Source organism: Punica granatum, chromosome 1 (assembly GCF_007655135.1).
Source record: "Punica granatum isolate Tunisia-2019 chromosome 1, ASM765513v2, whole genome shotgun sequence".
Lineage (NCBI taxonomy): Eukaryota > Viridiplantae > Streptophyta > Magnoliopsida > Myrtales > Lythraceae > Punica > Punica granatum.
In genome coordinates, this window is record NC_045127.1 from 47,849,306 (window position 1) to 47,908,962 (window position 59,657).

At 38.0% G+C, this 59,657-nt stretch overlaps 4 protein-coding genes, 1 long non-coding RNA gene and 1 pseudogene across 6 annotated transcripts; 2 read left to right on the plus strand and 4 right to left on the minus strand.

Annotated features, from left to right (window-relative positions):
• Positions 1-12,636: 12,636 nt before the first annotated feature.
• Positions 12,637-14,707, minus strand: LOC116192256 (geraniol 8-hydroxylase-like). Its single transcript, XM_031520745.1, has 3 exons — positions 14,201-14,707; positions 13,616-14,044; positions 12,637-13,348 (listed from the first exon to the last, which is right to left on the minus strand). The coding sequence occupies exons 1-3, from the start codon at positions 14,666-14,668 to the stop codon at positions 12,737-12,739; spliced, it is 1,509 nt and encodes a 502-aa protein (XP_031376605.1). The 5' UTR covers positions 14,669-14,707; the 3' UTR covers positions 12,637-12,736.
• Positions 14,708-24,257: 9,550 nt separating this feature from the next.
• Positions 24,258-28,592, minus strand: LOC116192257. The gene is made up of 3 exons (XR_004154032.1): positions 28,058-28,592; positions 27,826-27,891; positions 24,258-27,034 (listed from the first exon to the last, which is right to left on the minus strand). It is a non-coding gene; the product is annotated as an uncharacterized LOC116192257 (long non-coding RNA).
• Positions 28,593-30,490: 1,898 nt separating this feature from the next.
• LOC116206953 lies at positions 30,491-33,177 on the minus strand. Its single transcript, XM_031539794.1, has 6 exons — positions 32,440-33,177; positions 32,068-32,316; positions 31,839-31,917; positions 31,353-31,778; positions 30,770-30,856; positions 30,491-30,681 (listed from the first exon to the last, which is right to left on the minus strand). Exons 1-6 carry the CDS (start codon positions 33,175-33,177, stop codon positions 30,491-30,493), a joined length of 1,770 nt encoding a protein of 589 aa, XP_031395654.1.
• Positions 33,178-33,711: 534 nt separating this feature from the next.
• Positions 33,712-39,923, plus strand: LOC116206962 (homogentisate phytyltransferase 1, chloroplastic-like). Its single transcript, XM_031539805.1, has 12 exons — positions 33,712-33,980; positions 36,101-36,148; positions 36,932-37,163; positions 37,247-37,330; positions 37,451-37,525; positions 37,813-37,896; positions 38,009-38,098; positions 38,524-38,625; positions 38,744-38,839; positions 39,129-39,200; positions 39,284-39,379; positions 39,481-39,923. Exons 1-12 carry the CDS (start codon positions 33,712-33,714, stop codon positions 39,571-39,573), a joined length of 1,341 nt encoding a protein of 446 aa, XP_031395665.1. The 3' UTR covers positions 39,574-39,923.
• Positions 39,924-41,617: 1,694 nt separating this feature from the next.
• Positions 41,618-42,888, minus strand: LOC116188830 (annotated as a pseudogene).
• Positions 42,889-54,155: 11,267 nt separating this feature from the next.
• On the plus strand, positions 54,156-57,882 carry LOC116188819 (homogentisate phytyltransferase 1, chloroplastic-like). 2 transcript variants are annotated; one of them, XM_031518293.1, is made up of 12 exons: positions 54,156-54,357; positions 54,470-54,570; positions 54,656-54,739; positions 54,874-54,948; positions 55,236-55,319; positions 55,432-55,521; positions 55,917-56,018; positions 56,137-56,232; positions 56,522-56,593; positions 56,677-56,772; positions 56,874-56,978; positions 57,332-57,882. In XM_031518293.1, exons 1-12 carry the CDS (start codon positions 54,303-54,305, stop codon positions 57,371-57,373), a joined length of 1,002 nt encoding a protein of 333 aa, XP_031374153.1. In that variant the 5' UTR covers positions 54,156-54,302; the 3' UTR covers positions 57,374-57,882. The 2 variants fall into 2 exon arrangements, with proteins under 2 accessions (XP_031374153.1, XP_031374149.1); XM_031518289.1 differs by having other exon boundaries at positions 54,156-54,570.
• Positions 57,883-59,657: the final 1,775 nt, after the last annotated feature.

Below are 59,657 nucleotides of genomic sequence, written 5' to 3' on the forward strand. Positions count from 1 at the left end.
ATGAGGTCAATTTAAAGAGCACGAAAGTATGGCGGTGAAATATGCTAATGAGATGATGATTTTAAAAGCAATTCGACACCTGTAAAGTTAAACATCAAGTCTATCTCATTAATCTTAATGATAATTACAAACTAATTCTTTTAAATTGAAATATGTAATAAATTCATATGTGTTCAAATAATATTTTTCATGAAACAATATCTTTACAAAGTCATATGATATAAGGAAATTTGGGATGTTACAAACTCCCCACCTTTGAAGAATTTCGTCCTCGAAATTCAAGTAATCGAAAATAAGTTTATATTCCACAAGCTCAGGAGATCGAAAAACCTAAGCTCTGATACCATTTGTAAAATCCGAAAATTTTACACGATAAAATAAATAAATACATTTGAATTTTCATACAAATTAAGACGACTCAAAAAAATACAAATTCTATTGGAGTAAAAATCCCGATAAAATGCCATGATCCACAGCCATTTTTAACATGTAAAACAACTGAAAATATATTTTGATGGGGTGAGCTTGACGCCCAGTGAATAACCACAACCTAAACTAGTCGGATCATAGCATGGGTTCAGTAATATAACAAAAATATCGTCGAGACCTCCAGAACTCAGATCATCTCTGTGCCCCTTCCCAGCTCCCGACCACGGTGGTTGCTCCACACTGGTGGCATCTCTGCTCCAGGCAGCCCTTTCCTACTGTTCGGCTTACGACTGGCTCAGGGTGCCACATGACTGACCAACTTCCATCACTCCCAGTTATACAACTCAAAACTTCACTACTCATTTTCAAATATCATAATCGATCGCATAAAATACATGAATGATTTGTAACGCTGACATGGCCATGACAATGCAGTTCTAAAAATATCATTATAACGACAATAAAAATACTAGTTTAAGAATAGGTTACTCACCTTGACAAGCCCTAATACTCTGAAACATCAAAGAACAATCGAATTGCTAATTTTCTATAATAATAAAAAAAAATTTCCACTCAAAGCTCTGCTCCTCTCCATCTCTCGACCTCTCTCTCAATCTCAATTTTTAAGAATGGCTTGAAATGAAAGAAACGAATGAATGAGGTCAATTTAAAGAGCACGAAAGTATGGCGGTGAAATATGCTAATGAGATGATGATTTTAAAAGCAATTCGACACCTGTAAAGTTAAACATCAAGTCTATCTCATTAATCTTAATGATAATTACAAACTAATTCTTTTAAATTGAAATATGTAATAAATTCATATGTGTTCAAATAATATTTTTCATGAAACAATATCTTTACAAAGTGATATGATATAAGGAAATTTGGGATGTTACACCTATGCACCAATGTTCCTTACTTGTCTAAATTTTGCGACTTTTATTATTTCTTATACTTTAGTGATAATATTTATATTCTAAATAAATCGTTGATATTTTGTATTTATAACTTTTATTTAAGTAACCTAGAAAATAATAATATTTATTCCAATAAAATATTTTGTGGGAAATATGCTAATGAGGTGATGATTTTAAAAGCAATTCGACACCTCTAAAGTTAAACATCAAGTCTATCTCATTAATCTTAATGATAATTACAAACTAATTCTTTTAAATTGAAATATGTAATAAATTCATATGTGTTCAAATAATATTTTTCATGAAACAATATCTTTACAAAGTCATATGATATAAGGAAATTTGGGATGTTACACCTATGCACCAATGTTCCTTACTTGTCTAAATTTTGCGACTTTTATTATTTCTTATACTTTAGTGATAATATTTATATTCTAAATAAATCGTTGATATTTTGTATTTATAACTTTTATTTAAGTAACCTACAAAATAATAATATTTATTCCAATAAAATATTTTGTGGGAGTTTATCTTTTTAGAAAATTTTTGATAGACTTATGTTTGAAATTATATCGGATAATTCAAATATAATTTTTGTAAATAGTTTGTTTGTCGAGCGGAAAGGCTAGAAATTCTTGTGATCACCGAGTTTTTATTGGATAATTTGTCGTTGAATTTAATTAGAGAATGAGAAGAGAGATATGGTGATGAGCAGAAAGAACCGAGAAGAAAATGTAAAGCATAACAAGATAAAATACTTGCATTAAAGAAAATATTGAATGAAGAATATATATATATATATATGAGAAATGGTTTTCAGAAAAAAAAAGTTTGAAAGAGTGTAATATTGAAATGAATAAAGTAAAATTAACTAAGTACACGATTCTTTGTTCTTAACTTGCAAAATTTTTATATTCGAAAAATAAAAGTTTCAAATTCAATTTAAAAACTCTATATTAGTCTCTATACATTGATACACTTTAAAATCGTATAAATAGGCCTCTATTGCTCATACCTAAGTGAACAATTTTTTTAATTAATTGTATTAGAGACAAATAATATATCATATGGAGACGCAATTTGATTTGTCCATGAAAGTAAAGATTTAAAGACAAATAACATCTTATACAGAGACATATATCTTATTTATTTTTAAAGTATATATTTAAAAATAAAACAGTTAAATGTTTCTAATTTTTGTTTTCATAGATCATTTGCTTTGCAGTGTATTCAATTATAATTTATAACATATAACCACACGTACATATAGGTACTTCTATCTATCTACCTACCGTATAATAAAAATTGTGGTGTTAATCCCATATTTTTGGAATTCCAAAATTACCCCTGCTCTGGCTTTTATTTATTTATTTTTCTTTTTTTGGGTTTTTCTGGCCAAGCCCCTGCCCCTTTATTGCCACCGTTTCGCTCCTCTCCGTTCTTTTTCTTCAAACGCCGTTCCTCCCACACGCTCTCCTGCCATCGCCCGTTCTCCATCTGCCATTACCCGGCTTCCTCCTTCCCCACCCGCTCTGCTCCCTTCGTTCACCGCCTACCTCCATCTCACCGGCTGCTTCCCACCTGATCGCCATCAACCGCGCAAGCTCTGTTATCATCTTCAGCACAACTGGCATCCAGATCACACTCCATCTCATTCTGCCGCTTCCGCTAAAGTCGCCCAGTGTACCTCCCTTCCTGTCACGGTGTCACCAGTCAGAATTCCCCTCTAACAGAGATATAGCCTTGCCGCTCCTACCCTTTTGCCCATTGCCGCTTGGTGCCTTTTCCGGAAGAACTTCTTAACGTACACATCAGTCATTTGGAGCATGCACCTCCCATCCTCTCCTACCGTGTGTTGTTTCCTCTTCTCATTATTTGGCAATTGAACCATTCTTGCGCTCGCAAACCGCTCGTGGAAACGCATAGGAAAATTTTCTGTCAGTTACAGACTTCAAGTTATCTGGTGATAAAATTCGCCTTGCTTTCTTGTTCAGCAAATTCGGGGACATTTATGATGAAACCTTTTTTCATTAGTTCGTTGGAGAATGTTGTACAAATTGTCGATAAGATCCTGGATGGATTATATGATGGAAAGGTATGGCGCGCAATAATGTGACCAATCCTTACAAATTTCAGAGTTAAAAGCATGGTTGCCAAAGTCTTATTACAGTATTTCCTCCCAAAGCTACTTGAAGAAAATAAGTAGTATTGCTATTTCCATTTGAAGGAGCAAGGTCTATATATCATGTATAACTCACTCATTATTAGATGTATGGGAGAAGATGATCTCTACTTACAAATCATAGGGAAGGAACCAATTTCTGTAGGTTGGTATATAAAATTATAAATTATGCATTTTTTACTTATTTTCTTCATGTAGAATAATCTGCCCAATTGACCTCACGTAGTGCGGAAGGAGAAAATGTTCTTTTGCTATTTCGTCTCATTATTGATACCTCAATAATCTAACGAAGAGAAAGGTTTTGGATGGCAAAATCAAATTAAGAATGTCTTTTAAGAACAAGAGATGAAAGAGTTTGGTGGTATGGCTTCACGACTTCGGATCTAATTTGTTCCTTTCTAAGAGTTTTGTCCCTAGGTAGTTTATTTACGTGCTATACTAATTAAGATAGTGTTTATCATGTCTTTAATATACGATACTTGTACCTGGACAATCAAATAGGGGTTTTAGGATTTTTTTTTTTTTCAAATCAGTTGTCATTTAATACACCGCCCGGATGTTCAACGGCTTAGATACTTGGCAAATTATAAAGCTTTGAGATTTTCAAATCCTATACTTACTTTGGGGGATTCATTGGTAGCAAAAATGAAGGAGCAGCGTGCAAAATAAAGTGCACAATACATCTCCGCTCATCTCCGTTTTGAGGAGAGGCTTGTTTTTCCCCAGATTTTAGAGGCTCTAGAACTATTTCACGGTGACATATGTACAAAAAAACTCTCGTGAATTTGCAGGATATGGTTGCTTTCTGTCGCTATATATTTGATGTTGGATAGCAAGCAATGATAATCCTACCAGGGAAAATTATTGGCACGTGAAATTCACCAAACCTGGTTGATCAGTCATACATCTAAATCAGTTAGGTTAAATGGGTGAAGTCTTCTCCGTCCTTAGAGTTAATCTTGATTGTTCTTTTGCCACCTCACTGCTTTTTCCTTTTGTTTTTTTGTTATAAAAGAATTAGTTCTGGAAACAGAAGAAATCATATATTATTGTTGGCTTGTAAATTTTTTTGCCCTTTTTTGTTTTGTTTTGTTTTAGTTTTGCTATTAATTGGTTAGCAAATCAAGGACCATGGATCAGCGAAAAGAGTGCACGAAGGACAGAGGCTCTACAGGTTGAGGGCACTTTTGGAATTATAAAACTATCGTAAGGGTATTAGGAATTGAAATGTGAAGAAACAAAATGTGAGCTCCATACTTTTATATATATATATATATATATATATATATAATAGATTTTGTCTAGGGCTGACAATATTTCACACGACACGATAATACGATACGGATATGACAAGGAGTTAAACGGGTTTGGATTGGATATTTGTTATAATCGGTCTAAACAGGTCCAACCCGTTTAAACACGGTTAATAAGCGTGTCTTACCGGGTTGAACCCGTGTAACCCGATTATACACGATTAAACCTGTTTATTTAGACATATTTAATCTTGTTACTATAATCATGTAACTCATTAACCCGTTTATGTATTTGAATTTACCAAAATATCCTTATGTAATCCTAACTTTCTAAGTCCATAACCTAATTTCATTTTCTTTCTTTCACCCAATCCAACACAGCATAACCGCACTTCCACTTCCACTTCTACTTCTCTACTACCCTCCCTCAGATCTCATCTACAATTTGATTTCCTTCTTCTCATCTATCAATGGCTAAGTTCTGTTTCTTCGCTCTCATTACTCTCATCTCCGTGCACCTCGCATTGTTCGCAGGTCCACCTCAGATCTCGCCCTCCCCTTCTCCCAAGCTCACCGCCGACTCCACTCCCAACATCTACCATTCGAAGCCCACCGCTTCGCTAGCTCCCGCTCCAGCCAATGCACCTCATGGCTAGATCTCATCCACGCCATCGCTGCCTCCCTCGGATGTGGCTCCCGCCTCTTCCTCGTCCACATCCCTTTCCCCTCCATCTCAATCTCCGTGTTAACGTGTAAACATGTCGTGTTAACGTGTTCGGGTAAACGAGTTAATCGGATAAATATGTCGTGTTAATGTATCTGGGTAACTGAGTTCATCAGATAAACAAGTTGTGTTAACGTGTCCGGATAATGTTTATAATCGTATACGTGTACCTATTATGACACGTTTCGATAAACGGGTTTAAATGTGTCTAAACGGGTTGACACGGATATAAACGTGTCGTGTATGGGATTCCAAAACCTGACCCGTTTAATAATCGTGTCGTGTACGGGTTATGACTTCGATGACACGAACTCGTTTAGACACGACACGTATAAATACGACACAACACGAATTGCCACCCCTAATTTTGTCCATGCTCTTGTGACGAGGCACCATGTAATATGAATGTAGTTCGAAAAACCAATTAACAAATATCACACAAAACAAAAATATATAATTTATACAATTTATATTTATTTTTTATTATAAAGGGAGGTTCGAACCTATTATACGTAAATAAATATAAAAGTCTAATAAAATGATATAGAGAGTTCTATTGCGAGAGTTGAACTTGGAAACTCTAAGTTATCAAGTAAGGTATAAATCACTGCATTGCGCTCCCTTTCTGGAAAAATAAAATTTAATAATTGCAATCATTATGAAGTAACTTTCTACATTAAGCTTTTCACTGGAAATTTCAAGTGCGACTCTTTTTGCTTGTTTGAATTGCAAGTTATGGGCGTTATGAAGGGATGAGTTATGAAGGATTATTATATCAATTTATATAATAAGTAATAACCCTTCATAATTTACCATTTCAAATCCAGTTATAACCTGCAATTCAAACAAGGTTTTTATGAAAATTCAGGAAAGAAGAACGTGGAGACTAGTAATCAAAATCACAATCACATGTTCTCAATCATTTATAGTCAGAGCTGAAACAAATTAATGATAAGCCCTCAGCTCATTGAAGAATACCTATGGAAATTTAGTCGAGTCACGTAAATCTACTCTATGAGGTAAAAAAAAAATTAAAGAATATTTCGCATAAATGCGGCCCCGGGAAAACAGTAGATATTAGCTGATGAGATATTTAATCAGTCTTTTGTGATCTTGCAGCTAATTTGCTGGATGTCCTTGTAGTCGTGCATCTCGTGGTGAATTTTACATTGATGCATCAGTCATTGGTTGAAACCAATATTATATATACCATAATTTTCCCCTTTAATAAAACTTTAGAATTTTTAATTTAAACAAAATCAATATATATTATATTATATAATAAAGTAATAATACCTTTAAAATATAAAATAATTTTTAACTTTTGACTTTCTGAATATAAGTATATCGTTAAACAATGAATTTGTTTTTTATATTTGAGTAATTTATAATTTTTACTTTGTCAAGACGTTGGCACATGTTTGTCTGCATATTTTGCTTAAGGATATTATTAATATTTTTGTTTTTAATTTTATGAATGAATAAGACTAAAAAAATCACTATCCATGGATTGCACTAATTCTATTAGGATTAAAACTGATAAAAAGGGAGAGAAAAAAAAAGATGGTGTTTTTGAGCTGTTAACGTCCCAATATCTTCGTGGAATGTAGATGTTGAAGAATAATGCAAGTCCACCACCCAGTGGACGTATCACTGGCCTTCTCACTGCATTGGGCCCAAGAGTGTGCATGGGTACCGGATATATTCAGAACCGGTCGGAACCTACCCGTTAGGATAGCATCCGGATAGCTCGTATTGAAAATTGGGTAAATTCCGGGTATTAAAATCAGGAACCGGTAAAAATCGATTCCGGTTCCGGTTCCTGCCTATAGGGTACTCGGAATCGGTTATTTATTTTAAAAAAAGAAAGTAAAGAGTAAAGTTACTGTCTCTTTTAATAAATCAGAACAGAGACACTTTGTTGTATGGGATCGTATTATGGATGTTTAATTTTGTCGATAGATTGATGAGACATTATTTTTTTTTGTTGTGGATTAATCTATATTTTTGTTGATATTCTATTTGGCGTGATTACTGATTATATATATGACATTTTCGATTATATTTAGCCAGAGAAAAAAATTTAAAGGTTTCAACAGGGTATCTGGAACCAGTGGTATAATACAGGTTCCGAGTAGGTTCCGGTTCCAGGATTCAACAGGGTAGGGTCCGGTTTCAAAATCTTGGAACCTGTCCATTACAGGGTAGGATCCGGGTATCGTGAAAAATTCAGGGTACTCGGAACCGATCATCCCTACTCAAGATGCTGTTGAGTAAATATTTCATAGTAGTCTCATTAGACGGTACATCTTTCTTGGTATATCCAGATAATAGGAAGGAATATAAATTGAGACATTCTGATAGAAGAGAATTCGGGCCTAAAGTGATTTTCAATTTTATATCAATTGTACTGAGTTATTTTTTATCTTATAATATAATTCTACACCTGCAAAAATTACATTTATTGACATGTACATATGCAAATTGTATTAATTTGAAATAGCAAATAAATAAACCTGGATAGCATTCTGACAATTTATTGAACAAATCAAATTTCATTTTTTTATACAATATTCTTTCAGATAACGAAAAAGAACAACCAAAATTATGACAATTTATATCAATCGATCTTTTTTTTATTCTTATAAAAGAGGCTCGTGAGCCTAGTATAACATCGCAATGACTAATAAAGGGGCACGGGTAGTCCCACTGGTATCGAACCTGTAACCTCTTAATTGTCAAGCTATCAATGAATCTCTTAAAAAATCGATATTTTTCGCCATCTAATTGCCATTATGAGAAAACAAAGATATTTTGGGATATTTTTTATAAAGTTTCAGGCCCTTTCACTGACTTTTCCTTTAAAAAGTTCGCCAAAATAACAAAAGAAAAAAAACATTGGATCCACCACGAAAGGATAATGAATTGGCTGAATCTAGTCCTCAAACTTCTCCAATTTGTTCACTTTTGATCCTTACTCTTTTTTTTTTTGTATATACCTTAGTATTTAGAAGTCCAACAGGCCCGATTAATCCAGTTTGAGCCGGATCGGTCTACTAAGTAGATAAATCTCTTCCGGCATGAATTTTCTTCATTCACAAGACTCGATCATACTACTTTTTAATTAAATATATGAATTATATAAGATTTCTGAAAGAATTATATGTTGATCTTTGGATTTTTCCGTACGTAACATAAACCGGACCATTTCAATTGTATTTATAGTCTAAATTTTTGCATAGCTTATGACTGATTTTCATCCCGGGACCAATTGGAGCGAGCACGTCTTTATTTTTCTATAAGTTGCACTTCTTATCACTACAATTGGATCGTATGTGAAATTAGGTGCATGGCGAACACACCAGACATATTATATTAACTAGATGAAAACCCACGTGTTACGTGGGAGATGTTTCTAATTTTCTCAATTAAAATGATTATGTTATAATATTATATTGATAGTTGTCATATTATATTATCATAATTTAGATTGTGTTGGGGAGTATTGCTTTTATTCCGCCAAAGTGACAACAAATAAATTTATTATAAGTTATTTGCCCCTCCACAACCTTGTATGGTTTAGGTTAGGATTACATAATTTAAGATATTATTTTAGAAAAGCAAAACAATTGAAAGTATATATTTGAATTGGACAAAAAGAAGAAACAGAATTTAAGAAATTAGCTTAGAAAAATAGGACCTATTCATAATATTTTATAACATGAAGTTGGATATATATATATATATATATATGATTATTACAAATTATAAAAAATAAAATAATATGAAATAATATATGTTTCTATTCAATATTTAATGGATAGTGTATATTCGGAATTGTATATATATTTAACTTCATACATATCAAATCTCGATTTCTTGGATATGATGTCTAGTGCAAAATAAAATTTTCCAAAACTATACAATTTTCAATAAGATAAAATAATCATTAATTCAATATATAAAACATCAATATTTCAATATATTTATGTATATCTCATCATTGTAAGAAAATTATTTGCAAAACAATAAAATATTAAAATAAGAAACTTTAGGATTCTTAATATATAAAAATGCAATAATTCTATAAAAATAATTATTTTGGACAAAATAATAAAAACAATTAATATGTAATTGTTCATGCTATATTTTTTTCCATGTGATATAGTTATCGATATCGTAACAAAAATCCTAATGAAAATTAAAGTTGTTAACCAAAACTCCTAAGAAATATATATAAAAAGTTGGATCATCTCTTGTATAAATTGTTCTTACATAGGTAAGATATCATCTCATTGTAGGGTAGCATCTATAGGGTCCATCTAATTCCTCACCATTTGAATTTGGAGCGCGGCTTGGGGAGGTTCGAACACAATGGAGAAAATTCGCATGTGAAAATTCATAAAAAATAAAAAACAAAAGGAAAATCATCCTTCACCCGAGAACCTACTATTTATTCTTGTCAAATATAGTGGAGAAAAATCCGCATGGAACAATTCATCACAAAAAAAAAAAAGGCAACACGACATTCATTCGAGAACCAACTGCTTGAATCTGGATTGAGACTTAGGGAACTCCAATCGTAGAGGAGAAAATTTGCATGTGACAATTTATAAAAAAATGAGTGGAGAGTTAAAAAAAAAAACAGAGAGAGGAGAAATGACCTTCATTCGAGAAACTACCGTTTGTTATTTGTCGAAAAACTTGAATGGTATAAAAGACATATTTATAGTCAATTAAAGAGAGATGCCTAAATTAATAATAAAAAAGTAATATTTAAAATACCGCAATAATATATATAGACTATATAATTTATATCGTAAATTATTATCATGTCCATATTAGATTATATTTAATCGTAAATAATCTATATATTGGTCTATGAACATACAATATATATATATATATATTCTACTGTATATTTTCTTCCCTTTTATATATTTCGTTGAGCTATATACATATAATTTATATATTCTATTATTACATAATTAATTAATCAAATTTTAAACAATCTATGTGAGAATATTTCCTTTCTTTATAAGAATATAATAATTTTCTTAATGTAAATCGATGACGTGACAACATGAGAGAGTTCTATCTTTTTATTTTTGATGATGTGACGGCGTGAGAATTTAGCTCGGGCTTTGTTTTCATATATATATATATGTGTGTGTGTGTGTGTAAAACTTGCATGAAAAATAATAGGTATCAAAATCATCAACTCCAAATTTGCATCAAAAAGTTTATTCTACAAATCAAAATTTAACCATGAAAAAGAAAATTTTAGAGAAGACTGCTAAAACAACCAATATTGAAGTAATTAATTTAAAATTTACCTTAAAAGATGTATACAATTAAAATTCAACCACAAAATTAAGAATAAATACATAAAGCTTATGACTTGAAGTTCATGGAGAAAAGTTTTCCGTTATATTATGATGTGATGAAATAAGAGTAAAAAAAGAAATATTCTTAGCATAGAAGTAAAAAACAAATATGACCGTTACTGAAGCAACACCTGTAATGGAATTGCAATATAGAAGATTATTAAAATTGAACAATCAATGTCGAAAAAATTAGTTTGAAATTTGAATTGAAGGATTTATTCTACCTATTAAATTTCAACCAAAGAATTAAGAATAAATAACTAAAACTCAAGACCTAGAAGTTCATGGAGAAAAGATTTCCATCAAATTATAAAATAAAAATTACAAAGAAATATTTAGGAAATAGAAATTCAAAAAATCTTATAGGCACTCAAATGATGTTCATAATGGAACTCCAACATAAATCATGTCAACACAATCAATATCAAAACAACCAATTTCAAATTTGCATTAATAAGTTCATTCAGCGAATCAACGTTCAACCAAGAAACATAAAAATTTAAAGGAAAAAAAAAAGAAAAAGAAAAAAGAGGTCTAAGATCATACGTAGAAAATCGAATTATATATGTCTGTTTTATGCCTTCCCTTTTTTCCGGTGGAATTGTTCTGCCTTCTCTTTTTGTTTCCCCATATATATATACATATATATATGTATATATATATTTATAAAGGCAATATTATTTGATATATATATATATATATTTTGTGGTTTGCAATTATGTTATTTTCTTTTTTTATAATCTCATGTATATAATTGAATACATATACATATATTCCGTTAATTTGAAATTCACCGAATATATCGATATTGGGTGGATCTTCCATATATATATATATATATATATATTTGAATGTCCTTCCTACTTATATGGCCATGCGATATATATTTGAAAGAATTCATATATATTATGCTCTATATTCTTAAAAATTTTCTTTCATACATAAGCGATGACGTAGTAAAGTGAGAGAGCTCCATTTTTTATTTTTGATAATATGACGGTGTGAGAATTCGACTTATATTTTATTTTAATATATATATAAATTGCAAAGCTGCAAAATCGTAAGCGAATTAATTAACATATGCAGTTTCTCATTAATTTAATCTAGTATTGTCATCAGTGATTTGTAATACATAGATGTCCCATGTGCTTATTATACCATGACTTAATTTATCGGTTATACCGATATCTTTTCGATCTTGTAACAATATAATTAGTCGATTCATTTCATAATTTAATTAGTTCACACGGACACGGTGTTCACAGGATAGAACCCCATCAATTTGGAACAGAACAAGGTCGTTAAACTAATTATTCAGGGGCTACAGATTTCCATGTGGGATTAAATTTGATTATGGATGAGTGCATCTTAATGCATATATAGGGCATCAATTATTTGCTGAATATAGCAAGTCCACCTCATTAAACAATGAAAGGGGAATGGATTTCTCTCTCTCACTCTGTTTTTTTTGGGAAGAACACGAGGCCAAATCAATTCATGAAATTCAGCATGTAAGAACTATAAACTAATGGTGCATTTGATTTCAAAATAAAATTTTGATTTTAAGAAAGAGTAATATAAATGAAACCCACCATTTATTTTGTATAAATTATTTTATTTTGTTGTAAAAAAAAAGTGACATAAATATGACACACCCTTTGACTTTGTATAAATTATTTTGTTTTATTATGAATAAAATTAATTTAAAGTATGATTTTAAAATCATACTATGAAACTAAACGAGCGATAAGCCTCTTCCGATGGCAATTTATTATATATGGTCCGAGGCCAAAATCCCCTAAGTAATGGCGCCGACTACATATAAGTTTCTTGTGTTTAAGATTATTTCGTGACCATTAAAGGCACGGCGCGGACTGGTTGAGCCTTTTTTAAGGTGAGCCCGAACATCTCCCCCATATCCATGGTTTCCGGAGAAACCCCATCTTCGAGCTCCCAATTGAAGGAGTTAAGGAGTGAACCGAGCATCAGGTGCAACATTCTTATAGCCAACGGTAGACCCGGGCATGTTCTCCGCCCTCCGCCAAAAGGCAAGAGCCCGAAGTTCTGTCCCTTGACGTCAATGTCCAGTCCCAAGAACCTCTCCGGAATAAACTGGTTCGGGTCCTTCCACGTGTCCGGATCTCTGCCTACGGCCCAGACATTGACCAGGATTTGTGTGCCCTCAGGGATGGTGTAGCTGCCGACCTGCACAGTGGCTCCAGCCCTACGGGGGAGGAGCAATGGGACGGCTGGGTGCATCCGGAAGGTCTCCTTCACCGTTGCCTGTAAGTACGTTAGTCGAGCAATGTCAGATTCCTCAACAGGGTTCCCCCGGCCAATCACCTGTTCGAGCTCGGCCTGTGCTTTCAATAGCTTGTCGGGATTGCGAAGCAGCTCAGCCATCGCCCACTCCAACGTGCTTGAAGTGGTATCAGTCCCCGCAGCAAAGAGGTCCTAGACATCAATGAGAAATTAAAAGGAAAACTTACTCGAGGAATCCCGAAAAGACGGCTTCTTGTTACCCATAATTCTATAGGAGCAACAGCCAAACACAGCCATACTAAATAAATCACGTGAATCTTAATGCAATCGTCGAATCTTTTAATTTCATGTTTGAGGTCAAACAATGAGAAGAGAAGTCGATGGAATCAATTCAACCCTTCCCTTTACTGAAAAATGTTTCAGGACGAAGGAAAAGCAGAGGCAGAAACATATGCTTACGAGGAACAGGTGCTTCATGAGAAATAGATCCATGCCCTCCTCTTTATTTTCACTAAGCTCAAGCAGAGTATCCAGCATATCGTTCTTCCTGACCGAGCCAGGGATCTCCCTGACCTGCAGCCTCTCATTGATGATCCTATCGAAAACATCGAACATCCGCCCGAAGTAACCAGTCATCCTCCGCCTCGCACCCTGTGGGTCCAACCTCTTGAGCACTGGGAAGTAGTCCGCCAGGTTTGGCTTCCCCGCCTCCACCATGATCTGCCACACTAACTCCTTGAACTCCTTGGCCGACTCCGAGGTGGGGTCCGCCAGGTCCACTGAGACGGTCGTGTTTCCCAGAAGGTTAAGCGTAGTCGTGAATCCCGCCTCGCCAATGTCCACCGAGCTTCCAGTCTCACTGTACTTCCCGATGTAATCCAGGAGTTCCTGTTGCCAAAAATATATGTATCATTAATTCATATATAAAAGAAAAAGACGGGCAGAACTCCATATGTACCATGAAAATGTTCACGAACCATACGACAAACCACCATATATGACTTCACTGTCGATTGCATGACTTTTATCTTTTGCCCCACAAACCTGGATTTTTCGGCGGCGAATTTGTTGGCTTGAGTCAAGGGTCTTGGGCGCAAAAAGGTGGACGTTGCAAATCCGGCGGAGGTTCCTCCAGAGCGGAGCAACTGGGATCCAAGGTAACCCGAGCTCATCCTGTTGGAGAGCTGTTATAGTATCAGGGATCAGGCGGTTGGAGAAGGAGACGTCATGGGTCTGGAGGATCTCTCGTGCCATTGGGGCCGAGGAGACGACCACAGTGGTGACGCGGCCCAGCTTGAGGCTCATGATGGGACCGTGGGCACTAGCAAGCTTTGTTAGAGACATGTGGGGTAGGGACCCGAGCTCGAGGAGGTTCCCGATCAACGGGAGCGGCCTTGGACCTGGTGGCAGCTTCCCAACTTTGCTCAAATTGCCTCTCTTTGTAACGTAGAGGAGGGCTAGGAGCAACCACCAGGAGAGGCACAGCCCCAAAATCAACAGCAAGAAGTCCATTCTCTCTCTCGATCTCTCTCTCTACATGTTTGCTAGAAAGCTCATCAAGGTGCTCACTTTATATTGCACAAGGAAGCCCAAAGAGGAATCCTCCAATAGTGTTTGCTCAGTGGGAGACAACGAAACCAAATCAAAACAATAAAAAAAATGGGAAACTTATCCCGTCCGGTGTTGGGCTGTCCGTGGAGGAGAGAGAATAAGTCGTGTACTGATTTTACTTGTTATCTTTGGTAATTGATTGTGGTAAGTTGATAAATTACCGTTAAATATAATCATCACATGTTATATTAAGGATCTTACTGTCAGCACCCCATTTTGACTCATCGGTTCCAAAGAGGCAAAATCGTCATCAGCGGGAAGTTTTTTGGTTAATTACTCGGGCATCCACAACTTTTAAAATTGGACATTTTCTTAATTTAATACCAATTTTTACATTTTTTAGAAAAAAAATACTCAACAGGATATTCTCAAACCTTACGCACATCAAATTTGAATTTTAAAATCCGGAATAAAATTCGGAACCAAAATATTTTTGTTATGCATAATATTGATTTTTGAATTTTTCTGAATACAATGGTGGTCTCAAATTATTTTTTGGATGTCCGATTGAGAAGATGATAATTTCAGGTCCACGTGCATTAATTTTGATTTCTTTCAAATTCGAGATGATACTCGCAATTCAAAAATATTTTTCTGTATAATATCGTTCCTTGAATTTTTTAGAACACATCGGTAGTCCATAAATATTTTTCAGATGTCGGATTGAAAAGATAAGAATTTCGAAATTAATCGAACAATTACGATCAACGCGCGTCAGAGGGTCGAAGTCGACTTTTATCGAGATTCGATCCCGTCTAGGGGTGGCAATTCGTGTCGTGTCGTGTTTATACGTGTCGTGTCTAAACGGGTTCGTGTCATCGAAATCATAACCCGTACACGACACGATTATTAAACGGGTCAGGTTTTGGAAACCCATACACGACACGTTTATATCCGTGTTAACCCGTTTAGACACGTTTAAACTCGTTTATCGAAACGTGCCATAATAGGTACACGTATACACGACACGATTATAAACGTTATCCGGACACGTTAACACAACTTGTTTATCCGATCAACTGAATTACCCGGATACATTAACACGACATGTTTATCCGATTAACTCGTTTTCCCGAACACGTTAACACGACATGTTTACACGTTAACATGACATGTGTTGGATTAGGTGAAAGAAAGGAAAGGAAATTAGGTTAGGGATTTCGAAAGTTAGGATTACATAAGTATATTTTGATCAATTCATATACATAAACGGGTTAACGGGTTACATGATTATAGTAACACGATTAAACATGTCTAAATAAACAGGTCCAATCGTGTATAATCGGGTTACATGGGTTCAACCCGATAAGACACGCTTATTAACCGTGTTTAAACAGATTTGACCCATTTAGATCGATTATCAAAAATGTCCAATCCAAACCCGTTTAACTTCGTGTCGTATCCGTGTCGTATTATCGTGTCGTGTGAAATATTGCCAGCCCTAATCCCGTCGACGCAAATTGGAATTTCCATGAATCCGGTTATATTTCGAATTTCTCAGTTTTGAGGTTTTCATTCCGAAAATACTAACGGATCTTGAGAAATCAAATTCCATTCGAAGAACGCTCATACGAAAAAAAAAAAAAAAAGATCACAGTGGGGTCGGCTCAAGTGGACAACTTGGCCGACCCCCCACGACATTTGTTAATCAATTTCCTGATTTCTTCTTTTTCTTACTTCCTTGGATCAGTTGACCAAAGTCTTCATTTCTTGTTCTTTTCTTGCCGTCTTCTTCTTCTTCTTTTTCTGCAGGTGCCTGCAACTGCTGTGGGCCTGACCGCACGCAAAGATCCACCCCCTGCAAACCGAGCCCCTCTGATCTGCAGGCAGCAGTTCAGACCACGGCCATGCCATCTCTCCCCATTTTCTTTCTTTCTCCTTTCCTTTCCATCATTTTTTTTTTCCGGCTCCTGATTCAGTTTTTCTGCTCTTTGGCGGACAGTGGACAGAAGCCTATCCCCTGTGCCTGCAGCCTTCTTCTTCACGCCTCAATCAGTTCATGGACATCTTCTCTCCGACAATTCCAGCAACGAGAGAGGCACAGACCGGCCATGACAGACGCCCATGACTTCAACATCAGTTTTGCTTTCTTGTCTGTCGGTCACCATCCCTTGCTGCGATACACGCCATCAGACTTGATCATCTTTCATATTTTCTTTTCGGCTGCAACAAAAAATAAAATAAAAGTTGGAGAACTTCCCCTCAGCTCAGCCCTACACAGAACGGACCAGAAGCCACCCCTCAGTTCACGGATTTCCCTCAGCTAGACTGTCCCGAACTTCCCTCAACTCACTCTCAAGGTCCCTCTAGCTCACACTTCCCCCAGCTCGACTTTTTCTGGTCTCCCTCACGGACACACACTACCCTCTCTGGACTCCCTTTCCCTCAGTTCAGCCGATTCTCCCTCAACTTTCACGCTCACGCCCTCAGCTTAGAAAAAGAGCCACGCTCTCCCTCTCCTCAGTCACCTTCACACCGTCTTCACCATATCCTGATCATCATCGGTATCACCTCAACTTCTTTCTTTTCTCCTTGGCATCTACCAGCAATCATCATCATCTCTCGTCGATCATCTTCAGCCCATCATCAACACCACACCATCGGCTTCTTCCTGTTCCTCTCGGTCAAAACAGAACAGCAGACAGCTCCAGCCACTACTCACGTTAGCCATGGCTTTACCTGCTCCTTCTGGCTTGGATCATCGACAGAACACTGATCATCACCTTCCTTTCCTCTGCTTCTTCTCGGCTGCAACCACGAGAGGCAATCAGGACCTCACCCCGAGCTAAGTGTCTCGCCGTTCCACTCGCACTCTTTTCGTTCCTTTTTGTTTGCTTGAATTTGCTGTCGTGCCCTCCCTTTCTCTTCCTAGCAGATCAGCTCGAGCATCTCTGCCTGCCTCTTTCACGTTCTGCTGCTGCTGCTTGCTTCTTCTCCGAGCTTATGAGCTGTCACTGTTGCTGTTTGAGCCACTCGAGGCTCCCCGGAACTGCCCCCATCGAAACCCCAAGCTAAGTCCCCGTTTCCTTCCTCACGTTCGTTCTTTTCATCTGCATTTGCTAGCCTTTCCCTTTCCTTTTTTGTCCACTTGCAGGTCCAGTCCATTTCACGGGCTCAAATCCGTTGCAGCCGTCGCCTGGTTGCAGCCACCATGCAGGTTTCCCCCTAGTGTGCTTCGCGGCTTGCAGCCTTACCCTTTGCTGTCGAGGAATCCTTAAATGGTACATCCTAGCCTCCGTTCGTGGGCAGTCCATAGCTTCACATAGTCCCTCGTGACACTAGCTCGGGAGAGGTACAAAACTTGAGCTTAGTATCGTGCATAGAGCTCTCATTTTCGGTGATTCGATGTTTGCATGAATGACGTTTAGGTGAAATGCATGTTTTGATGGAGATTGAGTGAACCGGCTTGTTAATTAAACTCAACACTTCAAAAATCCGAATGTACAATGAGGAACCAACTTCGCCACAAACTTGGATGAACTGATTAAAATGAAAATGAATCTACACGAATTGAATTTCATGCTTACTCGACCTTAAGGAGTAAACCTGACTAAAGGCATTAAGTCGGCTTAATTGATCACTAGAGCTTAAAAATTGCAAATTAAAATTGTTGTGATCATGATTTGTGTGTTCAAGGACGTTTGAATGCATTTTAATTAAAATCCCGCACGAATTGGATTAATCATGAAAACTCAAAAAAAAAAGGTTTAATTTCAAGATGATTGAGAATTAAGGCTTTATTGAACGGTCCATCAATAGTCGGCTCGACGGCCTGAAACCCGCAAATTTAAAGCATTCGACAAGATTTTAATTAAACTCAATAACTCCACGCATGGGGAAGTTGGGATGTTTCACTTGGCTAAACAAATTACTCGACCTTTTAATTAATTGCACGAACCGATCAATAATCTGTAATCATGTCGACAGTTCAAGAGCTGTTGGCCATGCTCCTTTAAAACTCACAATTTTAAAAAGCACCAAGACACATGACACGTGTAGCATAGATATTTAGGGAGTACTCGTGTACTTTGACTTGAGTCTGGGCTCGATTTGAGGCGGCTCAAGTCGGAGTGCACAAGTCTTTCTTAGATCATTTTCGGGCGGAGCGACCAGTTTCTTGGCTCTCTCGGGGTCCTCACAACCTTGGAAGATCCAAAGGATCGGTCGACATCGGCTACTGACCTTCGATAGTTTGTGTCACGTAATCTCGATTTTTCTCGTACACTTACGCATTTTTTTGGTCTAAGGACATGACCACCGGTTCTTGATTTGTCGACACTCAAGGCATTAGGATGACTGAAACATACCGAATAAGAAAAGGGACGGGCGTCTGTCAAGGTGCGATTATCATTCATACACCTTCCCTGTTCTGTCGGCATGTTTCTGTCACCCTAGTGTAGGTCCGGGCACTTAGGGAATTGGATTAGAGGTACGAGCGGGAACGGCCCGTGAAAGGTTATTCGGTCCCTCATGGGATACGTGCTGAGGTCTTGGCACCCTAGTGGTATTTCGTACCCCATTCTCCCTAAGTTTGTGTTTAGAATGGGTCAAAATATGAAGAACATATTAATATCAAACTCGGCTTAACTAAACACAGACAAATAGTCAAGGAAAAGTTTGGGTTTTGGGTTTTTTAGGCGAAAACACTCTCGTAATAATCTGTAAAAGTCGCATTTTCACACTATAGAACAATTTAAAAGTGACAAACACATTTGAGACTTGACTACAAACATTGTATTTGTTGGGCCTTTAAAATACTGTCGAAATGTAACATACCCTCATAGGGCGGTCCATGACCGATCCACACTGAACATCATCCCGTTTATCTGTTTAGGGTAGAAATTTACTTGCTAAGTGACCCTGATTTATAACCTGATTAATCACGTAAACTTGACATTTAAAATACAATTTGTCATTATCCATATGTTGTTATCAGTTTTTTTGGCTGTTTTTGTTTGCCTTTTTTGTCTATTGGCCGAAGGAAAGGTCATTGTACCGTATATTGAAAATTTTGTTCCTTTTCAAAATCTATCTGTACTTAACTAAAGATGATAACATCTCTCAAAACCTATATATATATATATATATTACCCAAAATAATAATGATAATAATAGAACTCTACCGGAAAAGAAAAATAATAACCACATGCTTTCCCAATATCGCATTGAAAGAAATGGGGAGAAGGCGGGACCCTACCCCTTTCGCTCCGCATCGCTTCTACCCAAGTCGGTCTATCCAAATTGGTCTCAACCATATATATTATGGTACACGGAATGATAAGGAAGCCCAAAAAGAAGTCCCTCTCGAGCTGGTAACAAATAGAGCAGGAGTACAGTAAAATGTGCATTTTTTTTTTTGCTCGAGATATAGTAAAATGTGCATGAGATGTTCTATTTGTGAGAATAGAAGTAAAATACAAGAGCAGGGTGTGAAAATGCTTGAAATACGGCTTAGCAACGGAGCGTCTTAAGCCAAATACAAGTTAAATATGAACCATATTTATACCAACCTTATTTCTCGGCTAGGTGAAATTTATTTCCGTAAGGTGGTCAGGTGAAATTTTATTCCATTGAGCATGTTTTTTATTTTATTTTTATTTTCTCTATACTTTTTTACTTTTTGGTGATCTGCCACTGTGCCTTTCGTAAATCAAAGAAAGATGATGACGGATGCGTCACCGCCTGACAATTAAGAGATTACATATTTAATTATGGTGTTATAGTACTAGAAATTTTATTTTCTTGTGCCAAATTAAGGCCTCCACTGTAATGGAAAATATGAAAAAATTACCTCCATTCACGGCACGACATCTGATATTAGGAAAAAAGACAAAAATCTCCCGTCATAGTCATTGGACTCTATTGGCCGAAGGAAAGGTCATTGTACCATATATTGAAAATTTTGTTCCTTTTCAAAATCTATCTATACTTTCTTACCCAAAAATCTATCTGTACTTAACTAAACATATATTTTACCCAAAATAATAATGATAATAATAAAACTCTGCCGAAAAAAAAAGGAATAATAATAACCATATGCTTTCCCAATATCGCATTGAAAAGAAATGGGGAGAAGGCGGGACCCTACCCCTTTCGCTCCGCATCTCTTCTATCCAAGTCGGTCTATCCAAATTGGTCTTCAAGCAGTAGACTTTTTTTTTCTGTCTTTTTTTTTTATATAAGTAAGTATAAATCGATTTATATGATCGGGCATTGAGAATCAACTCATCAATGCCTGAACATATTAATTGTGCGGGCTAATTATATTTACAACCTTTTGTCGAGGTCACTCTTTGAGTTTTACCGCATCTGGACACCATTTCTATTGATCCGAGTTGTCGGTAATGTAACTATGCAACCAGCCTCTTTATCGCATGTAGTGGTGTCACATATTTCAAATTTAAAAGAATTTAGTGAATTCCCCATTATTCTTAAATTTATACGCTCCTCACAGCAATATATTTATGAAAAAGTGTAAAAGTTGTTGAATGATGAGAAGTAACGTGAGATAGAATATATAGCAAAGATTATAGCATGAGTCAAATTTTCTTCATAAAATTTAATAATTGGGATAGATTTTCGGTTCGTCTATGTACTGCATCAACTAAGGATAAAATGAGCCCACATAATCTATAGATTATGTACGTGAGGCACAAACATGCGATCAAAGAAATTGTCAATTCGGTGCTAGAACTCGTTATTTTGGTGAGAGTATTCGTTACTTTGGTGATAGAATTCTTAAAATTATGTTATTTCCTTTTTGTTGAATGTCATCACCTAATACATTTCGATGATATAATTCGTTGTTTTGGACCTTTGGTGCTGAGTTTTATATTGATGCATCGGTCGTTAATATCGGTAAACAAGGGATATTATGTATTATATATATATATATATATCTTGTTTTTTGTTAGATGGCTGTTTCGTATATATAAAGAATTCAGTTCAATCTCTCTGTCCGTGCATCGCACAGATTTACTGACAAAATATATTTGAGAATAGATAAGACTGGAACCAAATCTTTCCCCATTGATAATGGCCGCGCGCTCTTGAGGATCAGGCCCAGACTAGAACGTCAGGGGAACAGGATGGCCTAAGATGAGTGAACTGGTTGTGGTGCTCGTAATACATGATCACGGTGTCTCGCTCAGCTCAGCTTAATCACAACCAAATTTTTTTTGGGACCAGATCCATAAGTCTAACGGTCCCTGACTAATTCAATTTGAGTCGGATTGACTCATTAATGGGTTAAACTCTCCTAATCAAATATTTTCTCCATTCGCAGAGTCGAACCCGAGACCTTAATTAGTTAAGGAGAACAAATGCCGAACCGTTTCAACCAACTCTTATTGGTTCCTTACCGGTAAAATTCCTTACTGGATCAGCTCAAAAAAGCCTTTCAAGTCGAACTCGGAGTATGATAAAAGTTATGTTCTTACCACAGCCTCTCCCGGTATATATATGAACTAAAGATATCAATAAATGCAGCAAACTCACTTAACGTAAGAGCCTACAAAATACTTTTTTCTACCTTTATTTATCATCGTAATCGTCTCACTTCGAATAGCTTTGAAATCCAACTTCCTTGTCTTTCCAAGCAGCTCGACGATGATAATTGAAGGGCCAATATGTTTGCCTTTGGGACCACACCCTATCTTGGAACATCGACATATGAGGAGCCGGGTGAACCATAGTCGCTTGAGTACAAATCATAATTGCGATGACATCAAAGTTTCTTTGATTCATTTTGCCTCCTCTTCCTCTTGCTTTTGCTTATCCTCCTCGTAGGACGGTAGGAGGCTGAAAAGAATTGAAGAAAGCAACAAATATTCTCGCACAGCTTCATTTTAAGCACCAAAACACAAGTATGACTGCTCAGTTGAATTCAATGAACTCACATACTATCACAAGATTAAATTCCTTTTATTAAGTATTTTATTAATGTTTAATTGGGTTTTGATGGTTCACTTTTTCTTGTTATTTTTCTTTTTTATTTTGAAAATTGAAATAATTGCATTTTTGTAAGAATTCTCTATTTCCTATCTTCGTTCAGTACGTTTTCGATCTTTTACCAGCTCGGTAATATTGTCTGTCTTTGTTCAGTTCAATCTCTTTTGGGGCGGGCATTGAAAGCGCTGCAATTATAGCTTTGGTATTTTTCATTTGCAGAAGGTCACCGGAGGTCATGTGACGTACGGTCATCACGGCCATACATCCACAGGACCCATTTTCATTTGAAGCTTTAGCTGCATCGCTTTCCATGCCCGTACTAGCCTTTGTCTTGACACATCCCTCCAAAAAAAAAACAAAACAAAAGAAATATTGATAAATTAGACAATTGCACTGAAACTTCTTCGAAAAATCCAAAGATTGGATTTTGTTTTTCTAAGAATTTTTGTCTTCAGCTTGGATATTTGTTTCTAACACTGAAATTGAACAAATCTGAAGTCAAATATATTTAATAGCATATTAAGTTTTTCTATCCCATGGGCTTTAACCTATTTCTATGTTGGTTTTATTTGGATTTATATAGCTAAATTATTCAGCATGATAATATTGTAAAATCATGTTTAATTTTATTTGGATTTGGTAGTTTTTAAATTCCTCCTCTTCATGACTCTGTACTAAGTAGGATAAAAAAAAAATCAGACCTTTTACTACTTTTTTAAATCTAACTATGGACTAGTGTTTTTATTTACAAAAGCACGAACTTTCATATTTTATTTATTAGATCTACCATGCCCATAAAATTTATTGTATGTTTGATGACATTGCACCGCCACATCCCCTATTTTCGACTACATAATTAAATTATTAAAGATTAATATGACGAAAATCTTAAAAAACAAAGAAAGGAAACAAGTGGACTATGTGATTGTCTTGTATGAGGGCCTTGCCGGCAAGTCCCAACCCCCCAACTGAGGTCACTAATGCTTTCTGTGGTCGCCAATGACCTCAGCCCGGGGGAATGGGTTGTTGGGGCCACTGGTGAGGCTCCACCTTTGGCAATTAAGCCTGATAATGAGATTTGGCTCAATTGCCGGGATTTGGGGGTTGTCAGTGAGGCCCGCATCTTCAATAACCACACAACATGTTGGTTTTCCTTTCCTTTTGATTTCTTTTGATTTTTTTTAAATTACTAGTATTATAGCACGTGCGTTGCACGTGTATTATTTGGTGTTACTTTATTATGGAGATGGTGTATATATTAAATTGATTTATTACGCAGCATTAAGATCAGAGGACCAAACACTATAAATCCAATAAGAGAAAGTGGCAAATAAATTGACCAAAACAAAGTAATATAGAGGGTCTTATAAATTAATTAACTGCATGAAGATACCATGATTTGATTATGTAGATAACGGATCTTTATAAGTCATGTCAACAACAGGATTATTTAGTGAAAATTTAAATCATAAGAGTGCAGAATTCAAAAAACAGAGTCCACAATCTACAGAGGGAAAGACTCAGATAAAGTCGCTCCAAATAAAGAATGTCGCTCTTAAATTAAGCAATATGTGCTGGGCTGTAATAAGCCAATTCCAATTCTTATCACTCTCCAAATATTCAATTCAATGGCCAATCAAGTATTTTGAAAAGCTAAAAAAGCCAAATTTCGTACATTTTTTTTATTATACATTTCATCCACTTTATTGATATCAACCGTAATCCATGTTCACAGTACTGTTTACAAGAAAGCTACTTCCATTCCAAAAATCACTAAGTACACGAAGGAGATGGGGGTACAATCACCTAATTCGATGGACACATCTCCTTTTCACCCTGTCTTACCACGTAATCAGCAATGCTGTTGGCTTCCCGTCGAACAAGGCTGAAAAGAACACCATCCAGACTTGTTTTGATCTCCTCTATGTCTTCTGCTACTGAGCTGACCTTCTAAGGGGTGTTTGTATCCTCTTTTGATGGACAATCAAACAGAACCTTAGAATCTATTCCCACAATAGCATAACACCACCCTTTGTCAGCAACGACCTTAATCCACTTTCATTGCCACTGCCTCAACAATCAGATTAGAACAACCCGAATCTTGTGCCCAGTTCCATCCATTACGGTACCAATCGCAATCACAAACCACCACACCAATACCTGCACAGAAAGTTCCTCTATTTCTTCCCCAATTCAGCTCCTTTTACTTCACCGCTCTTACCTCCTGTCTTCTTTTAAGTTGCATCTAGTACTCTGTCATATTCCCCCAATACATCTTTGGGCCTATGCGTAACATTAAAAGGGAGGGGCCTCTTTTTTCATACATTACTTGGCATCTGCCTTTCCAGTTGTATCAACAAGTATAGGCAATTGCTCTTCTGAATTTCACTAAATCATGCCCCCTCAGCCTATTCGTTTAAAAAAAACCCAGTAGCTATCTATCAATAGATGACACCCCACTTCTATTAATCCTCAGTCCAAGCATGCCACACCAAATACAAACACTCCTTTCACTCAATAGTCACCTTTCTCCTGTGAAGATTCCTCATAGTAGGAACAAATTAGGACAACACCTCCAAAAGAAATTTTTAACCTTCGGAGGGCAATCAATATCCCATATCAGGTTCCAAGTTCTCCCATCCACCTGGTGAGAAGAAGATGGTCTATGTAGAGTTACCCTCTTTTCTTTGTCTCTCAAGAAAGCGTAGACCGACTTAACAGATACCTCCCCATTCTTAGTATGAGGCCATACCAATCTATCTTGTTTTCCGCTTGCTGCAATAGGATTGCTTTGGATTACTTGCTTTTCTTTTTCTGTTATCTTTCCCTACAAACAGACCAAATCCCAGCTCAAACTTGACCTATCAATCAAGTCTTCCACCCTGAGCTCACTATTCCCCTCTATCCCTCCACTTATGCTCACATTTAGTATAATTCAGGGATTTATATTTGGTATCCTTTCAATGGCCACATCGGCTTCCAATCTGTAATGAGGGTTGCCAACAAGATAAAAACAAGGACACGAATAATGATCGTTCAGTATAAACAGAAGCACCTGTCTTGATCTTAACCTCGAGCATACTAAAAGAAACAAGAAGTCACTTCAAGTGCAATACAACTTCTAAACAAGCAGGACTATTGTCACTATTCTCATCTTTCCTATAACGCAACCATCTCTAGGTATGCTAAAAAACAGCTAGTTAAGTTAAAATCACCTTAAGCAGGTTGTTTCCAGTTTCTTTGGCAAACACTTATTAACCTCAGGTTTATGACTTCCATCTATTTACATCATCGATTTTAAAAGTTAGTTTTTCGTTCTACATCAACAAAGAGCATCCTGCCTGCTCCGGAATTTTCGTCCATCTAGAGGTCCAACATAATTTCTCCCTTCAAGCTCTGCATTCTGCTTGGCACATGCAACTTCCACACTTATATATAAATATCAACTTTGGACCCTAAAATAGGAAATAAATTACACCAAAAGCAGCACAAGAAGATCATATGAAACTGCAACAGAAAACACAAACAAATTTGAAACAAAAAAGTTGCAGAACCACGTTAAATCAAATATATGTTAAGGAGAAAATAAAGTACTTCACATTCGTTCTTTACCTTATTAAGAGAATCATTTGATAGTTAAGCAATGACTTGCACTTTCATTAAGAAAGCTGTGTATATTCCTAAGCAAAGAAGCACGAGACAATTCATCCTCAGTGTAGCTACACCAGAGATGGCAAGAGAATGTAAGTGGCTGATATCATTACTCAGGGGCTCAAGATCTGGTATCCTGAAAAACTAAGAATTATATGATCGAACAAGAGGAGCCTCGGGCACATTACATAACAATCAACACATTTCAAAAGTTTAATTTACACAGTTCCACACATAAGGCTTATCCCTATCAAAAAATTGACATGTAAAATGACTCTTGAGAGATAGAAAAGCACTCTAGAATTGTTGGGTATATTTTTGAAACCAGCTAGCAATCTAACATATATCACCAATAATATGAAATAATATCAAACACAGTCCTGTAACTAAAGTCATTATAACATGTAACATAGAGTTACATAAGAGTAACCTGCAAAGAAGCTTGGGACCATATTTCATGAAAATGCCCTTGTAAATGAAACTGAAAGTCAGGGTAACAAAAAGCCCAAATTTCATGCATGTGCTATGATGAGATAAAAGAAAGTGCATAGGAAACAAACCTGCACTCTTAATAATACTGCAGCCCGTACCTTTGGAGAGCCCATGAATTTGATCTTGTCCACACACAGGGCCAACAACGCAAGCCTTTTCTCATTCATACGATTGCTGCACATGCAGAAATGTCAAACAGAATAGAATAAAAATAAATTATACTATTTTGCTCACCAAGATGATTTAGGCATAACATAAAACAAGGCGGGAAAAAAAAAGTTGTCTTAAACTGATTTCAAAGAAAAACTGCGCCATGAGCGTCAATATGTAGATTAGGCCAAAGGAACCGCAGTGATTCATTTCCATCTCTAGTTCGCAAATTTCGAAATAGATAACTTCATTAGCAGGAAGGGAACTGGAAGATTGTGGCTGATTCATGTGTATATTTAAACTTTTAATTCGTTTATTATACATAGTAAGACAAAAATTACTAAGCCATACGTGTAACGTGTGCCTCCAATACCAACTGACAGAGCACCAATTCCCACTCAGTTGCGAGATAGGCTAGAGACTCATCGATTTCCTCATCCGGGAAAAATGGATTCTATGGACTTATCAAAGTAATTTTGGAAAAAAATTAAATCAAGACATGTATACTGTTTGACAATGCATGTGGTTTAACTTCTTCCTCTTCTTTTAGAAAATTTTCTCCTGCAGCCCTACAAGAACTTAATAGAGCAGAGACATACATGTTGTATGGCCTAGATATTCACCACTCTATTATATTTTTCCCATCAGAAAATATCTGCATATCTTCCTCGAGGGAAGAGGAAAAGTCCTAACAATTCACCACTCTTAAGTTCGACAATCACAATTATAGGAAAGAATTACTTTGATCGAGAAAACATTGGGAACATGCAACAGCAGCAATAAAGGCATAACCAAAGGGCTTGTTCCAATCTTACCTAAAAAAAGGGGCTTGTTACAAACCGAGGATCATTTTGGTTGATGCAAAATTTGATTGAATGGCACTGCAAAGCATGAGATGGATGTAAGGGACGTTTCATCAAGCAGTTTGGAGATGGTTACATGGAAGCATAAATGGACCGCAAAGAGAGGCAGTAATGAACGACAGGAGCAAAGGAAGAGTCTGGCGCTCCATATGTGAGGAACAGTACAACAGTATCGATTCGTTACCAATTCAAGAACAGGCGCGCTTGTGAGGCGGCGTAAAGGCTGGATATTAGGACAGACAGCCAACCCTGGCATTGTGGCGATGTATGGTTAGGCGCGGTTTCTGAGGGAAGCAGAGGGCCATGGCAGTGGCAATGTCGGCGGCGAAAGGCGAGGAGGACGGCGGTCAGGTGGCTGATCGGACAAGAAGGCGGAAGCACATGCACTGATGTGTAGGAGCGATTGTGTAGGCGCTGATCTGAGGCAAGTGGACAACCATGCCACTGGCGGGGTGGAACATTGTGGAGGGAAGGCACCGGTTGGTGGGCAGGCCATAGGGATCGGTAGCTCGTGGACGAGCGGCGCCAAGGGGTGTTTACATAATGGTTACTGATGGTCGAGCAGTGGGCTCAAGAAGTCGGGTGAAGGTTGGAGAAGAAGGCGGAGCCGCACGACAGTCCAAAACCAGAGCAGAGACTGGGTGGCACCGGCGGGAGTGGCGATTGGCTTTTTATGGTTCGTTGAACGCAGGCGTCTCTTCCAAACGTGAAAATATACAAATGTGAAAACATACAAATGCGAGTAATAGATTTAAACTGTCTACTTATTAACATAAGTTTATTAATTTAATATAAATTGTTGTTAGTTTTTAGTCAATATAAATAACCAATTATTCATTCACCGACAAATAACCAATTACTAAGTAATTATTTAAATTGAATTTTGTAACAGAACTGGGATCGGAAGTAACGACTATCCTTTGGTTCATGAAATTTGAGAGGGGAATCGAAATCGGAATGGTAACATTCGAATGGTTGATGTTTGTTTAAGGGAAATCGATTTTCGACTCCTCTGTACGGGGGAATCACTTCCCCCATATGGGGGAACCATCCATTCTCTGGGTTCCCTAAGGAATCAAAATTAATTTTGATGCAGGGGAATCAAAATTAATTTTATTTTCTCTTTGTTTTTTGTAATTTTACTATGAAAATTCAATTAATAATTAAAAAATAGAACGATTTCTTAACCGTAAACAAAAGTCAACCATGAACAAGAATGAGTTTACAAAATCGAAACTACTATGAGTTTGTTAAATTTCAAAAATTGTTATTAATCAACTTATAAAATTAAATATCATTAAAATAATAAAAAATAAGATGATGGTGCCGGTGCGTAGCACTGGGTATCATACTAGTGTATCGATATAGATTAACACATAAAACAGAAACAAACGTGCTAGGCTGGGTACAGACGTTGGTCTTTTTTTCTTTTTCTTTTTTAAATTTCTGGAAAAACCTAAAACGAAAATTAATCATAGAAGTGATGTTGATTCTCAGTCTGAAGCAAAGCATTTTATCAAGAATCTATTGGTTGAGGGGTAAATAGTGTCAACAATCTCTTCGGATCTTAGGAAGGGTACTTGTTAGAAGGGAGGGAGAGTAACCATTTACTCTCCATCCCCATAATTGCAAGCACAATGTCTTATCACAATTACTTTTAGAAACAAAAATCTCCCAAAAAAATCTCGAGGTTTTGGATTAATATTTTTTCCTATACTTTTTCCTCCCCATATTGGCGCAATGTCTAATGTATCTCTTTGGTAAGAGTCTTCCACATAAAAGGAAAGATGTAGGGAGGAATCACTCATTCTCTATAATATATACGTACATAGTACGTGAAAGCAGTCTCCCGCAGAAGAACACGAAGAAGAAGAATACTTGCAAGTTTCGGGCACGGCATAGCAATTAGCAGTGTCCACTCTCAATATAAAAACCCTCTAACCGAGACCCTGCAAGGGAAGAAGGAAAAACTGCTGTTGTTTGGTTCCAGCTGATCTGCTTTGCTGCTCTACCGTACAGTCTTATTGGAAAATGGAGTCTCTACTTCAGGGTTCTTTTCCTCGTACACCTTCTCCACATTCCACAGGAATATACAGTGTTATCAGAACCGGACCGGACATCGAATCGGCCGAGACATAAGTTCATGGGTTCATGGGTTCAATCGGGGTTTCGATGGATGAGACCGCTTGTTTATTTTTAAAATAAATAAATAAATATTATTTTAAGAAAATAATATAAAATATATAAAAAATAGTAATATATATTAGATAATAATTAATATGTGTCCAAAAAAATATAAGAAAAAATTATTTGCATCTGATTGTAAATGACTCGTAAAAAAGAACTGATAGTCATTTGACAATACCCAATTAATCAAGAGTTGAAACTTTTCCAATGTCAAAAGAAATTGCCTAAAGAGAGAATGGATTGGAAACAATATACAACACATGAGTTACAACTCATAAGACCACAACAACCTCAGCATACAAGTGTCTGTCTAACCTTCACACAACTCACACGTAAATTAACAATGAAAAAAAAATAAAGATAAGCCATAGTTCACCATTACAAGTTGATAAATCAAACCAAACAAGGACTAACTAATCAGTCAATATCATTAGCAATTCCATGCACTCCAATCTTCACCATAATTTCCACAGATATTGTCTTTAGCTGCAACATCATGTGGTGCTTCAGGAGCTTCAAACAATGGATTATCTTGGACTCGGTCATTGACATTCCCTCCATCAATATTATCTTCGGCCCCATCATCCATATCAAGATCTTCCAAATTCAAATCCAACGAATCTGTACGAGGAATATAACTACTAAAAATGAAATGACAATATACAACCTATCATGAAAATAGTCGCAATGAAATAAGAATATTTAGTACCATCATTTCCATTTTCTTGAATGCACATTTGTAAAGCCCGCCTAAATGTTCGCAATTCTTCATTTGATAGGGCTGGTGGCTCATCCTCTAGTACCCATGTAGAATAAGAAGCAAACTTCTCGAAGCCAATTAGGTCATAATTTCTACCCTTGAAGTAGTTCTTGCAAAACAAACATCTCTTATATATTTATATGTTGCAAGTTACAATAGATCATCAAAACAAAGCAAATTTCTAAATATGAGACAAAATTTCTAGTAAAGTAAGAAAGAAAAAATGGAGAGAAGCAATTGTATGTACCTTTGTTGTAACTTCAAATTATAATGGACATAAACAAGGTCATTCAACCGTTGATGCTCAAGTCGGTTCCTTTTCTTAGAATGAACATGATCGAACAAACTCCAATTTCGCACACAACCCGAGGCACTACAAGTTTGGCTTAAAACATGAATAGCCAACTTTTGTAAATTTGGTGCACTCGAGCCATACCACATCCACCACTCATCTAGACATATATAAAGAAAATAAGAATAAGAAAATGAACAAAATCACAATGACTGAAAAATACCAGTGTTTAGAACATACCCGGGGCTATCACGATGCGATCGGATACTGCGGATACTCGTCCAAAATCACCTTCAGCATTTTTAAAAATTTTCATTTCACTTGTTAGTTTTGTCTGCAATGAGGGCTTCCCATAAGAGTATCTCTCTATGACATCCAGTAAACCGGAAACCGTTCCTCTATTCTTCTCCATCTCGGTCAAGTCATATTGATATTTGGGATTCAACCAATACCCAGCTGCATGCAAATTCTTGTGCAGTTGCTTATCCCATCGAGTATCAAGAATGTTGATATATGACTCAATCTTTTTCTTTCTCTTATTGAATCTTTTCAACATCTCTTCTCTAGCTTTGAAAATTGCTTCAAGCAAAAATCCCATAGCAGGCCTTTCATCGCTATCAACAATACGTAACACGCAAATAAGAGGCTCACTAATTTGCACTATGGCTGCTCATTCAGAGCATAAAGAATCCACAAATAACAGTTTCACAAATTCTTTTGCTTTACTTTCCTTTGCATTGCTTGAACTAGTCCATTCACTAGATGTTAACATAGCCCTTAGAGCATTCTGTTGTGCCAAAATACTCTGCAATGCAATGAAATTAGTAGCAAAACGAGTTGGAGCAGGGTGTAGAATTTCTCGTCCACCAGTGAATTTTCTCATCAAATTCAATGCAAAACAATGATTATAGATATACTCAGTAATCTTTGAAGCATGAGTCACAATATCATTCACCTCGTCCAATTTACCAATATCACTGAGAATTAAATTAATGCAATGAGCCGCACAAGGAGACCAAAATATTGTCCTGAATTCCTGCTCCAACAAGCGACCAACAACCACGTAGTTAGCGGCATTGTCAGTCACAAAGTGAACGACATTCTCTTGACCAACAAATAAGACCACCTCTCTGAATAATTTGTAAAGCATCTCTCCAGTCTTCGAAGCATCTGAAGTATCGACAGACTTCAAGAAAACAATTCCCTTAGGACAATAAAACAAAAAATTAATCAAAGTTCTCCTGCATTGGTCTGTCCATCCGTCCGCCATTATCGTGCAGCACGTCTCTTTCCAAATAGTTCGGTAACTATCAACATACTTTCTCACCTCCTTAACATTTTTTGTCAATAAGTATCCCCGAAGATCATGAAAGCCCAAACCTTTATAACCTGCCCCCATGCTAGCAATGGCATCGATTGCTTGTTGGTAATAAGGAGAATTAACCGTATTAAACGGTATACTTGTAGCCAGCATCCACTTAGAAATGGCAAGATCACACTTCTCGGTGACTTCTTTGCTTTGCAAAACACTCTTGAGTGTCCTTTGAGCTCCCGGTGTTGTTCTCGCTTCAAAGTACAAATTAATTTTCATCTTGTTTGACAGCGCTGCCTTTGATTTGGTATCTTGAGTTGCCTTCCCTTTTGCTTTTGAATGGAGAGGTGTCATTTCTACTATCTCCTCATCATGCTCAAAGAGTGGAGCATATGGATTTTGCTCATATAACATATCACGCTTCCTTTTCTTTTCCATCATGTGCCTCGCCAGATGTTCCTGCATTCTAAATCGAATAGCAACTAGTACCTTCCGACATGCCTCTGCATTCCCTTTTAATCCTGCCAAATGTTGTTTAAACCGATTTATACAGCCATCGGAGAGAACTTTTGAGCAATACAAGTATAGCAGCCCATTCCTTCCACTTGCTGACGGCACTTCCTTGCAATGTGCCCATGCCGGATCAGATTTTCCTCTATTAATGTCTTTTGGTATCGAAGAACTTGGAGTGGATTCTCTATTAGGTGGCGTAGGAGTGGGTGTGTTGCTGCTGCTAGCACCAGTAGAATTCATTGTATAGCTAGCAGCCTATAATGATGGAAAAAAATTCACAACTGTCATCGAAGGGGGCAGTTAGCAACAAAAAATGACCCGGACAAAGGATCTCGAAACTCCTGAAATTTGAAAAACAAAGTAACTATGACAGCTGATTAGCAAGTAGCATTTGCTCGATCATCAGATCAGATGCCCGAACTTTTGTTCACTATAAAGTCGTTTTACGCCACAACATTCCCCATTTTCCTGGTGCTCGATCAAGAACATATGAAGTTATGAACATATGGAACAGATCTAGACTAGCTCAGGCTACTCAGCAAATAAAAACAGGGCAGTAATAGCCCAACCACACAAAAGGGGCGCAAACAAACCAAATCTCACAAGATCAGTAATAAAAAGTTCTCTGTCTCAGTTTAAGAGTAGAAAACCAATACAGAAATTGCAGAAAACCAGGTGGAGTTTCAGCTACACGTGATTGCCTAGGGCAGAGATCGGAGAAAAAGGGCAGAACAGGAGATGAGAATCTAGGGATTCAGAATAGGAAAGCTCGTAATGTTCATACAAGGCCTCCCCGAAGAGAAAGGAACCGCTTTTTCCACTTACCAGATGATTGAAGAACAACGGGAGAGAATTGAGAGATCGAGGCCACTGGTGATTGAGCAAATTGAAGTCACTGAACAGAGAAGAAGAGGAAAGATTCCGCTCGCAATTCGGTCACTGAGTTCGAAGATGAAGAGGAATCCGATGAAGAGGAGCTCGAAGATGAAGATTGACAACAATCACAAGCTGCTCTGGAACCTGGAACGAACTGGAAGACGAAGGTGAAGAATTGAAGTGAAGATGTCGAATGACTCGAATTAGGGTTCCCAATTATCAGATTGATTTTTCGATTCGGGTCAAAGAGAGTCAGGTCGGGTTTCCTTTTAAAAATCCAGAACTCATCCAACCGGCCGGTTCGAATGGGTTTGTAAAAAAACCGGCCGGCTTTTTGGGTCTACCGGTTTTTTATGCATTTTCGATTTTTAAGAGAACCGGACCGGTCATATGCCCGGTTTCCTGTCCGATCGATCTAACCGACCGGTCCGGTCTGGTTCTGATAACACTGGGTATATATGCCACTTCTCCAGGCTCATTTTTTTTTCTTTTTTTCTTTTTTTTTGGTGAAGAAACCCAATGCTGGTTATATTGTTTGTGCGTTCTATGTATAATTTGTGGCTTTTTGGCAGGAGAAAGAATCCGGAGAGGCCATATTGGGGCTAATTACAAAACTAATAACCCATGGAATTCCATTAAAAATGCTGCCGATACCTTTTACCAGTCCATTAATTTAATATAAATTTTTGTTAGTTTTTAGTTAATATAAATAACCAATTATTCATTCACCGAAAAATAACGAATTATTAAATAATTATTTAAATTGAATTTTGTAACGAATATTTATATTAGCTAAACTTTTTTCTATTTGCTTTTCACGTTAAATGCACAAACAAATTGCAATGAACACAATGACAAAATTCTAGAGACAATTGAGCAGAAAAAGCAGCAGATGCATTAAATATGGCTGGCTTGTTCCTAGTATTCTTACCTGTTCGCAGCCTAGCTAGGTCGGCTTAAATATGGTTAGACTCATTTATCTTCACGCACAATAACAAATTACGGGTCTTGTCAAAATAAGCTCGTCTTAATAAGTATATTATGATAAAATAACGTTTGGTCACAATATCTTATAACTTATGGTGATAAACTTATTTTCGCGATGAAAACGATATATAATGTATCTCACAATATCTAAAAATATGTATATACATATATGTTAGTTATTATGAAAATAATTGTTTTGTGGCGCTCACATAATATTGGAGATATGTGTATACATATAAATATATATGTATTTACATATATATTAAGTATTTGCATTATGAAATTTTATTTAGTGTAAATGTAACATTTTTATCATAATATGCATATTAAGTATGTATTCACATGCCTATTAAGTATGTATATACATACATGTTAGTTATTACGGGAATACTTGATTTTCGACGCTCACATAATATTGAAGATATGTGTATACATATAAATATATATGTATCTATATTCATATTAAGTATGTGTATTATGAGACTTTATATAATGTAATATAACATTCTTATGACAATATACTTTTCTTGTGATAAAATTTCTTTCATAGCAATAGAATTTGTCATAACATACAATTTCTCAGTCTTAAGCAGAGCATTTTATCAAGAATCTATTGGTTGAGGGGTAAATAGTGTCAACAATCTCTTCGGATCTTGAGAAGGGTACTTGTTAGAAGGGAGGGAAAGTAACCATATATGCTCCATCCCCATAATTGCAAGCGCAATGTCTTATCACAGTTACCTTTAGAAACAAAAATCTCCCAAAAAAATCTCAAGGTTTTGGATTAATTTTTTTTCCTATACTTTTTCCTCCCCATATTGACGCAATGTCTATCAGAAGTTTCCATTATCTAATGTATCTCTTTGGTAAGAGTGTTGCACTTATAAGGAAAGGTGTAGGGAGGAATCACTCATTCTCCATAATATATACGTACACGTACGTGAAAGCAGTCTCCCGCAGAAGAACAAGAAGAAGAAGAATACTTGCAAGTTTCAGGCACAGCATAGCTATTAGTAGTGTCCACTCTCAATATAAAAACCCTCTAACCAAGACCCTGCAAGGGAAGAAGGGAAAACTGCGGTTGTCTGGTCCCAGCTGATCTGCTCTGCTGCTTTACTTTACGGTCTCATTGGAAAATGGAGTCACTACTTCAGGGTTCTTTTCCTCGTACACCTTCTCCACTTTCCACAGGGTATATATACCATTTCTCCTGGCTCATTTGTTTTCTTTTTTTCTTTTTTTTTGGTGAAGAAACCCAATGCTGGTTATATTGTATGTATAATTTGTGTCTTTTTGGCAGGAGAAAGAATCCGTTGAGGCCATACTTTCAGGAAGGCCAACTTGCCAAGTATGTCTTTCTCCAGCTATAACATAGCATGTAATCTCGGATGGACCACAATTATTCCTCGACGCAAACCTTGTTGCTTGCCTCTCCAAGGATTCCTGTTTCTCGCTCTAAATCTAGTGAATAGTGATAGTGAATCTCATCGGTATAACAGGAATATATTGTTCAATCCAGGGGGGTGGCGCCCCCCTTGGATTCGGGAAAAAATTATGAAATTTCTACTGGAAATTGTAAAGTTCATCAAGTTATCAATGAAATTATCCTCTTTCGCCCCCCTTGATTTTACGATACAAAATATCTTTGGACTTCGCTCTCCTTGGACAAAATTTCTAGATCTGTCCCTGGTTCAACCCATGCCGATACATGTATTTTTTATCGCTTGCGTGCAAGCTGGTGTGAACCGAGCTGTTTTATGGGCAACTCTCAGCAGCTAAATTTGATCCAAGACTATGGTGGGAGTCATTTGGGAAATGGATGTCATTAGGAAAGTGTTTTTCCGAAGCATGAAAAGAAAAAACGAACTTGAATGTTTGCACTCAGGGAATGCTCAGCTGCAATATTCTTTTTTGCTAGTTACAATCGTAAATCGACAGAGGTTGGTGACAGAGCCAGCTAATTAAGAAGATTGGCCGTATCAATTACGCAAATAGTTCATCGTCCAATTTCCTCTGAACACTTTTTTCCTTTTACTTCTTTTGTATAACTTCTTCCCGTGATCAAGAGTTAAATCGTCTTTTCAAATCTTTCATCCTTATTATCTTATGGGTTACAAGTTCGGGGGAGCAGTTCAGTGGACATCCTCAACAAGAACTCTGCAGAATATCATCTTAACCAACCCCAACAGAGACCCAGACTTTACCTCCGGAGCAGCAGAACTTACTTGGTTAATGCGTATTTGCAGCCACCATTGGAATCTCAGCCTGGGGCTAAATACAAAACTAATAACCCATGGAATTCCATTAAAAATGCTGCCGATACCTTTTACCAGTTTTCTCGGCCTCACACTGTCAAAGGCACAGTTAAGTCTCAAACAGTTACAATTTTTCAGGAGTTTTTTCGGAGATTGTTGGAGAACTCACTGAGGCTAATTTATCTGAACAGGTTTTCAGCATCATCTCTGTTTCTCTTCTTGCGGTAGAGAAGATGTCCGATTTAAACCCCTTGTTCTTCACTAAATTATTGCAGGTAATTCCGAAAACATGTACACAACTCTGAACATACGCCTAATTATTGTTACCTACAAATCAGTCTTTTCTTCTTCTTTTTTTGTTTTTCCTTGAACAATCTTGGGCTGCTAATTTTCAGGCGGTTATTGCTGCCCTCCTGATGAATACATATGTCGTTGGTTTGAATCAATTGACCGACATTGACATAGACAAGGTCAGCAAACTTGTGCATTTCTTAAGTTAGTCACACTCGCTTTTGATATTAGTTGGCTCTGTTCGGTTTGGGAGGATGGCCTCTATTCCCATGAAAAATGCATTTAGATTACGTTTCTTAAAGTACAAGGACGAGTTTGTAGTGCAAGGAAAATACGTAACGCACATGGCAATAGCATAATAATTAGTATATATTCAACAATTGGCTATTTTGCTGCTACAATTTGACTCTGTCTCGATTGACTCACAAAACTTGCTCTCCGTGAAATTTACTTGGTTGCGGTGCAGGTCAATAAGCCCTATCTTCCATTGGCATCGGGAGAATACTCTGTTGGAACTGGTGTCATGATCGTTACATCTTCTTTGACTATGGTACGAGGATGCACACTCTGTTTCGAATTATCACTTAGCAAAATACTATTCAGGCAAAGCATCTAATTTAAGCAAGAACAAATTTAATTAATCACCATCTATCTGATTGTAGAGCTTTTGGCTTGGATGGGTTGTTGGTTCATGGCCCTTGTTCGTGGCCCTTTTCGTTCATTTTGTGCTCGGCACAGCTTATTCAATCAATGTGAGTAGGGGCACCTCTGCTGAAATCTCCTCGACTTATGTTCTGAGCAGGCTCCTTCATTGAGTCTCTTTTGATTTTTTATGTTACGTTTTTTTTTGCTGGATAATATCTATGTTATGTGGGGTACAGTACAATAAATAAATAAAAAAATATGATGAAACAATCTTACTTGGCAGTTCTGACATGTTAAGGCGAATGTTTGATTAACAAGGACCGTATATAAGAGCATATAAATAAATAATCAGAAAAGCAGCTTATCGAGGCTCGAAACAAGAACTTGTGCTCCGATTCCATGACCATGTTAAGTGGTTGATTCTTCCAAAGGTGGTGTGGTCTGGTTGACAACAACGTTTGTTGAATATTATTATTAGGGGAAGCACGGTAGTTAAAGGAATTTAACATGAGAAGATAATGTCATATTTCAGTTGCCACTACTGAGATGGAAAAGATCTCCAGTTGCTGCTGCAATGTGCATTCTAATTGTTCGGGCCCTGAGCAACCCAACAACATATTTCCTGAACATGCAGGTTTTTCTAGATTGATCTTCTCTGCTCTTGAAGTGTTGGATTTATTTTCCATTGTATGTCTTTGTATGATTATTAGCTAACTCCATTGGTTGTTAATAAGGATAACGATCTATTTCAGATTCAAGTGTATGAGAGACCAGTTGTCTTTCCGCGCTCGTTGATATTGGCCACTGCAGTCATGACCTTCTTCTCTATTGTTATCGCATTATTTAAGGTAGAAAAATTCGACTTTCTACCATCAAAACTTGAAATTCTTAAGGACTATGCACGTTACGAGATTTTCTGAGGTACAAAACTCTGTGAGGAGCAATCTAGCATATATTTTCCTTATTGTCTCTACTTTGAAGATAACAGGGGAGACTGGAAAACTGGGAATAGTTCTTTGGAAACCAAGTAGCATTCTTAAATGCTTCACACCGTTCCTTAGACTTTGTAATCTATACAAGTTTCAGCTATTGAAGAATAGCTCGAGGTGTTTTACCGTTTAATTGGAACCTTTGCAGGATATCCCCGACATTGATGGAGATAAAATATTCGGGATCCAGTCTTTCACTGTACGTATGGGGCAAAAGTGGGTTCGTATTCTATGCACACAGTAGACTAAATTCAACTCTTCCATTAGCTTATTGCTTTCTAAGTATCGGCTTGTTCTTGGCAGGTGTTTTGGATATGTATATCACTCCTCGAAATGGCTTATGTTGTTGCCATTCTTGTAGGGTCGATATCTCCCTGTCTTTGGAACAAAGTCATCACGGTAATAGACTATTCTGGTCTTAATTTTCCTTTCTTTGTGTCCTTTACGTTAATTAGATCATGCTGTTAATGTGATTTGCTGTCCTTATTGACCTGATTTAGGTTTTGGGTCATTCTGTATTGGCCACCACACTGTGGGCACGGGCAAAGTCTCTTGATCTCAAGAGCAAGGCCGCAATAACTTACCGAACTTGACCAACTGAACTGCGCACTAATTTTGCCTATGACTAGAAGCAGTGCGAGCAATTTCTGGCCGATTACCCAGTTTTGAATACTCTGTCGTGCTCTTGATAGTAAAACAACAATAATTTTTTCTATTGAATTTACCAATTATGCCTTCTCATACTTGTTAAACTGAGATAAACAAGATCTACCAGTTATAGCAAGAGATGACACAGATTGTGTGAGACCCGGCATTTGCGCACACACACACATATATATACACATATGCTTATGTGTATATATATATTATGTAGAAGTTGCTGGATAGAAAAAAAAAAAAAAACGAATGGAGCCATGGGCTCCACGTGGCCCAAGCTATTCCCCTCACCTTCCACCGCCTTATCATTCTTTCATTCATTTATTTATTTTTCTTTCTTTTCTCCTCTGTTCTGTTTCGGGGGGGGGGGGGAAGGGAAGAAAAAGAAGAAACAGAGAGTGAGGAGAGGCAGAGAGGGAGAGAGAGGGATCTGAGCAAACTCGAGGAAGACGACCGAGTCGAACCAATTTTGAAAGGGAAAATGACTAAACTTGGGGTTCTTGATTAGTAAGTTGATTCTCCTAATCCTAGACACTCTTATTCATTGAGTTTAGGTGCGAATTGAGCCATTTTCTTCTTCGTTTCAGTTCGGTTTCGGATTCTAACTATTGATATGGATTTTGCTATAAATTGATGTTTCGTGATTTATGCTTTACTATTAAGCATCTCTAGAGTCGATTGATCTTGTTTTTAAACCGATTAGGTTATGGATGATGAGGGAGCAAAAAGATTAATAAAGTTAATGGGTTATACAGTTAAATAAGAATTGAAATGTTCGGCTTATCTAATTGCTATTGAGCGTATAGACTTGACTGATTGGGTTCATATTTTGATTTTATGAGATTGTTTAAATGAAAGCGTGATAGGGTTCAATGTAGGATTGAGTTCATGTTTTCATCTTATGTATGATGATTCCAATTGACGTAATTGGTTGGGTAAAAGATAGATATGTCTATGGATTTAGCTATGATTAATATGTCTTGAGCTGAAGGAATTAGAATAAATGAGATTATTATGCTTTGTAAGGGTCAATGGAGGAGTTTGAGTAGTATTATTGGTGTTAGTTTATGGCCAAAATATCCAATTGGGTCTTGAACCTTGCTACTGGGTGTAAGAATAAATTTTCTTGAGAATGTACTCTGATGATTCTAATTTATTCTTGTGTTGAGCTTCTTGTGTTTGATTCGATATATCTTCTTGTAAATTAATCGATAATGAATTGCCTAAAGTACTAAATTGGAAAATGAATTGGTTAATTAGCTGGAGTTAGAAGTAATAGTTGAATCAATATTTTCTTTTGAGTGGAAAGCTAGGAAGCAGGGGAAATGCTCGTATGGAGTTATTGTCGATATATCAACTAATTTGCAAATTATTCACGTTCATTTGCTTAGACAAATTTTGGGTAGGAAGCTATATAATTGATAATTTGAGAAAGACCAGAAGCTAGCCACTGATTATCTTTCATTCTTTGATTGTTTTCATTTTTGCTTTTCTTTTAGATATATATGGGTTCATTCCCTTGATGGTATAACTTAATTTAGAGTCAGTACCTTCAAGCTATATTTCCACCTGTTCTCTTTTCAAATAATATTGTTGGTTTTGTTGGATTCCTATGTCTTGGTTACCATTTCAGCTTGGTAAATTTGTAAATTTGAATATAATAGATTATGGAATAGGGCTGGTCAAAAGAGCATTACCCAGAAACCCAACACAGGCCCGTCTTCTGGGCTGTGCTTTAGGTCGTAAAGGATAATGGAGGGCATGAATCATTCACTTATAGAGGGTACACGTGAGAACGATTTTATTATGAGATTGAAAGTTGCGCAAGTTAAGACTATTTAATGTGCTCGCGGCCACCGCTTCACTTTCACATTTACATATTGGTGACAGTACTCCCATCCCGATGACTTAAATGGACTATGATAGAGTACCAATGTAATTCCAAGGGGGCTCTGATGATTGGAAACACACTGAGAGGTTGAAGTTGGGGTCGATGGCCCGATTTAGTTATCGATACCTGATCACCATATGCAATTGATATAACATGATATATTGTCGTCTCATTTAATAGTTTACTAGTTCATACGGTCCCGCGCCTCGAAGCGTCACTGATATTGGAACTTAGCTAGCCAGTCAAAGTAAGGAACTGACAGATTCCATATGAAGTTAAATTTGAATATGTATGAGTGAATCTTAATAATTGTAGAGCATCAACTAAGTCTACCTCATTAAACAATAATGAATCGAATCGAATCGATTCACTTTTTCTAGTGGAAGAACGAGGTTGGATCGGCTCATTGAATTGCGCAAATTTAGCAAACAATACCGTGTAGACTAAGCCTCTTCTGATGTCAAATGGCTATGTATGGTCCGAGACTGTATTCCCTCCCGTGAGCAATGACATGAGTTGCACATATGACTTTTGACCTCAGACTATACATAAGTTTCTCATTCTAGAAATTATTTCTTGATTGGTAATGGCTCGGCTCGGAGAGGTTGCGCTTTTTGTAAGATAATCCCGAATATTTCTCCCATTTCCATGGTCTCAGGTGAATACCCATCTTCGAGCTTCCAATCGAAGGAATTAAGGAGGGAACCAAGCATCAGGTGCAACATTCTCATGGCCAAAGGCAGGCCCGGGCATATTTTGTGGCCGCCACCAAATGGCACGAGCTCTAAATTGTGTCCCTTGACATCGATGTCCAGTCCCAAGAACCTCCCTGGAATAAACTCATCTGGGTTCTTCCACATGGCAGGATCTTTGCCTATGGTCCAGGAAGGTGTAGCCTCCAACCTCCATGCTAGCCCCGGCCTTATGGTGAAAGCAGCAGTGGGACCGGCGGGTGCATCCGGAAGGTCTCCTTCATTGTTGCCGTAAGTATGGCAGTCCAGCAATGTCTGATTCCTGAACAGGGTTCCCTCGGCCAATCACCTGTCCGAGCTCAGTCTGCAATTTTAATAGCTTCTCTGGATTACGAAGTACCTCAGCCATCGCCCACTCCAATGTGCCTGAAGTGGTATCTGTCCCCGCAGTAAACATATCCTTGTCATCCGAAAATAAATTTTTTTTTTTTTATAACGAGCAGTTTTTTCTCTTCGGGCCCATGAATACTCTGCAAGCCCATAAGTCCATGTGCAAGCACATGTGTGAGTGGGCTCACCAGGAACTCACTGGCCTGCAGCCTGTCATTGATGATTCTATCAAAAACATCGAACATTCATGCAAAATAACGAGTCATCCTCTGCCTCGCGCCCTATGGGTCCACCCTCTTGAGCACCGGAAAGTAGTCTACTAGGTTCGGCTTCCCTAACTCCACCATGATCAGCCACACTGTCCTTGAATGAACTCCTTGTCAGTCTCCGAGCTAGGGTCTGCTAGGTCCATGGATAAGATTGTGTTCCCTAGCTGGTTGAGTGATATCATGAATGATGCCTCGCCAATCACTACTACTAAGAAAAGTTGTGTTAAACTGATTTCAAAGAAAAACTGCACCATGAGCGTCAATATGTAGATTAGGCCAAAGGAACCGCAGTGATTCATTTCCATCTCTATTTCGCAAATTTCGAAATAGATAACTTCATTAGCAGCAAGGGAAATGGAAGATTGTGGCTGATTCATGGGTATATTTAAATTTTTAATTCGTTTATTATACCCATTAAGACAAAAATTCCTTAGACATACCTGGAACGTGTGGTTCCAATACCAACTGACAGTAGCACCAATTCCCACTCAGTTGCGAGATAGGCTAGAGACTAATCATTTCCTCATCCGGGAAAAATGGATTCTAAGGACTTATCAAAGTAATTTTGGAAACAAATTAAATCAAGAGATGTATACTGTTTTACAATGCATGTGGTTTAACTTCTTCCTCTTGTTTTAGATAATTTTCTCCTGCAGTCCTACGAGAAGAACTTAATAGAGCATAGACATACATGTGGTATGGCCTAACAATTCACCTGATGTGGCATAAGCGTTCTCAAATCGGTATCTCGAGAAAAATATGTTCTGAGAACCCTGTCTCGAGGAAAACGACATCCAGAGCAAAACTCACCGTTTCGCCGTGATTTTTCGATATTTAAGACAAATTCCATCGTTAAGGGCCTCAAACAGGCAATTTTATATTATTTATGGCATTTTGTGCTATTTTAGGAAATAGTTTATTTTTAAGAATATTTTTTCGTTTTCTCTATTTAAACGATGTAAGTCCTAGGGCTAAGACAGTTTTTCGGATTATCAGTAAAGTCTTGGAGTTACCGTGCTCTTTCACCCAATCTCGGATTTGATTCGAGTTTGATACCTATTTCCTGGTATTCGTAAAATCAACAAGTTGTAGAAGGTTGTTGTCTGGTATTCGTGCGCGAATCAACATATCGCAATTAGTTCCGCTGCGTCATGAAGCAACTCAGCCATTGCCCACTCCAGTGTGCTTAAAGTGGTCTCAGTCCCCGCAGTAAAGAGGTCCTAGAGAAGACATCGTCGTGGAACTAAAAGAAAACAGAGTCATCATTTGCCGTGCAACCGTTGCTTTGCAAACAAAACTGACCTTTCCGTAAGGGAAATCGTTGAATGAGATATGTCTAACTTAGTAGACAAAATCAATCATATGAAGAATAATCCCATGCAACGATCAGAATCGAAGAAGTGAAGAAGAGATTTATACTGACTGCCAGCACCCAATTTCGGCCCACCGGCTTCAGAGGGGTAAAATCGTCATTTTGCCACCCGTAAGGGAAGTATTTTCAATTAATTACTTCAGTATTCACGACTTTTTGGAAATAGCAAATTTTCCTAATTTAACACCAATTTTATGATTTTTTCAAAAATAATACTATTTGAGACGTTTTCGAATTTCGCTTACATCGACGTCAATTTTCAAAATTCGGGACAAAATTCGAGATTGAAAATAATTTTATCGCATGATATCGATCAACGAATTTTTCTGAGCACGATGACGGTTTCGAATTATCTTTCCGATGTCTGATCAAGAATGCAGAATTTTCAATTTGTACGGGCGTCGAAAAAAAAAATTCCGGTAAGAAGTCAGACTGATGACTTCTGACCGCCCCTGTTCTTCTTCCTTTTGCTTTCCTCTTCTTTTCTTTATTTTTTTTTTCTTTTTCTTCTTCTGCTCTTCTTCCTCCCGGCTGCCAACCGAACCCGAGCCTGCTGCGCCTCTGACCCGAAGCCTGCGGCCACCTTCCCCACCTGCCATGCCTGCAAGCCGAGTTCTCTTCTCCCTCTGTCACACGCCACCTCTGCTGCCCCCCAATTTCTCACGCAAACTCTCGGCTCAACCTCCTATTCGGATTAACTTCGTGCACACAACCAGCCCTCTGTCTTCTCCATTTCATCACGACAACGACTCGCTGAAACGCGGCTAGCCTCGAGATCTCTTTGGCTCTCTCTCTCTCTCTCTCTCTCTCTCGGTTTTGCGGAAAAAGCCGCAACACACACAAAAAGGAAGAAAAACACAGCAGACGGACAGGGACGGGAGCTCACGAATTCTCTCGAAAAAAACCGGAGCTCGCTCTCGCGCCGAACCCTCAGCTCGCCCACGGCCCGACCCCCAGCTCTCGCCGAACCTCTAGCTCGTTCACGCATTCCCGGTTGGTCACTTGCCCCCCAGCTCCCCCATTCGCCCTTAGTTCCCACGCTCACAACTCCCGGCACTCTCTCTCACGGCTCGGATTCTCCCATAGCTCAGACGTGGCCCCTTTCTGAGAGTCGGAAGTCGCCGTGACTCGTCGCCAATCGCCCCCAGACCTCCCTTCTCCCTCTGTGTTTCGGGTTTAGCTAACCGGATCGATTTCTTTTTTTGGGTCGCACAGGCGTCACCTGTGAGCGGCCAGAATAGACGCACGGAGGCCTAGCCCGTGCCCAGGAGCCTAGCCCAGCCGCCGCGATCCAGTCCGGCCCACTAGCCGCGGTCCAGTGAGGCCCAACGGCGGCCGATCAGCCCATTCAGCCCAGCCCTAAATCCAGCGGCCCATTCGGCCCAGTCCGGCTTGTCTCAGCCCAGCCCAACTCGCCCAACGTTTTGATTTCTAATTTTTTTTTTATTTTACAGAACCATCCCTCAACTTCTCGAACTAGGTAAATCCTCGACTTAGTGGCATGTTTAGGGCTCTATTTCTGAATATTAATATTTTCTTGAATGGATATGATGTGAAATGAGCGTTATTGGGTTGCATGGGTGGTCGGATTTGTCACGAACTCGATTTTATGAACTTTCTGTTTTGTTTCGCTTCAGTCCTGAGTACGCCTTTTCATTTTTAAAAAAATCAGCCCTTAACTTTCAAATGCGTTTCAGTCAAGTCCCGGTCATTTTAATATTTCCAGATCAGTCCTTGAATTTTCCAGGATTTTCCAACCACTCCAAAGAACTTTTCAAGTTGTTTCAGTTTAGTCCCAGGGCTATTTTCCACCCTTTTCAGATCTGTCCCGAATTTTAAAATTCGTTTCATTCAAGTCCCAGCCATTTTTGCCATTTTCCAATCAGTCCCTGAATTTTTCAGGATTCCTAAACCAGTTCCGGGAACTTTTCATATTGTTTCAGTTCAGTCCTTGGGGCCTTTTTTTCACTTTTCAGATCAGCCCGAACTTTCAAATTCGTTTCAAACAAGTCCTGGGACATTTTCAGTAATTCTTACGCAGTCCCCAATTTTTCCGAATTTTCAAATCAGTCCCCTGAACTTTATCCGAATTTTCAAATCAGTCCCCTGAACTTTATCCGAATTTTCAAATCAGTCCCCTGAACTTTATCCGAATTTTCAAATCAGTCCCTGTTCTTTTAAAATTATTCAAATCAGTCCCTGAACTTTTTTTAAAAGATACCCAACCCTTTCCTACTTGGATCTCCGACCGACAATATGTGTGCCCCGTTTAAATACTTTGTTTCTGCAATTATATGTATACAACATGATAATACGTGCTCTTTGCATGATTTTTTTACTTTCATAAGTCGGTGCCGTTTTATGAATTTCGTTAATGTTATGTTTGTGTATGCTTGTATGTGTTTATCATGATCATGGCGGCACCGATTTTGTAAATTTGTATGTTTGTCGTGCTTGACATGATAATGTGCTCTTGATCCGTGTTTAAACGTTTTATTTTCTCGTTTTAATCGAAACCTCACATGAATCGGCTTAATCATGCAAACTCGACCTAAAATTAACTTTTAAATCCCAAGGTGGTCGGGAATTATGATTCGCATCGGACGGTCCATCAATGATCGGCTCGACGGTCTGAAACCCGCATATTTAGAGCATTTGGCAAAACATTAATTAATTTAATCAATAATTCCACTAACGGGGTAATTGGGACGTTCATGCGATTAATTAACTCACTTGGCCCTAATAATTTTGCACGAATTGGTAATAAACCGGTAACACGCGTCGATAGGTTGCAAACATGCGTTGGTGCCCTTTTCAAAACTTACAAATTTTATAAAACCCGAGACACGTGGCTCGATGTGACATGGATGTGAAGGACTTGCGCGTCTTGACTCGAGGCCTCACCTAATTTCAGGAAACTCAGGTCAGGACGTGGAAGTTCTTCTTAGATCGCTTCCGGATAGATTAACCGATCTTTTGGCTCTTTAGGATTCTTGACAACCCTGGAAGGTCCAAGGGACCAGTTAGCGCCGGTCACAGGTCGAGGTGGCCCGCACCGCGTAGTCACTCTTTTCCGAAAAATAATTTTCACTTCAAGGGCAAAGTCGTCTATTTGTAGTTTAGCGACACCCCTAGGGTTAGAATAACAGAAACACTACGGTGTCAGGATAGGGATGAGCTATCTGTTTAGGCGCAGCTTCATCTGCATAGCCCGCTCTATCCGACCGATGAGTTTTTATTATTCTAGCATAGTCTCGGGTAGTTAGTTCCGGTGAATTGGCTCAAAATACAAATACTAGACTAATTGTGTACTCGTTTAAGACAAAAACGGACAATAGCGGGTTAGGTACTAGGTTATAGGGTTTACGGGTGAAATTCATGTTCTGTAATAACCTGTAACAACCGTAGTGTCACAACATAGAACAATCCTAAAAGCCACCTACAAACACAAGACTTGACAACAGACGTCACGTACGTCAGGTCCTCGGAAAATAATGCCAAATGCGAAATACCTTCCCGAGGCGATCCCTGATTGATTCAAATCTTGCACCCACTTTGTCTGTTTTAGGGTAGGATTTGCATGCCAAGATACCCGGTTAATAATCGGTTAATTCACGTAAATTCGGTAATAACAAAACCCCATTGTTTGTTTATTTGTGCCTATTTTGTTACATTATTGCACTTGTTTGTTATGCGGATCGAGCCTGATCCTTTATGATACGATCCATAGAGGGTCCAACGCCCCAACCGTAGATCACGGGGTCCAATCCCTTAACACTGAGCGCGTATCTTAATTTCAATTCCAGTCTTTTGAAACCACACGGTGAGCACGAGTGGAATAATAACCGAACGCGAACCGACCGGGATTCAGTTGTTGTAATTTGTAGTTTATTTATTTGAGAGGACAATGTAAGGATTTATGTTGTACATTTATTCATGTAAGAATCCCGGTCGGAGAGTGGATGGTTGGAGGGTTTTTTCGAATTTACGGTGTCAAAACGCGTAAAACGAGCGGAACTTAATTAAGCGGTAATTAAATTAAAAATGGCAAGCCTAGACAAGCTAGAGTACCGATAGGGCATGCGAGATATAGACTCGCATGTAACAGAACCCCCGTATTCGGAACCTCGGGTTTCGCAGACCATATGCCTTAGTAATTAGGTGTACCCCGTACCCCTAGACCCGGTTAACTTGCCGGTTCTCGACCTTTGGGTCGTAAAATGGCAAGTGGCGACTCATTCTCACGTGCGTCCTTCGCGTCCCCGGCAAGGTGGACAATCCCAAGCCGCGTTGTATAGGAGCGCGCATGCGTGCCCCGACGAGATGAAATTCGGGTGAGCACACTGACCAAAAAAAGTGCTCGATTTGAACAATATCTAAGCCCTTCTCTTTATGTTCACTAAGGTCTAGAAATGTTTCCAGCATATCATTCTTACTGACAACACCAGACACCTCCCTGTCCTGCTGCCTATTTTTGATGATTGTACCGTAAACATTGAGTATCCGCCTGCCGTTACCATTCATCCTCCGCTTTACGCCCTGCGGATCCAACCTCTTGAGCAGTGGGAAGTAGTCCGCCAGGTTCAGTTTCCCTGCCTCCACCATCATCTGTGAAACTAACTCCTTGAATTCTTTGGATGAATCTGAGGTGTGATCCGCCAGGTCCATGGAGAGAATTGTGCTTCCTAACAGGTTCAGCGAAGTCCTGAATGCTCGCCACCTCGCCAATATTCAACGAGCTTCTGGTCTCACTACACTTCTCAATATAAGCCAGGAGTTCCAGGTGCCAAACATGTCAATTTCATAAGACAAGGTAGGTAATATAGGCTTTTTCGATCGTATATATCCGTTTTCTATTAATTTCACACCTGGATTTTCCGGAGACGGAGGTGTTGGTTTGAGTCAAGGGTCTTGGGTCCAAACAGGTGCACGCTGCCAATCTGCCGGAGTGTAAAACCCGGCATTTGAAAAACATGCATACCTATAGATATACTTACATATGCTTATATACATATATATTTATTATATACTTTTATGTGCTTACATGTGGCAGGAGGAAAAAAAAAGAAAAAAAAAGAACAAGAAAAAGAAAAGGGAATAGAGGCATGGGCTCCACGCGACTGCCCATTCCACCGCCTCATTCTTTCCATTTCTTTTGTTCTCTCTTTTTCTTTCTTTGTCCTGTTTTGCTAGGAAAAATCGAGAGGAAAAGAAACAGAGCAAGGGATAGAGAGACAGAGAGAGAGAGAGGGAGAGAGAGAGGTGTCGAGATGGCAAGGAAGAGCTGGACTTTGCTTTGTGGTTCGATTGTCGACCAATTTCAGGAATGTGGTGTGAATTTCCTATTCGTTTTGTTGGTTGGGGAAGAAAGCTCGGTCGAGGTTCATTAATGGCAGCCTGGTGTGTAGATGTTATTAGTTCGAAAATTTGATATGGTTAGGCTCCTCTGATCATTCGAATGGTGGCGCTTTTTACGGAATTGGATTTCGTTACACGGTTTGAAAGTTATCGCGATTTCAATTTCTGAAAATTATAACGAAACGTCAATTTCTACCTGCATTTTTGACCTGACTTCTTCATGTTTTGACTCGCCGTTTGTTTCTAAAATATAGCCCACACTGTAAGCTTTCCAGAGACTCTAAGATTGTGGTATTCGGAGTTATATAGAGAGAGAGCCGAACTTCTGAAGTTGGGCCATCGCACAGCCCGGGTCTGTTCTGTAACAGCCCGCACCAGCAACTTCGGGAGGCTCGTCAGGCTTGCTCAGACATCGGATTGCAGTATTTTTGTTCGTACAAATTCATGTTTGAATATACTATTTTAGATAAATTTTCGGGATTTTTCTGAAATAGCGATATTAACTGTCATATTTTCCTAATGTGTGGGTTTATCGAATTTTCCTCCCTCGAGTCCAAAACTGACCACTTTCATGTCTCTTTAAGCTCGATTTTCCTTGCTGGTCATATCTGATTTTGGTGTTTGTTAAGTCGATTTCTTTCTTCTCAAGTTAGAGATGTTATTTTTCGAACGTTTGGACTAATATTTTACATTTTTAGTTGATTAAATCTTGCTTAGTTGAGTCAAATGCGGTGTTAACAAGTGATGTTGATTGCATATATTCACACATGGAGTGAAGTATTTATTTATATCATGATATATATCGGTTTGCTTTAAGTGGCCAGTTTAGCTGAATCTGGTTCATATTTCTTTGATAAAGAGAGGTGAATAGAACAAGGCAAGTGAAGAGTGTAAAGGGCTCGAGGTAGGAAGCCATTTGGGGGGGGGGGGGGGGGGGGGGGATGAGTTATAACATTCTTCTTGATTGAGCTTCATTTATTTGATTATGCCTTTACTATGGAATATGAAATAACGGATTAGTTGGATGAATAAATTAGAGAAATCGATGGATTAGCTTAGACTAGCTCATTTAAATGTTCAGTGAACTAAGCTAGGATAAGTTAATGGTGCTGGAATATACTTATATTTACCCAGTTCTGGTTGATTAGTAGTTGTACTGAGAGTTGATTTTCCATTAAAGTTGTTCGTATGTGCTTTACTGAATTGTGAGATGGAGTAATGGAAGTGCGAAGAGCTAGATATCCAGGAGTTGGTGAGGCTGGTAGAGGATGATTTGCTATTTTTTTTTCTCTGTGTATTTGGATGTGGTCACTAAACCCATTGTACCTAGTTTTAGTTATCAATATTCTAAGATAGTACCTAGTTTATATAAGGTATTTAAGGTTGATAAACTATAACTTATGAAATATGCTAGGATATAAAATTTCTAAGAGGAGGATTCTGTATATGGGAAATGTAACGGCTGATGCTATTAGTGCATTCTATTTTAGATTTATTCGATCCTTTAAGGCCACTGTGGTGTGATTTGGTATGAGGACCAGTGGAGAGAATGATTTATGAGATATAAGTTATTTTCTAGACTATGCTTATGATTGATAGGGGCTGAGGATATCGATATTGTGCATCCTGAAGGTCAAGTTTGATTAACCATTTTGGGTGTTTGGTGAGTACTTCATTCCATTGTGAAATGACATATATATATATATATTTATATGCTATGTGAGTACTCTATTCCCTTGTAAAATGATGTATTATAGTTATATAAATTATTTAAGAAGAATATAGTGATAGTTAGATTAAGAAATCGATCTTGCTATGTTGTGTGAAATGATTTGAGAGGTAGTGCCTTTTATGTTCCATTTTGATTTGAGATATACAGTGTGGTTGTGTATACTAATAGTGTATGAGATATGTGATGATAACATGCTGTCATTGTAATGTGATTGAGATTGTGTTTGTGTATGATGATATATGAGGTGAGATGGCGTGGTTGCGATGGATTATGCTCGCATTGTTGTCTAACTATAGCCTTGGGGCCGCTGGACCCGCACAAATGGCCGCTGGACCCGGCGGAATAGAAAGCGGGGCACAAATGGCAGTTGGACCCGCGCAAAATAGGAAGCGGAGCACAAATGGCCCCTGGACTTGGCGGAATAGAAAGCGGGGCACAAATGACCGCTGGACCCGGCGCGGAATAGAAAGTGGGGCACGAATGACCGCTGGACCCGGCGAAATAGAAAAAGGGGCCTGAACGTCCTGACTTGTCGCTAGGAAATGAGATTCTATGGTTATATTAACTAATTTTGTTGTATATTGTTTGTCTGATATGTTTGCTGAAGATGTGATGATTATTGAGATTGTCTAAAGATGTTTTGTGAAAGCCGTGATGTTGCTAGAGTTTGATATGTCAGGTGATTGTGTTGTGAAGTTCTATGGAATGCTAGTGAATAGTTTGTGTGATATGGGATATCGACGAAATTTAGGGGAAGTTCTGCCGAAATTTCGGGTCGTGACACGGAGGTTCCTCCAGAGTGGAGAGACGGGGATCCAAGCCAACCCCAGCTCATGATGACCGACTGCCGTAATGGAATTTGGGATGAAGCGGTTGGAGAAGGAGACATCGTGGGTCTAGAGGATCTCTCATTGGGTCGAGGAGATGACCACAGTGGTGGTGAGACCTAGCTTGAGGCGCATTACCAGGCCATGGGCACTGGCAAGCTTGGCTAGAGAACTCTGGGGTAGAGACCCAAAGAGCTCGAGAAGGCTCCCAATCATAGGGAGCAGCCTTGGACCTGGTAGCAGCTTCCCATCTTGGCTCGACTTACCTCTCTTCGCCAAGTAGAGGAGGACTTGGAGCAGGCCTCGTAGAAAAACCATAGCTTTGGGGGCTTTCGTCTTTCTTGGTCATTAGCATGAGAACTCACTTAGCTTCAATTACCCGTTCACGAGATGGAAAAACCCTCCCTAGAAAAAGGCCAACAATAATAACAAGAAAATAGAAGGGAACTAAGTGAGTGTGTGTGTGTCTATATATATATATATATATATATATATAGTACGTACAACGTGATAGAGAGACCTTTGAAAAAAGAGGTAATAGGTAATGGGGAAGAATCTCCAGTATACAATACATCAGAGTCCGCCAATTCACTTATTAGAGGAATGTGAAAATTGTTTATCTTAATTAATTAAAAATTGTGAATGTTAAATCAATATGGTTGGTTCAAATGATTTGACGCTTGTTTTCCTTAAATAAAATCCTGAATTGGAATATTGTGAATGAAAAAAATCGATAATTGCGAGAGTTTTATCTCTTAGTGAGCCGACCAGTCTCGGATTGAATTCTTCAGGGTTTATTAATCTTTCCAAATATCAGTGCACGGGAAAAAAAACTGAGAATGCTAATGTAAGAAATGGAAAGATGAAGAGTTGAAAGATACCTCCATTGCAATTGCTTCAGTGGTGTCTCGTGAAGCTCCAAGGCAATGCAACTCCAATGAGACTCCAACGACCTGAAAGACACAGAGAAGCCAAAATTGGGATTGAAAGTAAGGATTATCCCTTTGGTTCATGAAAATTGAGAGGGGAATCTGAATCAGAATGGTATCATTTGAATTGTCGATGTTTGTTTAAGGAAAATCGATTTCCGACTCCCCTGTACGGGGGAATCGCTTCCCCCATATGGGGAACCATCCATTCTCTGGGTTCCCCAAGGAATCAAAATTAATTTTGATGCAAGGGAATCAAAATTAATTTTATTTCTCTTTGTTTTTTGTAATTTTGCTATGAAAATTCAATTAATAATTAAATAATAGAACGATTTCTTAACAGTAAATACAAGTCAACCATGAACAATGATGAGTTTATCACTATAAGTTTATTAAATTTCAAAAATTATTATTAATCAAATTATAAAATTAAATATTATTAAAATAATAAAAAATAAGATGATAGTATTGGTGCGTAGCATTGGGTATCATACTAGTGTATAGATATAGATTAACACATAAAACAGAAACAAACGTGCTAGGCTGGGCGCAGAGGTTGGTCTTTTTTATTTTTGATTTTTAATTTCTGGAAAACCAAAAAAGAAAATTAATCATAGAAGTGATATTGATTCACAGTCTGAAGCAAAGCATTTTATCAAGAATCTATTGATTGAGGGGTAAATAGTATCAACAATCTCTTCGGATCTTGTGAAGGGTACTTGTTAGAAGGGAGGGAGAGTAACCATATATGCTCCATCCCTATAATTGCAAGCGCAATGTCTTATCACAATTACTTTTAGAAACAAAAATCTCCAAAAAAATCTCGAGATTTTGGATTAATTTTTTTTCCTATAATTTTTCCTCCCCATATTGGCGCAATGTCAATCAGAAGTTTCCGAACCAGAAGGAGTACAGTGGCATAATCAATTCTTTCCATTGTCTAATGTATCTCTTTGGTAAGAGTGTTGCACTTATAAGGAAAGGTGTAGGGAGGAATCACTCCATAATATATACGTACACGTACGTGAAAGCAGTCTCCCGAAGAAGAATACTTGCAAGTTTCAGGCACAGCATAGCAATTAGTAGTGTCCACTCTCAATATAAAAACCCTCTAACCGAGACCCTGCAAGGGAAGAAGGAAAAACTGCGGTTGTCTGGTCCCAGCTGATCTGCTCTGCTGCTCTACCGTGCGGTCTCATTGGAAAATGGCGTCTCTACTTCAGCGTTCTTTTCCTCGTACACCTTCTCCACTTTCCACAGGTATATATGCCACTTCTCCAGGCTCATTTTTTTTTCTTTTTTTTTGGTGAAGAAACCCAATGCTGGGTATATTGTTTGTGCGTTGTACGCATAATTTGTGTCTTTTTGGCAGGAGAAAGAATCCGGAGAGGCCATACTGGGGCTAATTACAAAACTAATAACCCATGGAATTCCATTTACCAGTTTTCTCGGCCGCACACTGTCATAGGCACAGTTAAGTCTCAAAACAGTTACAAATTTTCAGGAGAGTTTTCAGAGATGCGTTGGAGAACTCACTGAGGCTAATTTATCTGAACAGGTGTTCAGCATCATCTCTGTTTCTCTTCTTGCGGTAGAGAAGATGTCCGATTTAAATCCCTTGTTCTTCACTACATTATTGCAGGTAATTCCAAAAACATGTACACAACTCTGAACATACGCCTAATTATTGTTACCTACAAATCAGTCTTTTCTTCTTCTTCTTCTTCTTTTTTTTCTTTGTTTTTCCTTGAACACTCTTGGGCTGCTAATTTTCAGGCGGTTATTGCTGCCCTCCTGATGAATACATATGTCGTTGGTTTGAATCAATTGACCGACATTGACATAGACAAGGTCAGCAAACTTGTGCATTTCTTAAGTTAGTCTCACTCGCTTTTGATATTAGTTGGCTCTGTACGGTTTGGGAGGATGGCCTCTATTCCCATGAAAAATGCATTTAGATTACTTTTCTTAAAGTACAAGGACGAGTATGCAGTGCAAGGAAAATACGTAACGCACATGGCGATAACATAATAATTAGTGTATATTCAACAATTGGCTATTTTGCTGCTACAATTTGACTCTGTCTCGATTGACTCATAAAACTTGCTCTCCGTGAAATTTACTTGGTTGCGGTGCAGGTCAATAAGCCCTATCTTCCATTGGCATCGGGAGAATACTCTGTTGGAACTGGTGCCATGATCGTTACATCTTCTTTGATTATGGTATGAGGATGCACACTCTGTTTTGAATTATCACTTTGCAAAATACAATTCAGGCAAAGCATCTAATTTAAGCAAGAACAAATTTAATTAATCACCATCTATCTGCTTGCAGAGCTTTTGGCTCGGATGGGTTGTTGGTTCATGGCCCTTGTTCGTGGCCCTTTTCGTTCATTTTGTGCTCGGCACAGCTTATTCAATCAATGTGAGTAGGGGCACCTCTGCTTAAATCTCCTCGACTTATGTTCCAAGCAGGCTCCTTTATTGAGTCTCTTTTGATTTTTTATGTTACGTTCTTTTTTGCTGAATAATATCTATGTTATGTGGGGTACAGTATAATAAATAAATATCATGAAACAATCTTACTTAGCAGTTCTGACATGTTAAGGCGAATATATAGGATCGAAAAATAAATAATCAGAAAAGGAGCTTATCGAGGCTCGAAACAAGAACTTGTGCTCTGAGTCCATGACCATGTTAAGTGGTTAATTCTTCCAAAGGTGGTGTGGTCTGGTTGACCACAACGTTTGTCGAATATTATTATTGGGGAAGCATGCTAGTTAAAGGAATTTAACATGAGAAGATAATGTCATATTTCAGTTTCCACTACTGAGATGGAAAAGATCTCCAGTTGCCGCTGCAATGTGCATTCTAATTGTTCGGGCCCTGAGCAACCCAACAGCATATTTCCTGAACATGCAGGTTTTTCTAGATTGATCTTCTCTGCTCTTGAAGTGTTGGATTTCTTTTCCATTGTATGTCTTTGTATGATTATTAGCTAACTCCATAGGTTGTTAATAAGGATAACGATCTATCTCAGATTCACGTGTACGAGAGACCAGTTGTCTTTCCGCGCTCGTTGATATTGGCCACTGCAGTCATGACCTTCTTCTCTATTGTTATCGCATTATTTAAGGTAGAAAAATTCGACTTTCTACCATCAAAACTTGAAATTCTTAAGGACTATGCACGTTACGAGATTTTCTGAGGTACAAAACTCTGAAAGGAGCAATCTAGCATATATTTTCCTTATTGTCTCTACTTTGAAGATAACAGGGGAGACTGGAAAACTGGGAATAGTTCTTTGGAAACCAAGTAGCATTCTTAAATGCTTCACACCGTTCTTTAGACTTTGTAATCTATACAAGTTTCAGCTATTGAAGAATAGCTCGAGGTGTTTTACCGTTTAATTGGAACCTTTGCAGGATATCCCCGACATTGATGGAGATAAATTATTCGGAATCCAGTCTTTCACTGTACGTATGGGGCAAAAGCGGGTTCGTATTCTATGCACGCAGTTGATTAAATTCAACTCTTCTATTAGCTTATTGCTTTCTAAGTATCGGCTTGTTCTTGGCAGGTGTTTTGGATATGCATATCACTCCTCGAAATGGCTTATGTTGTTGCCATTCTTGTAGGGTCAATATCTCCCGGTCTTTGGAACAAAGTTATCACGGTAATAGACTATTCTGGTCTTATTTTTCCTTTCTTTGTGTCCTTTACGTTAATTAGATCATGCTGTTAATGTGATTTGCTCTCCTTATTGACCTGATTTAGGTTTTGGGTCATGCTGTATTGGCCACCACACTGTGGGCACGGGCCAAGTCTCTAGATCTCAAGAGCAAGGCCGCAATAACTTCCTTCTACATGTTTATTTGGAAGGTGACTTGCCTATGACCAGAAGCAGTGCGAGCAATTTCTGGCCGATTACCCAGTTTTGAATACTCTGTCGTGTTCTTGATAGTAAAACAATAATAATTTTTTCTATTGAATTTACCAATTATGCCTTCTCATACTTGTTAAACTGAGATAAACAAGATCTACCAGTTATAGCAAGAGATGACAGAGATTGTCTGATCTAATAAAAAAAAAACAAAGATTTTAGGCTGTTATAAAACGGAAGGGCTACTCTTAGATTTCTATGTTTAGGCCGGAATCAGTTTCTCGATTCTTTTTTCTTTTTCTTTTCCCTATTCAATACTAATTAATTTTTATCTGTTTTTTCTGTTGTGCAGTTATTTTATGCAGAGTACTTGTTGATACCGTTTGTCAGGTGAGTAAGAAGGATCAGAACATTCATTCTAGAACCATGTCAAATTCAGAAATGTGGTCCAAAGAAAGCGCGTGCGTGTGTGTATGGAGAACACATGTTTCATGTTTTTTCTTAACTATCTTTCTTTTGCTGAAATGTGGTCCAAAGAAAGCGCGTGCGTGTGTGTATGGAGAACACATGTTTCATCTTTTTTCTTAACTTTCTTTCTTTTGCTGATGACATATTTCATCTCGTTGAAGATGCACGGTACAATTTTCTATTGTGAAATTTCAGTCAAGGGAAGTTTAAATTGAACTTACGGTGAAATAGTTATCCTGAAGATGCGAACAAACTATCTTGCTTTGCAAATCGAATCCTCTCCTTGAACCGAAATCAAGCTTTAATGCATCAATCCAGCCCTTGAAAAACACCGTAAATTCTATGATTGGTATTATTTGTTAGTTGCTTCTAATTGATGTACAGTATATTCCTACTGAAGTGCCGATTTATACTTTTACCTGCTTATCAAAGAATTTGAGAATATAAAGTAGTACCATGCAGTGGTACAATAATTTCTAGCTGAAACTAAAAGCAAACTGATTCGATCATCACTGATGAAATTTCACATATTATAGGCCTCCTTTAGTAGGGGAAGAAAATATACTAGCTTTTTCCATTTCCAAAGCACCCCTTGCTTAGTTTCTGATTAAACCACTAACCAAACTTATTTGAATGAATTTGAGAAAAATTTCACCTATGCAAGTGCATCTTTCACTAGCTAACCTGAGATCTAGCCCTGATTGCAGGCATTCTTAGTCACAATCCCCAGCCTAGGCAACGGTAATAGAAGGCTGGGCATTCTATCTCGATCCCTAAGCTATGGAAACTCGATTGCCATCGCCTATGCACCAATGATCCAGCTAGGAAACTAATAAGTTGTGATAGGACAAAAAAGAGGCAGTAGTTCCATAATCACAATAATAGTAATAATAATAAGTGTAGTAACAGAAGTAGTAGAAGAAGAAAGGGAAAAGGGCGGTTTGGTGCAAAGGTGTCTCCCTCTTAACCTGAGATTCAGAGATCCTGAGTTCGATTCTCACCAGTGGGACACCTCGTACCCTTTATTACCCTTCTATCTATCTATCATCTCCTAGACTCGTGAATCCCCTTTTTAACCGAAAGCCAATAATAATATAAATTGTGATAAAGTATTATCCAAAAACTTACCAAGGGTCACTAGAGCATTACCCAGAAACTCAACACAGGCCCGCCTTCTGGACTTTGCTTTAGGTCGTAAAGGATAATGGAGGGCCCATTGGACGAGACCAACTTTGTCCAGAGATATTGAACAGAATCAATCAGACCGACACCGTTTGGATAGGCTCATTTCATTTGGAGGGCATGAATCATTCACTTATAGAGGGTACATGTGAGAACGATTTTATTATGAGATTGAAAGTTGAGCAAGTTCACATTTACATATTGGTGACAGTACTCCCATCCCGATGACTTAAATGGACTATGATAGAGTACCAATATAATTCCAAGGGGGCCCTGATAATTGGAAACACACTGAGAGGTTGAAGTTGGGGTTGATGGCCTAATTTAGTTATCGATGCCTGATCAGCATATGCAATTGATATAACATGATATATTGTCGTTTCATTTAATAGTTTACTAGTTCATACGGTTCCGCGCCGCGAAGCGTCACTGATATTGGAACTTAGCTAGTCAGTCAAAGTAAGGAACCGACAGATTCCATATGAAGTTAAATTTGAATATGTATGAGTGAATCTTAATAATTGTAGAGCATCAACTAAGTCTACCTCATTAAACAATAATGAATCGAATCAAATCGATTCACTTTTTCTAGTGGAAGAACGAGGTTGGATCGGCTCATTGAATTGCGCAAATTTAGCAAACAATACCGTTTAGACTAAGCCTCTTCTGATATCAAATAGCTCTATGTATGGTCCGAGACTGTATTCCCTCCCGTGAGCAATGACATGAGTTGCACACATGACTTTTGGCCTCAGACTATACATAAGTTTCTCATTCTAGAAATTATTTCTTGATTGGTAATGGCATGGCTCGGAGAGGTTGCGCCTTTTGTAAGATAATCTTGAATATTTCTCCCATTTCCGTGGTCTCAGGCGAAACCCCATCTTTGAGCTTTCAATCGAAGGAATTAAGGAGGGAACCAAGCATCAGCCAAAGGCAGGCCCGGGCATATTTTGTGGCCGCCACCAAATGGCGTGAGCTCTAAATTGTGTCCCTTGACACTGATGTCGAGTCCCAAAAACCTCCCT

Excerpts from the sequence above, each read along its gene's own strand:
- LOC116188819 (XM_031518289.1), top strand. The coding sequence starts at position 54,364 with ATGCCACTTCTCCAGGCTCATTTTTTTTTCTTTTTTTTTGGTGAAGAA. Across the intron at positions 54,571-54,655 it reads CGCACACTGTCATAGGCACA|GTGTTCAGCATCATCTCTGT; the intron begins GTTAAGTCTCAA and ends TTATCTGAACAG. Across the intron at positions 56,019-56,136 it reads CATATTTCCTGAACATGCAG|ATTCACGTGTACGAGAGACC; the intron begins GTTTTTCTAGAT and ends GATCTATCTCAG.
- LOC116206953 (XM_031539794.1), bottom strand. The coding sequence starts at position 33,177 with ATGAATTCTACTGGTGCTAGCAGCAGCAACACACCCACTCCTACGCCA. Across the intron at positions 31,779-31,838 it reads TTCAAGCAATGCAAAGGAAA|CCATAGTGCAAATTAGTGAG; the intron begins GTAAAGCAAAAG and ends CTGAATGAGCAG. Across the intron at positions 30,857-31,352 it reads TCGCATCGTGATAGCCCCGG|AGGATGAGCCACCAGCCCTA; the intron begins GTATGTTCTAAA and ends CATGGGTACTAG.
- LOC116192256 (XM_031520745.1), bottom strand. The coding sequence starts at position 14,668 with ATGGACTTCTTGCTGTTGATTTTGGGGCTGTGCCTCTCCTGGTGGTTG. Across the intron at positions 14,045-14,200 it reads TTCGCCGCCGAAAAATCCAG|GAACTCCTGGATTACATCGG; the intron begins GTTTGTGGGGCA and ends TTTTGGCAACAG. Across the intron at positions 13,349-13,615 it reads TCATGAAGCACCTGTTCCTC|GACCTCTTTGCTGCGGGGAC; the intron begins GTAAGCATATGT and ends ATTGATGTCTAG.
- LOC116206962 (XM_031539805.1), top strand. The coding sequence starts at position 33,712 with ATGTTCATACAAGGCCTCCCCGAAGAGAAAGGAACCGCTTTTTCCACT. Across the intron at positions 36,149-36,931 it reads CAGGAAGGCCAACTTGCCAA|TTCAGTGGACATCCTCAACA; the intron begins GTATGTCTTTCT and ends TCGGGGGAGCAG. Across the intron at positions 38,099-38,523 it reads GCACAGCTTATTCAATCAAT|TTGCCACTACTGAGATGGAA; the intron begins GTGAGTAGGGGC and ends GTCATATTTCAG.